The sequence below is a fragment of the Elephantulus edwardii genome, unplaced genomic scaffold, assembly GCF_000299155.1.
Source record: "Elephantulus edwardii isolate Elephantulus edwardi_28Jun2011 unplaced genomic scaffold, EleEdw1.0 scaffold00049, whole genome shotgun sequence".
NCBI lineage: Eukaryota > Metazoa > Chordata > Mammalia > Macroscelidea > Macroscelididae > Elephantulus > Elephantulus edwardii.
The window spans coordinates 5,877,642-5,946,156 of record NW_006399799.1 but is presented as its reverse complement, the minus strand read 5'-3'; the positions used below and the strand labels follow the sequence as shown (position 1 = coordinate 5,946,156).

The 68,515-nt window shown below is 45.4% G+C and overlaps 1 protein-coding gene and 1 pseudogene across 2 annotated transcripts; one reads left to right on the top strand and one right to left on the bottom strand.

Annotated features, from left to right (window-relative positions):
- The first annotated feature begins 18,774 nt into the window (after positions 1-18,774).
- LOC102851935 lies at positions 18,775-20,421 on the top strand (annotated as a pseudogene).
- An 8,944-nt stretch (positions 20,422-29,365) lies between these two features.
- On the bottom strand, positions 29,366-54,143 carry MAP7D1 (MAP7 domain containing 1). Of its 2 annotated transcripts, XM_006886449.1 has the most exons (18): positions 53,724-54,143; positions 38,524-38,874; positions 38,258-38,326; positions 37,559-37,722; positions 36,318-36,432; positions 34,602-34,712; positions 33,374-33,496; positions 33,114-33,277; positions 32,886-33,028; positions 32,057-32,385; positions 31,609-31,786; positions 31,375-31,513; positions 31,166-31,270; positions 30,816-30,869; positions 30,577-30,619; positions 30,403-30,493; positions 30,094-30,287; positions 29,366-29,951 (listed from the first exon to the last, which is right to left on the bottom strand). In XM_006886449.1, the coding sequence occupies exons 1-18, from the start codon at positions 53,767-53,769 to the stop codon at positions 29,941-29,943; spliced, it is 2,430 nt and encodes an 809-aa protein (XP_006886511.1). In that variant the 5' UTR covers positions 53,770-54,143; the 3' UTR covers positions 29,366-29,940. The 2 variants fall into 2 exon arrangements, with proteins under 2 accessions (XP_006886511.1, XP_006886510.1); XM_006886448.1 differs by having other exon boundaries at positions 30,577-30,622; positions 33,114-33,496.
- Positions 54,144-68,515: the final 14,372 nt, after the last annotated feature.

The following is a 68,515-nucleotide window of genomic DNA, read 5'->3' as shown; positions in this document are numbered from 1 at the left end:
AGGGTCGCTATGAGTCACAAGTGACTTGACGGCACATAACAACAACAACAAAGCTATAGTGTTTAAAAAAATTGAAGAAAAGACTAGTTGAATAAGCAGAGGGAGGAGAAGGCCAAGGGGTAGGGTTTTCAGAAAAAAATAAATTTTAGAGAAACAATGAACACTTTTAAAAAAAAAAAATCTAGATCTATCCCATGCAATATTTGTAACATACTCATACTAAAAATATTTCTAGTTTACATGAAATTTAAATTTATCCTGTATTTTTTAAAATGTTTTCTTTTTGGTAGCAATATGCACAGTGAAACATTAGTCCATTCACAATTTCTATGTGAACAGTTCAACGACATTGTTTACGTACTTCATTATGTTGCGATCCTATCTTTATTCCTATTGTTTGATCACCATTAATTCAGGCTCTTTGTCCCTTAAAATTCATCTGTGCTTTACTAATTGTCAGTTTATACTAGGTAGGTAATTCTTCATAAGAGTGGTATGGTTGAGACAAACATTCTTTATTAGTCGGCCGATACTGTTTTGTTTTTTAATGGCATCATGGAATAGGTTCATGATGAGTTTTAAAGATTACTCCTAGGCATTACATTTTGAGGTTCTCCTTGTCTCAGTAGATCCAGTAAGTCTGGTTTCCATATGAGTCTGAAGTTCTGTTCCATACTTTTCCTCCTTTTGATCAGAATTTGTTTATTGGACCCTCGATCAAAATGTTCAGTAATGATAGCTGGCACCATACATTTCTTCTGGTCCCATGATAATGGAGGCAATTAAACCTGAAATCCATTTCCTTCTCTGTCTTCTGGGTCTCTTTCTTCCTTTGCTTTTCCAGACCAGTAGAGACCAGTTGTTCTATCCGAGGTGGGTCAGGTCTTACATCTTTATTTGCTAAATTCCAAACACCTACTATGAATGCCACTTTTCCCAGCACCCAGCTATGTTAATTTCCGGTAGCTTTAGGTGGAGAAAGGGACCTTTGATGGCATCACATATAATGCTCGGTGCTAACCCACAGGCCAAACATTTCTAGCAGCTCGAATCCACCAATGGCTTTGAGGGAGAAACTTGGACAGTCTCTTCTCAGAAATTCCATGGAGGGTCACTATGAGTTAACATTGATTTGATGGTAGTGAATTTGGTTTTGTGATTTTTGATGAAGAAACATACTTTTTCTATCACTTTGGGATGTAGGGAGTATCAGGGGATACTATAGGATGCTACTTTTATTACTTTACCTTTTATATTTTCATTTTCTTTAAGAAATCTAAAACCACTACCATTTAGTCTATTTCTCCTCAAGGTGGATCTGTAGAGCCCAGAGAACCGTCCCATAGGAGTTTCAAGGCTAGAAATATTTTATTTTTAAGGCTGTACATTTTTATGGAAATAGCTTGCCTTATCTTTCTTCCATGGAGCAGCTGATGGTTTTGAACTGTTCACATTTTGGTTAATAATAAAATAGTTAATCACAGATCCACCAGGTTCCTTTGAAGGAGTTAATATTGTTGTTGTTATTATGTGCCGTTGAGTCACCTGCAACTCAAAACTACCCTATGTACAACAACAGTTCTAAACCTTGTTCTATCCTATGCTAATCTTACTGTCTCTGACACACCTACCCCCATTACTCCAGTCATTGAATCAATCCATTTCATCAAGGGTCTTCCTCTCTTACTCTGTCCTTCCACCCTCCAAAGCGTGATGTCCCTCTCCAAGAACTGGTCCCACCTTGCAACATGTCCAAAGCATGTCAGATGAAGCCTCAGAATCTTTGCCTGCAAGGAGCAGCCTGGTTTCACCCTCTCTAAGATGAACTTGTTTGTTCTCGTGGCAGTCCATGGTATATTCAATACTTTTCTCCAGCACCACAGCTCAAAGACATCAATTCTCTTTCTATCCTCCCTAGTCACTGTCCTGCTTTCTGATGCATAGCAAGTAATTGCAAAGACTATGGCCTGGATCAGGCACGCCTTAGTCCCCAGACTGACATCGTTGCTCTTCAGTACTTTGGAGAGGTCCGTGACAGCTGATTTTCCCAATGCAGTTTGTCTTTTAATTTCTTGACTACTGGTACCAAAAGTTTTGATTGTAGAGCTAAGCAAACTAAAGCTGTTAACAATCACATTTTGGTTAGTAACCAAATATTTAAGCACAGAGCCACCAGGGATCCTTTGAAGGAGTCAACATTAGTTTAATATGAAAACATCCTATGTTATAGATACCGTGTCTTGCCTATATTACTATAATACCTTTTGTTCAACCTTTAAAATAATTTTCTGAAATTCCACAGATACAAAAGAAGGTGCAACAAAGTTTCCTATATTATTCTGCCAAAAAGACAAAAGCAATTTTGATGTATGTTACAGCACAGATGAACGTTAAAAACATAATGCTGATTGAAAACTGCCAGAGTCACAAAAGGACAAATACTTTACGATTTCCACCAATAATATAAGCACAGCTGTTGTTAGATGCCATTCAGTCTATGACTCACAGAGACCCTATAAAGAGCCGAGCTGAAATTTACCCTATACTACAATACCATCCTCCCAATCTTTGTCATGCTCAAGTCTTTTGTGTTACAGTCACTGTGTCTCATTGAGGGTCTTCCTACCTTTTGCCGACTCTATCTTTCCCAGCATGATATCTCTCTCTCTCTCTCTCCAAGAACTGGTTCCTCCTGAAAATAGACCCAAAGAAAGTGAGATAAAGTTTCATTTCCCTTCCTTTTAAGGAGTGTTCTGCACATACTTTACGGCAGATTTGTTTATTGTTTTGGCAGCCCGTGGGATATTCAATACTCTTTTCCCAATACCACAATTCAAAGACAATAATTCTTCTTCAGTCTTCCTTATCCAACTTTCAGGTGCAAGAGAAGAGACCAAGTTTATTTGCAAGGACCAGGGACAAAGGGCAAATTAGGGAACTATTGCTTAAAGAATACTAAGTTTCTGCTTGGGGTAATTTAAAAAACCCAACAAACACAAAATAACTTCTTCTTGTTGTGTATCATTGAGTCAGAACCGACCCATAGCTGACCCAAGGCAGTTAATCATATGGGAGGAGATTACCCTTCTTTCTCAAGAGGAACAGCTTGTGGCTTTGAGCCACGTGCCTTTGGGATTGCAGCACAACTTCTTACTACTAGGCCACAACAACTTGGGGAAAGAAAAAAAGAGAAAAAAAATAATGAGATTATAATGGTGGTTGCATAAAATGGTCAATGTAATTAATGTCGCTTAATTGTACAGTTAAAAATTGTTCCCCCAAAATGGAAAATTCTTTTTCACATACATTAAACTGCAATAATTTTAAGTCTCTTTCCACCTCTGTTTCTCAGCCACCCAGTTCCTATCTCCAGCTCGGTGTTTCCTTCCACAAACGTTTACTGCAACAGCTTCTTCATAGTCTTCTTGCCCTCATTTTGCCCACCTGCCTCCACAGCTCTCTAGTTGATGTTTCATCTTTGATTGTGTTACTTAAAGACTTCAGTGGTTTTCTATACTTCCTGAGAAAGAGCAAACTTCTTAGTTTAGCTGGATACCAAGCCCTGGTGCCAGATTCCTGGCAGCTTCTGGACCCTTGGCGACATACCCTGTCCCTCTCACACTGTCTCACGTGGCCTCACATACTCAGCAGAAATCCACAGCCGCACATAATCCCCGTATCCTCATCCAACTGTTTCAACTAACTGTTTCTCTGTCTCTCTCAGCTATTTATTGAGCACAAACTGAATACCTACTGTATGCCAGGCACAGGATGAAGAATACAGTACAGAATAACACTGAAGTGTTTCTGCGCTTTCTTGTGGATCTTTTTTTTGGCAGAGGACTGGAATCAACAAACAGTTTCAATCAAGTGATTGTTATTCTAGATACGAAAACTCTGGGGTCAACAGCGGCCTTTCAGAAGAGTAGTATTTAAGAGATGAATAGGCATCAGCCACTGATAAAAGAAGGCAGGAGAGTGTTCCAGGCAGAAAGAACAGCTTGTGCAGAAGTCCACAGGAAAACGAGAGCCCAGAGTTCAAGTTTAGGATGGTGGAGACACAGAGAGACAGGAAGAGAACTGGAATGAGGCTCAGTGAGAAGGCTCCAGCACACAGAGGTCAATGCGAAGGCCTGTGAGGAATCTAAGTAGGGGTGTGCCAAGGGCAGATTTGCTAGGAGAGGTTGTACCTTGAGAGAAACATCATGCTTGGAAAGGTGGAGGAATTGCAAAAGGAGAGGAAGATCTTCAACTAAGTGGGTTGACAGAGTTACTAAAACAATGTGCTTGAGTGTGTCAGAGATTGTGAGGATGACACAGGATAGGATAGGTTCAGATCTATTGTTCATAGGATCACTATGAATCATACTTGACTTAACAGCACCTAATAACAACAATTGCTATAATGTGGATACTTTGGTCGCCCAGTACACAGGGAGTTGTGCCCTTAACCTGAAGGTTGCTCTTATCTGGCAGTTCAAATCTACCACCATCTCTGAGGGAGAAAGATAAACAGTCTCCTCCCGTGCAACCTAAGGGCAATGAGGTTTTAATTTTTATTTATTACTGAGATATTATTGGAAAAGAAAACTTTTAGCTTCCTAGTGCTTCTGTAAGAGAAATACCACAGGTGGGGAGATTTGATGAATGGAAATCTGTTTTGTTAGAGTTTTGGAGGCTAAAAGTTCTAATCTCAAGGGAGCTTTGGTGGCCTAGTGGCAGGAAGCTGCACTGCAATCCCAGACGTGCATGGTTTAAATCCACCAGATGCTCTGCTGGAGAAGGAGGTTCAATCTCCTCCAGTACCAGTCAGATCTGATTTGATGGTACACACACAAAGAAAATAAAATATAATTTTAAAAAGTTCTAATCTCTTTCACTGTTGTCTGTGTTTCTTCTCCATCCTCACATGGTATGTCTTCCCCAGTATGTTCTCATCTCAGAGTTTAATCTGCTTTTTTTTTTTAATAACTCAGAAGGTATTTGGGCCAGAATACACTCTACACTGACTTGACTTCATTAATACAATACTAGATTGCATTGTGGGCTGTAGCTCTGGTGGATCTAGTGGTAAGAAGCTGCCCTACAATTTCAAAGGCATATGGTTCTAATCCACCAGCTGCTCTGAGGGAGAAGGATGAGTAATCTCCCATGCAATTTACTGCCTCTGAAACCCTTCTAGGAGATCAGCTTTGAGTCAGTCGATGCTGCATCGACTGCACGCGATAACAACACATGGCCTATACCTTTGTAGGAGTTAGGATTCTGACATCTATTGGAGAAGGACACAATTCCATCCATGACAATGACCTTGCCACTCTTTCTAGGAGAGCAGAAATGATGGCTTGGGCCAGGGTGAAGGACAGTGGGGAGAGATTCAGTGATATTTGAGAGATGAGGCACAGGCCAAGGGTGATTTCCCAGAGACCTGGTTTGAGAGACTGGTAGACTTTACTCTGTCCTCTGGGCGGGAGAGACAATGTAAGGACATCTTTTGTTAAGTTCAGTTTTGAGATTTCTGAACTTGTGGCATAGTCTGTAAAATGTTGAAATCATAATTAAAAGGCAATTGTTTTAATCCGCCAGCTGGGCAACCTCCTCCTGCTCCTCCTGGAAGGTCGCTCTGAGTCAGAAGTAACTCAACAGCAATGAATGAATGAGTGAGCCTGTGGTGCTTAAAAGACATCCAAGCCATGCTGTCCAGCAGCAACTTAAAAATATTGGTCTGCACTAACAACAAGATAAAAGTAAATAACCCAGTTGAAAATTGGGCACAGAAGATGAACAGACACTTCACCAAAGAAGACATTCAGATGGCCAACAAGCACATGAAGAAATATTCAAAATTCCTAGCTCTAAGAGAGATGCAAATAAAAAAAACTCTGAGATATCATCTTACCCCAGTAAAAATAGCAAAATTTAACAGAACAACAAACGTCAAATTCTGGTGAGGTTGTGGAGAAACTGGAACCCTTATTCACTGTTGGTGGGAGTGTAAAATGGTGCAACCACTGTGGAAGGCTGTATGGCGCTTTCTCAAAAAGTTGCAAATGAAAATACCATTTGACCCAGCAATTCCACTACTGGGAATTTACCCTAAAGAAACCAGAACTGCCACCCAAGCAAATATATGCACACCCATGTTTATTGCAGCTTTGTTCGCAATAGCAAAGAGCTGAAACAACCCAAGTCCCCATCAACAAATGAATGGATAGAGAAGCTCTGGTATATTCACACAATGGGATACTATGACGCATTGAAAAGCAAGGAACTCATGAAATATTATGCAAAATAGATGACCCTGGAGGACATTATGCTAAATGAAAAATCTCAGTCACAAAAGAACAAATATTGTATAGGGCCACTGTTGTAAAATGGGACTGACATCAGGGTTGATGGAAGACAGAAAGGAGGGAGGAATGATGTATATTGCATTGAAACAGATGAAGGAGAGAACTGTTTAAAAGGGATATATGAATGGCTATTTTTGTCATTATAGAAGTCCAGAGTGAAGGCTGCCTATTGGCATGGTCTTGTGGGGAGGGATTGCATAACAATGTAAGAGTTTTTCTTTTTCTTTTCAAGGAGAAGAGTATCTTGAAGGGTAGGGAGAAAAGTGCAACAATGAATGACTGGAAACCTTAAAAAAAAAAAGAGCAAGGACAAAAAAAATATTGATCTGAACTGGAGATTCTTCTTTGGGAGCCAGTAAGATAACTGTTGTCATTATTGTTATTAGGTGCCACTGAGTGGACTATGATACTCAGTGACCCTATGAACAATAGATCTGAAAATTGCCCTTTCCTGCCCCATTGTCATAATTCCCAGCATGCTTGAGCCCTTGTTATAGTCACTGTGTCAATCCATCCTGTTAAGGGTAACGATGGTGTATAAGAACAACAAGGGTATTCCATTTTTTTCTCTGACCTTCCACCTTCCCAGTTTGGTGTGCTTTTCCAAAGACTGGCCCTTCCTGACAACATGCCCAAAGTATGTGAAATAAAATTCACCATCCTTGCTTTGAAGGAGCACCCTGGTTGCACTTCCTCAAAACACACTTGTTTGTTATTTTGCCAGTCCATGGATATCCAATACTCTTCTCCAACACCACAAATCAAAATCATTGATCAGTCTTCTAACCTTTTTTAGTCATTGTCCAAATTTCAGATGCATAAGAAGTAATTGAAAAGATTATTTCAAATCTTGAAGCTATTTTTATTGCTGTTGTTTTTATGTGCCATCAATTCACCTGCAACTCATAGTGATCCTATGTAAAATAGCTCTGAAGCCTGCTTTGTCCTGAGCCAGTCTCACTGCCTCTGGCATGCCTACCCCCATTGCCCTAGTTACTGTATCAGTCCATCTCATCTAGGGTCTTTCTCTCTTGCAATGTCCCTCCACCCTTCTGAGCATGTGTCCTTATCCAAGGATCAGTCCCTCTTGGCCAAGTATGTGAGAAGGAGCTTCAAAATCCTAACCACCAAGGAGGAACTTGGTTTCACCCTCTCCAAGACAGATTGATTTGTTCTCTTGGTGGTCCATGTTATGTTCAAGACTCTTCAGCATTGCAATTTGAAGGCATCGATTCTTCTTCATCCTTAGTCATTGTCCAGCTCTCTGATGCATACCAAGTAATTGTGAACACCATGACCCGGATCAGATGCATCTTGGTCTCTAGACTGACATCGTTACTTCTCAGTACTCTGGAAAGGTCCCTGACAGCAGATTTACTTAATGAAATTTGTCTTTTTTATTTTCTGGCTACTGGTGTCAAGGGTGTTGATTGTGGATCTGAGCAAGCTGTAAGGGTTAACAATCTCAATCTCTTCTCCATTAATTATGGTGCTGCTAATTAATTGGCCCAGTGGTGAAAATCTTAGTCTTCTTGATGTTGAGCTTCAATCCATATTGAAGACTGCAGTCCTTGATCCTCTGCAGCAAGCACTTTAGGTCCAGCTCAGTTTCATCAAACAAGGTTGTGTCATCTGCATATAGTAGATTGTTGATGAGTCTTCCTCCCATCCTAATGCCACATTCCTCCTCATAAAACCCTGCTTCCCGAATGATCTATCTGTTCTGCATATAGATTGAAAAGATATTGAGACAGGACGCATTCCTAATGCACTCCTTTCCTGATTTTGAACCATGCAGTGTTTCCCTGTTCTGTTCTGAGGATTGCTTCCTGGTCCAAGTATAGGTTTCTCATTAGAGGCCATCAAATCACTTCTGATTCATGACAGCCCTGTGTATAGAAGAGCATAGCCCCTGTCCTAGACTACACCATCCTCCCATCACCCCTATGTTTGAGATCTCAGCTGCAGCCATTGCATCAATCCATCCTGTTGAAGCTCTTTCTCATCAGAGAGCTCTGGTAGCCTATTCTGCTGGAAGTTGTGCAGTTACCTCAAAGGCTGCATGCACCTCTCTGGCATTCAAATCCACCAGAGCTCCAAGGGAGAAAGAAGGGCAGTGTCCTCCTGTGCAATTTACAGCCTCTGAAAACCCCTTGGAAGGTCAGCTGTCAGTGCCAACTTGATAGCAGTGTGTGATACTCTAGAAAGCATGATGCCGTTCTTCAGGATTGATCCTCTATGATAACAAGTCTAAAGTATGGAAATTCTTCTAAAGAGCTGGCCCTTCTTTCAAAACAGATTTGTTCATTCTTCTGGTGGTCATTGTATTACAGGCATTTCAGATTTGAGAGTTCTTGCCAGATCTAATTAAGAATGAGAAGATGAATTGTAGTCTTCCAGCTAGTTGTTGTTGATTGCCTTCAAGTTGAGCACAACTCATAGAGACCCTATGAACAAAAGGCCTGAAGCCTTTCTATAACTATTGACATTTATCAAAGTTCATAGGGTTTCTGGAGGCATGTTGTTTAGGAAGTGGATGCCACTCCTGCTTCCAAAGTCTTCTAGATAGAGAGACTTTATTGGAGAGAAAGGAAACTCTTGAGAGAGAAATGGAATAGGTCAGAGCAAGGCACTAGGGCCACACAAGCCTCTGTCACCACTGAGAGGGGAAAAGGTGGGAGGATATCACTGTTTTCTTTTTTTTTTTAGACTTGAAGTGTTTACTGCATAAGATCAAAGACTACAGCATTCAATATGGATTATATCTCAACATGAAGAAGACAAACTTCCTCAACACTTGTCCAACAGGCAACATGATGACAGAGGAAAATGGAACTTATCCATGATTTCGTCTTACTTGAATCCACCCACAATCAACAGCCATGGTAGCAGAAGTCAAGAGAGCAGGAGACATATTCTTTGGAAAAATGTACTATCAGGGACTTCTCCAAAGTGCTAAAGAGGGACGAAGTCAGTTCAAAGACCAAATCACTGTTTTCTTAATGCAAATAAGACATTAGAGAGCTCTGGTGGCCTAGTGGCAAGAAGCTGCACTGCAATCCCGAAGGCACGCAGTTCAAATCCATCAGATGCTCCGCTGGAGAAAGAGGAGGGGCAGTTGCCTCTTGTGCCAGTCAGATCCAATTCAATGGTACACAACAAGAGAAAAAAAAAGGTCATTACAAAGACAGAAACAGAAAAGAAAGAAACAAAATGGATGTCAGAAGAGACTTTGAAAATGACACTAGAGTATTGAGAAGCCAGAACAAAGGGGAAAGATGCTAAAGTAAAAGGGCTGAACAGATGATTTCAAAGGGTAGCTGCAGAAGACAAAACAACGAGACCAGAATGTGCAGAGAGCTGGGAGTGGAAATTAAAAAGGGGAGAACTCGCTTGGCATTTCTCAAGCTTAAAGAACTGAAAAAAAGTCAAGCTTCTAGTTGCAAAATTGGGAGATGCTATGGGCAATTTTTTTTTTTAATTTTACTTCCAGCTATTCTTTTTATTTACTCTCTTTTTTGTTTTTGTTTCTTTTTATTTTATACTGGTTGATTTAGAAAGTTCAAATAAATTGTTTTTCACACCAGATCTTTCCCATTTCCTTCACCCGCTCCATGATTAACCACACACATACACACACACATTCATTGCCAATGCTCACCCCTCTGCTTCCCCCTTTCCCTCTTTGGATCCTCATACTCATTCTACAATAATGGTTTTATACAGTATTTGTCCTTACGGAACTGAATTAAATAGCATAATGCTCTCTAGTCCCTCCCAAGTTACGTAGTAAACTACAAAATAATTGCTCCTGTGTACTGTTTAGTATTCCATCATGTGAATATACCATACTTTCTCATTTCATTCAATTGTGGTTGGACAGTTGGGCTGTTTCCATGTTTCTGGTGAATAACGCTGTTATGAACATTGGTGTACAAGTCTCCATTTGTGCCTCTGTTCTAGTTTTCTCAGGATATACTCCTAGCAGTGGAATAGCTGGGTCATATGGAATTTCTATGTTCAGTTTTTTGAGGAAGCACCAGACTGCCTTCAAGAGTGGTTGTACCATTTTACAATCCCACCAACAGTGCATAAGAATTCATATCTGACCACATCCTTCGAACATTTATTATTTGCTCTCCTGTTAGACTTTGCCGCTGCTACTGGAGTGAGATGGTCTCTTATTGTAGTTTTGGTTTACATCTCTGTTATTGCCAGTGATTTTGAGCATCTCTTCATGTGTTAGTTGGCCATCGAATATCTTCCTCTGTGAAAATTCTTTCCATGTCTTTTGCCCATTTTGTAACTGTTAGAGCTGTAGGCCAACTTAGTAAAGTAGCAGGATGTAAGATCAATATCCAAAAGTCAGTGGAATTCCTCTACAATAACAAAGAGAATGCAGAGAAGGAAACTAAGAAAGCAGTACCATTTACAATAGCCAACCACAAATTGAGATACTGGGAAGTGAACCTAACCATAGACACAAAAGATCTGTAAAAAGAAAACTACGGAACATTTCTTCAAGACACAATAAAAGACCTAAAGAAATGGAAAAATGCTCCCTGTTCACGGATAGGAAGACTCAATATTGTGAAAACGGCAATCATACCAAAAGCAAGCTACATGTTCAATGCATTTGCAATACAGATACCAAATTAATGTTTCAAGGAGATCAAAAGGGAAATTGTCAAGTTTATTAGGAGACAACGTAAAACCTTGAATGCTCCAAGAAGCTTCAAAAGAAGAAGGAGGTGGAGGAAGAATGTCGCAGTTGTTCCCAGACCTGATCATTAGCTGATAATTATAATGTGTGATAATGTCTATCTTCTGATAAGGTGACAAGACACCAGATCCTGATGAAGCCCTGGGCCTGATCACACATTGACAGGACCCCTCCCCAAAATTCTGGAGCAAACTCTCACCCTCTCTAAGTCTCTCTAAAAGCCCTTATGAAAGGACTGCCTGCACACCACTCTGATCCTCTCTGCTTACGGTCGCCTGGCATCCCTCTCAGACCACACGATAAAGTCCTGTTCTTTTCTTGGGACCAGCTTCTTTCTTTCTCTCTCTCTCTCAACTCTTTTTTTCTGTATAACAGGAGGGAATACACATAGTCACTTTATTGAAATGAACTGGTCAACACTCAACTATTTGAGTACTATATGATTAAGAGCCAAGAGTCATTGGTAATAAAAGAATAAATTGAAGCTGCATTGAAGGTATTGGGGAAAAAAAGGGCTCAAAATCGATGGAATAGGAGTTCTGGTGGCCTAGTGGCAAGAAACTGTGCTGCGATCCCAAAGGTGCACAGTTCAAATCCACCAGATGCTCCACTGGAGAAGGAGGGGCAATTTCTTCCTGTGCCTGTCAGATCTAATTCAATGGCTCACAAAGAGAAAAAAAAATTGATGGAATACCAATTGACATGACAGACGCAGCCCTAAATGTGCTCACCAGACTATGCTAGAAATTTTGAAGGACAGCTATAGGTTAACTGACTAAAAAAGATCCATATTAGTTCCCCTTGCCAAGAAGGTGATTTAATACAATGTAGAAATTATTGAACAATGTTATTAATATCACTGGTAAGCAAAATACTCCAAAGATCAACCAAAAAATGGCTAGACCAGTACATTAAAAGGCATGTACCAGAAGTGGAAGCTGAGTTTAGAAGAGGTGGTGGTACTAGGCATAACATTGCTGATGTCAGATGGATCCTGACTGAAAGCAGAGAATACTAGGAGAATGTCTAATTGTGCTTTATTGACTATGCAAAGGCATTTGACTGTGGGAATCATAACAAATTATGGCTAGCATTGAGAAGAATGGAAATCCCAGAACACTTAATTGTGCTGGTGTGAAACCTGTACCCAGATGAAGAAATTGTTTGAATAGAACACTGTCTTGTTTAAAATGAAAAAAGTTGTACATTAAGGCTGCATTCTTTCTTTATTCAATCTGAATACTGAACAAATAATCTATATGCTAAACAAATTCAAGAAGCTAGACTCTATGAAGAAGAATGTGGCATCAAGATCAGAAGACTCATCAACAACCTGTGTTATGCAGACAACACAATCTTATTTGCTGAGAGTGAGGAAGGCTTGAAACACTTGCTGCAGAAGATCAAAGACTACAACCTTCAATATGGATTACATCTCAACATCATGAAAACAAAAATTCTCATCACTTGATCAAGAGGTAATATCATGATAGATGGATAATTGTCAGTCATTTCACCTTACTTGGATCCACAAGCAATACCTTTGATACTAGTAGTCAGGAAATGTATTGCCCTGGGAAAGTCTGCAATCAAGGATCTCTCCAAAGTACTGAAAAACAATGGTGTCAGTTTGAAAACTAGGGTGTACCTGAGTCAGGCCAGGTCTTTTCAGTCATTTGGTATGCATCTGAAAGCTAGACAATGAATGAGAATGACAAGAGGAGACTTGATACCTTTGAGCTGTAATGTAGGAGAAGAGTACTAAATACTCCATGGACTACAAAAAGAATAAATGATGTTTCTTGGAGAAAGTGCAACCAGAATGCCAACTGGAGACAAAGATGACCAAGCTTTGTCTCACATACCCTGGGCATATTGTTGTTGTTATGTGCTATGGAGTTGACTATGACTCATAATGACCCTATGAACAATAGCTCTGAACTTTGTCATATCTTGAGCCAATATCACTGTCTCTGACACAACTGCCACCAATACCACAGTCATTGTGCCAATTTATCTCATCCAGGGTCTTCCTCTCCTACACGACCCTCTACTTTTCCAAGCATGATGTCCTTCTCCAAAGGCTGGTCCCTCTTGGTAACATGCCCAAAGTATGTGAGGCCAAGCTTCAAAGTCGTCACCTCCAAGGAGCAACCTGGCTTTACCCTCTCCAGGATGGATCTGTTTGTTGTTTGTTCTCTTGGCAGTTTATGGATGTTTAATACTCTTCTCTAGCACCCCAACTCAAAAGCATAGATTCTTCTTCTATCATCCTTAGCTATTGTCCAGCTCTCACATGCATAGCAAGCAATTGAGATCATGGCCTGGATTAGGTACACCTTCGTCTCTAAGCTGACATCATTGCACTTTAGCACTTTGGAGAGGTCTCTGACAACAGACTTTCCTAAATTGACTCATTTTTTTATTTCATCACTATTGGTGCCAAGAATGTTGATTGTGAATCCAAGCAAGAAGAAATTGTTAACCTCAATTTCTTCTCCATCTTATCATGATGCTGCATATTCCCCAGTGGTAAGAATCTGTTTTCTTGATGTTGAGGTACAATCCATATTAAAGACTGAAGTCCTTGACCTTTTGCAGCAAATGCTTCAAGTCCTCCTCAGGTTTGCTCTGGTGGCCTTGTGTTAAGAAGCTGCATTGCAATCCCAAAGGTGGTTGGTGTTGTAGTCAAGTGCTGTCCAGTTGCCTACAATTCATAGCGACCCTATGTACAATGGTCCTAAACCCTGCTCTATTCTATGCCAATCTTATTGTCTCCGACACACCTACCCCCATTACCCCAGTCACTGAATCAATCATTTCATTGAGAGTCTTCCTCTCTTGCGCAGTCCCTCTACCCTCCCAAACATGACATCCCTCCCCAAGGACTGATCCCGCCTTGCAACATGTCCAAAGTAGACCAGACAAAGCTTCAAAATCCTTCCCTTCAAGGAGCAGCCTGGTCTCACATTCTCTAGGATGAACCTAGCAGTCCATGGTACACTGAATACTTTTCTCCAGCACCATAGCTCAAAGGCATCCATTTCCTCCTATCATCCCTAGACATTGTTTAGCTTTCTGATGTATGGCAAGTAATTGCAAAGACTATGACCTGGATCAGACACACCTTATTCTCCAAACTAACATCATTGCTCTTCAGTCCCTGACTGCTGATTTTCCCAGTGCAATTCCTCTTTTAAGTTCCTGGCTGCTGGTACCAAGAGTGTTGATTGTGGAGCCAAGCAAACTAAAGCTGTTAACAATCTTGATCTCTTTACCATCTATCAATCATGATGTTGCCAATTGGCCCAGTGGTGAGAATCTTTGTCTTCTTGACATTGAGCTTCAATCCATATTGAAGGCTGCAATCCTTGACCCTCTGCAGCAGGTGCTTCAGGTCCTCTTCATTTTCAACAAGCAGGGTTGTGTCATCTGTCCACCAATCTTGACCCCACATTTCTCCTCATAGATCCCAGCCTCCAGGATAATCTGTTCTGCATAAAGGTTGAAAAGATATGGAGATAGGACACATTCCTGGCATACACCCTTCCCAATTTTCAACCATGCAGTATTTCCTTGCTCTGTTCTGATGACTGCCTCCTGGTCCAGCTATAGGTTTCAAATACCCTTTTAAAAAAAACACCAAAAAACCCTCAAAACATGAATGGGAATAATACTTCACCTGATGGACAACATAGGAATCAGACTGACTATATCTGTGGAAAGAAATGTTGGAGAAGCACAATATCCACAGTCAAAACAAGGCAAGGGGCTGACTGTGGAACAGACTATCCATTATTAAAAAAGAAAAGTTTTCTAAAACGACTATCAGATATCCTCTCACCCCAGTCAAAATAGCAAAATTTAACAGAACAGCAAGCAACAAATGCTGGCGAGGTTGTGGAGAAACTGGAGCCCTTATTCATTGTTGGTGGAAGTGTAAAATGGTGCAACCACTGTGGAAAGTGGTATGGCGCTTTCTCAAAAAGTTGCAAATATAGATACCATTTGACCCAGCAATTCCACTACTGGGAATATACCCTAAAGAGACCATAACTGACATCAAAGCAGATATATGCACACCCTATTAATCTCAGCTTTGTTCACAATAGCAAGGAGATGAAAACAACCTAAGTGCCCATCAACAAATGAAAGGATAGAGAAGCTGTGGTATATTCACAAAATGGAATACTATGCTGCATTGAAAAACAAGCAACTGATGCAGTATTATTCAAAATGGTTGACTTTGAAGAACATTATGCTGAGTGAAGTATCCCGGTCACAAAAGGACAAATATTGCATGGTGGCACTGTTGTAAAAGAGGACTGACTTTGGGGTTGGGGAGAGACTGAGAAAGATGGGTTCAATAATGTATACTGCACTGAAACAGAGGAGGGAGAAAACTGTTTAAAAGGGATATGTGATTAGGTATTTCTGTCATGACAGGAATCTAAAGCAATGGCTACCTGGTGGAGTGGACCTGGGGGAGGGTTTGTAAAACAATTAAAGACTTTTTCTTTTACTTTTCCAAGAGGGTAGTGTTCTGCGGGGGAGGTTTGGGAGGGGAGAAATGTGCAACAATGAATGAATGAAAATCCAAAGCCTCTATAAATTTTTACTGAAATTAATAATAAATTTAAATTTTAAAAAATTTAATTTAGAGTAAGGATGGCAAAGGATTTATAACTGCTCATGCTAATAACACAATATTGTGGCATGGAGGAGGAATAGTGGAACTATATCCACATTTATAATATTCTTCTTACCAAAACCATTTATGGAAAATAGGAACTGCATTGGAACATGTACCTCTTGAAGGAATGGTCTTGGTAAAACTAAGTTATCTATTTACATAAAATTGAAACAAAACCCATACTTCACATCATATACAAAAAAAACTTTAATTCAAAATGGAACAAGGATCTAGGCATAAAACCTAAAACAGTAAAGGTCACCAAAGAAAAAACTTAAGGCAAACTCAGGAGCCCAAATCTATATCATTAACATAGGTTATGTGAGAAATATAACTAAAAATATACAATCCACAGGAGAAGCTAGATGACTGAAACCTCCAGAAAATTTAATCCTTAAGTGAATTTAAAACTACTCCAAAAGAGTAAAAAAAAAACAACCCAAACAACAACAAACCCAAAACCTACAGATTGAGAAAAAAAAATTGACAATGACACATCTCAAAAGACTCAACTCTAAAATGTATAGAAAACTCCACCACCTCACCAACAAGCTATCTCACCTTGGCAAACATAGCACTGTTCCATTAAATAGCAAACAGCAAATGCCAAAGAAGGTGTGGTGAAAGTGGAACTCCCATACACTACTTGTGAGAATGTAAAATGACACAACTGCAATGAACGATAGATAAGGTGTTTCCTTAGAAAGTTGAGAATAGAGGAGCTCTGGTGGCCTAATGGCAGGAAGCTGCACTGCAGTCCCATAGATGTGCTGTTCGAATCCACCAGATGCTCTGCTGGAGAAGGAGGGGCAATCTCCTCCTGAACCAGTGAGATTCCGATTTGACGGTACACACAAAATAATAAAATAAAATTTTTAAAAAGATAAAGGTTGCACTGCAAGCCTAAAGAAAGTTGAGAATAGAAATATCATTTGATCCAGCAACTCCACTAGTAAGTATATTTCCTAAAGAAGAGCTGTGACATAAACTGACACACACACACATTTGTGCTTATTGTAGTGTTGTTTACAAGAGTAAAGAGTTGGAAAACAATTTCAGGTATCCATTAAGGGATGAATGGCTACAGAAACCATGGTACAGTCAAACAATGGAATAGTATGTAGCACTGAAAATGATCAAGAATTCATGAAATACTGCATGGTACAAACAAAATCTAGAACAAAGTCAGCCACAGATAGACAATTCTGGTCTAAGACCAGTAATATAAAAAACTAAAGAAAGGTATACTCCATTGAATGAATGGAAATCCAAAGTCTCTGTAAATGTCCATTAAAATTATTAAAATAAAATCTAAAAAAAAAGAAAGAAAGGTATACTCATAGATCAGATTTATCTTATCAAGGATGAGAAGGGAAGCAGAAGGTAGTAAAAACTAGTAAACAAATAAATTGGGTGAAGGGTAAGGCAATACACAATAGGTGTTTGCTGCTACTGTTATGTGCCGTCAAATTGCCTGTGACTTAAAGTGATCCTATGTACAACAGCTCTGAAGCCTACTCTATCCTGAGCCAGTCTCACTGACTCCTACACATCTACCAATATTGCCCGTTACTGTATCAATCCATTTCATCTGGAGTCTTCCTCTCCTGTGCTGTTTCTCTACACTTCCAAGCATGATGTGCTTCTCCAAAGACCGATCCCTCCTGGCCATGTGCCCAAAGTATGTGAGACAAAGTCTAAAAATCCTAGCCTCTAGGAGAAACTTGGTTTCACCCTGTCCAAGAGAGACTGATTTGTTTTCTTGACAGTCCATGTACAAGACTCTTCTCCAGCACCACAATTCAAAGACATCAATTCTTCTTCTGTCATCCTTAGGCATTGTCCAGCTCTCTGACATGAAGACCGTGGCCTGGAGCAGGTGCCCCTTAGTCTCTAGACTGACATTGTTGCTTCTCAGAACTCTGGAGAGGTCCCTGACAGCAGATTTTTCCTATGCAATTCATCTTTTGATTTTCTGACTGCTGGTACCAAGAGTTGATTACCGACCTGAGCCAGCTGTAATTGTTAACAACCTCAATCTCTTATCCATCCGATACGGTGCTGCCAATTGATCCAGTGGTGAGGATCTTTGTTTTCTTGATGTTAAGCTTCAATCCATATTGAAGACTACAGTCCTTGATCTTCGGCAGCAAGCTTTTCAGGCCCTCCTCAATTTCAGCAAGCAAGGTTGTGTCATCTGCATAATTCAGGTTGTTGATGATTTTTCCTCCAATCCTGATGCCACATTCCTTTTCATAAAGCCCAGCCTCTCCTGGACGTGCTCACCAGGTTATGCCAAGAAATCTGAAGGACAACTACTTGGCCTACTGACTGGAAGAGATCCATATTTATTCCCATTCCCAAGAGAAAGGTGGCCCTACAGGATGTGGAAATTATCAAACAATATCACTAATATCACATGCAAGTGAAGTCCTACTGGAAGATTATTTTTAAAAAATAACTGGAACAAGTACATCAACAGAGAACTACCAGAAATAAAAGCTGGGTTTAGAAGAGGTCGTGGCCGTGGAGACTTTATTGCCAATGTCAAATGGATCTTGGCAGAAAGCAGAGTACCACAGGAATATGTATCTGTGTTTCATAGACTATGCAAAGACATTTAACTGTGAATCACAACAAACTGTGGCTAACCTTGAGGAGAATGAAAATCCCAGAACACTAGATTGTGCTCATGTGAAACCTATAGTTGGACCAGGAAGCAGTCCTCAGAACAGAGCAAGTAAACACTGCATGTTTCAAAATCAGGAAAGGAGTGAGTCAGGAATGCATCTTATCTCCATATCTTTCAAGAGTTTTTATTAGGTCTTTCTGCTGGAGAACGCTGCTGAGGAAGTATCATTAAGCGTTTATTCCCACCGCCACCATGTAGAAGTTAGAGTCTCCTAAAAAGTCTGAACTGCTGCAGAAACTATTCATCAGAGGGTTGATCGATCTTTGAAGCAACAGATGAAAGTGTGGGGAGCCATTCTGAGCAAATGGGGGCAATGAGAAAACTAAATACCAGACGCTTTGGCTTTATCACATACTCCACTGTGGAAGAGATGGATGCAGCCATGAATTCAAGGCCCCACAGGTGGATGGAAGGGTTGTAGAACCCAAGAGGACTGTCTCAATAGAAGATTCTCAAAGACCAGGTGCCCACCTAACTGTGAAAAGATCTTTGTTGGTGGAATTAAAGAAGATACTGAAGAAACATCACTTAGGAGATTATTTTGAGCAGTATGGGGAAATTGAAGTGACTGAAATCATGACTGACCACTGCAGTGGCAAGAAGAGGGACTTTGCTTTTGTAACTTTTGATGACCAGGATCCTTTTCCCCCCTTTTTTAAATATTAATTTTAATGAAAGTTTACAAAGACTTAGAGTTTCCATTCACTCGTTGTTGCACTTTTCTCCCTGCCCACCTCCCCCCAATTCACTCTTCTCCCTGAAAAGTAAAATTTTTTCATTGTTATACAATCCCTCCCCACTGTGCAGCCTTCACTCTGGACTCCTGTCATAACAATAGTACCCTATCATATATCCCTTTTAAACAGTTCTCTCCCTCATCTATTTCAATGTAGTATACATCATTTATCCCCTCCTTCTACATTTTCCCTCAATCCCAATGTCAGTCCTGTTTTACAAGAGTGGCACTATGCAATATTTGTCCTTTTGTGCTGAGATATTTCACTCAGCACAATGTCCTCCAGGGCCAACCATTTTGAATGTTGCATGGGTTCCCTGTTTTTCATTGCAGCATAGTATTCCATTGTGTGAATATACCAGAGCTTCTCTATTCATTCATTTGTTGATAGGCACTTGGGTTGTTTCCAACTCTTTGCTATTGTGAACAAAGCCACGATAAACATGAGTGTGCTTGCGTGGTGGTGGTGGTTTCTTTAGGGTAAATTCCCAGTAGTGGAATTGCAACTTTTTGAGAAAGTGCCATACTGCCTTCCATAGTGTTTGCACCATTTTACCCTCCCACCAACAGTGAATAAGGGTTCCAGTTTCTCCACAACCTCGCCAGCATTTGTTGTTGCTGTTCTGTTAAATTTTGCTATTCTTACTGGGGTGCGATGGATCTCATAGTTGCTTTGATGATGACCTTGATTCTATAGATAAAATCATTATCCAGAAATATCATACTGTGAATGGTCACAACTGTGAAGTAAAGAAAGCCCTGTCAAAGCAAGAGATGGCCAGTGCCTCTTCTAGCCAAAGAGGTCAAAGTGGCTCTGGAAACTTTGGTGGTGGCTGTGGAGGTGGTTTTGGTGGGAATGACAACTTTGGTTGAGGAGGAAACTTCAGTGGACGAGGTGGCTTTGGTGGCAGCCATGGTGGTAGAGGGCACGGAGGCCATGGAGATGGTTATAATGGATTTGATAATGATGGAAGCAACTTTTGAGGTGGTAGACGCTACAATGATTTTGCAATTACAACAATCAATCTTCAAATTTTGGACCCATGAAGGAGGAAACTTTGGAGACAGAAGTTCTGGCCCCTATGCTGGTGGAGGTATTTTGCCAAACCATGAAACCAAGTTGACTCTGGTGGTTCAGGCAGCAGCAGCAGTTATGGCAGTGGCACACGGTTTAGTAACTGCCAAGAAACAAAGCTTAGCAGGAGAGGAGAGCCAGAGAAGTGACAGGAAAGCCACAGGTTACAACAGATTTGTGAACTCAGCCAAGCACAGTGGTGGCAGGGCCTTGCTGCTACAAAGAAGACATGATTTAGACAATACTCACAGGTATGGGAAAAAACCTCGAGGACTGCATTTGTGACTAATTGTATAACAGGCTATCTGTTCTGTGGAAAGTGTAAAACATTCTGAAAACAAGGGTTTTATTGTAGAGATATATTTTTATACCCATGATGTTGATTGTGAAATGTAATTGTCTGATCATGATACTGAATAAATGTCTTTGTTTTTTTAAAAAAAACCCTTGATTAGATACTCCATGAATTAACTACATTAATCAATTATAAACAATGTTATGAAAAACCAATATGATTTATAAACTTTTACTAAAAAAAAGAAACAAAAAAATGCAATAGTGAATGGAGCAGCCGTTTGGAATTTAGATCAACAATTTCAATTTTTCTTCTTAAGAAAGTATGGTATCTTTATTGTTCAAAATAGCTTCTCTATCTATTAACTGACTTTGCCAGGTGAGTGGGCAGTAATAGGTGAATATGCATGTTTAGCCTATCCGCAAAGGGTTTGGCTAGTCTCACTCACTATTAAATTGAATGGATCCAGCAGCAGAATTTGAGACCCTCACCACAGGCAAAGAAGAAGCAAGAGAACGCAACACATCATTTGGTGCCAGAGATTCTCAAGCCAGTCCTCCCAGGGCCTATGGAAGCAGCAGTCAGAGCAGCAGCAGCAGAGAACCAGAGACCTGATGTGAGATGAAGTGGACCTTGGGACTGCTAGCCCCATGGGGACCGGAGCCAAGAGCTTTTGCCCAAGTTTGTCAGACGACTGTATGGGGGGTTGGAGAGGGGAGGGAGCCATAGTTGGCAGGGCTGTCCTCAAGCCTCAACGCTCAAGGCTGAGATACCTACAAGCACTTTTTGGGAGCTGTCCTGAGTGATTGTACTCTGCTATAAGTTTCTCCGTGGAGGCTAGGATTTTGAAATTCCATTTCACATACTTTGGGTATGTGGTTAGGCAGGACCGCTACTCAGGCTTGGAAGGGTGGAGGGACAGCACAGGAGAGGAAGACTCTGGATGATAGATTGATATAGTATCTGGAGCAATGTGCGTAGGTGTGTCAGAATCAGTGAGAATGTCTCAGGACAGGACAGGCATAAGAGCTGTTGTACATAGGGTCACTATGAGTTGCAGGCAACTCAATGGCATATAACAATAACTAGCTTTAATAAAATCCTTTTTTATTTCCCTAGTATGATTATATGCTGTCTTTGAGCTACTACAATGGATTTTGGATTTTGTAAAGCAGGAAGATTGATGTTGGAATGAGTTGAAAGAGTTGTGGGAGCACAGGGGACAGGTCTGACCTCATGGGAACTTGTTTTGTGCTGTGGGTGCTGTTTACGGGGACTGTTCTCCTTTGTAGAGTTGATGGATGTCGGATAGGGTTATCCCCACACAGCACTTGTTCTTTATACAAGAAGTGCTTTTATACTGGTATTGTTTAAAATTGCTGGTGCATGATGACAATAAAAAGCAGACTGACTTACAGTCTTTTTTTTAAAAATAACTCTTAAATTTCCTGCAGACAATGTACTCTATTGTCTATACTTTGGATAGACTCCTACCATCATCTTAAAATGCTGGATGGATTCCATTTTGGCTACTCTGGACCATAACCGAGAAACAAGGGCTATCCTTTTTGGTGGACATATGCTCTCCCTACCAGCTCCCCTTCAGTACAGAAGCATTTAAATTCAAATTCCTGCATGTCGTGGATTGAATTAACTTTTAACAAACCGTCCAGAGGATTTTCAGAGGCTGTAAATCACACAGGAGATTTCTTGTTTTTCTCCCACAAAGCCCGTGCTAGATTCAGAGAGACACATTTTTTTTCTTAAAGTGTGTCTCAGACTGTCATTTATTCCATTTTAGTCTTTCTCTGGGAATTTTTTTTGTTTAAATGTATTATTAATTTCAATGAAAATTTACAGAGACTTTGGATTTCCATTCATTCATTGTTGCACTTTTCTTCCCTTCCAAACCTCCCCCCTCACTACCCTCTTGGAAAAGTAAAAGAAAAATTCTTTCATTGTTTTACAAACCCTCCCCCAGGTCCGCTCCACTATACAGCCTTTGCTCTGGACTCCTGTCATGACAAAAATACCTAATCACATATCCCTTTTAAACAGTTTTCTCCCTCATCTGTTTCAGTGCAGTATACATTATTTAGACCATCTTTCTCAGTCTCCCCCCAACCCCGAGGTCAGTTCTGTTTTACAACAGTGGCACCATGCAGTATTTGTCCTTTTGTGACTGAGATACTTCACTCAGCATAATGTCCTCCAGAGTCACCCATTTTGAATAATATTGCATGAGTTCCTTGTTTTTCAATGCAGTGTAATATCCTATTGTGTGAATATACCACAGCTTCTCTATCCATTCGTTTGTTGATAGGCACTTAGGTTGTTTCCAATTCCTTGCTATTGTGAACAAAGCCACAATAAACATGGGTGTGCATATATCTACTTGGGTGGCAGTTACGGTCTTTTTGGGGTGAATTCCCAGTAGTGGAATTGCTGGGTCAAATGGTATCTCTATTTGCAACTTTTTGAGAAAGCGCCATACTGCCTTCCACAGTGGTTGCACCATTTTACCCTCCCACCAACAGTGAATAAGGGTTCCAGTTTCTCCACAATCTCACAAGCATTTGTTGTTGCTGTTCTGTTAATTTTGCTATTCTGACTGGGGTGAGATGATTATCTCATAGTTGTTTTGATTTGCATCTCTCTTAGAGCTAGGCATTTTGAACATTTCTTCATGTGCTTGTTAGCCATGTGAATGTCTTCTTTGGTGAAGTGTCTGTTCATATCCTGTGCCCATTTTTATTAATTTCAATGAACATTTACAGATATTTTGGATTTTCATTCATTCATTGTTGCACTGTGCTCATTTTTCTTTTGGATTATTTACCTTTATCTTGTTGTGGTGCTCATGTATTTTACAAATTCTGAATATAAGTCCCTTATCTGATATGTCATTACCCAATACTTTTTCCCAGTCTGTGGCTTCCCTTTTGACCCTGTTGGAGAAGTTTTTGGATGTGCATAGGGATTTGATTTTTAGAAGGTCCCATTCATCTATTTTATCTTCTCCTGGTTGTAGACTGAGACACAACTTTTGAGTTAGCAGCTCAACTCCCTATGGGTTGTACCATCCCACAGAGAATGACAGAAAAAGAATGATGCCTTTGAGCTGTGTTGTTGGAGAAGAGCACTGAACATCCCATGGATCGCCAAGAGAATGAACAGATATGTCTTGGACAGGGTGCAGCCAGAGTGCTCTTAGGAGGCAATGATGAGACTTCGCCTCACATACATTGAGCATGTTGCTAGGAGGGGCTATTCCTTGGAGAAGGACAATACTGGGAAGGATGGAGGGTCAGCAAAGGAGAAGGACTTAACCAGGTGGACTGACAAAGTGGCTGCTGCAATGGGCTCTTGTGTGTCAGCAAGTGTGAGGATAACACAGGATAGAACAGGGTTCAGATCTTTTGTTCATAGTGTCTCTGAGTTGAACTTGACTAGATGGCACCTAACAACAACAAATGATAAAATGTGGAAGCTGTGTAATGATCTCCCTACAATGAAATAGTTATAGGATTATATGGTAGTCTATCAAAAAGCTCCAAAATGGCTGGACTTATGCTGAGCTAGTTCTTAGATTTATTTTTCTAGTTTCTTATCTTAATGGATAACAGTGGGATGAACTGGCCCTTTCTCTTATTGTTTTTAGACATGGTTGCAGAATTAGCTATATATTATGTTTGTCGTGGCTTTTTTAGTGTTAAGGAGCTGCACTGCAAAAATCCTCACCACTGGTTCAATAAGCAACATCGTGATGGAGAAAGGATTAAAATTGTCAATGATTTCCTCTTACTTGGATCCGCAATCAAAACCCTTGGTAGCAGCAGTCAGGAGATTAGGAGATGGATTGCACCGGGAAAGTACATTGCCATGAAACGCTCCAAAGTACTGAGGAGTAATGATGTTTGAAGACTAAGGTGAATCTAATTGAAGCTGTGGTCTTTTCAATAACTTGCTATGCATCTGAGAGCTAGATAATGAATAAGGATGACAGAACAACAAGAAGAATGCTGAGTATACCATGAACTGATAAAAGAAGTGTTTTGGAAAAAGTGCAACCAGAGTGATCCTTGGAGGTAATAGCAAAGCTTTGTCTCACATACTTTGAACATGTTGTTAGGAGAAGCTATCCGTTGGAAAGGGACATCATGCTTGGAAAGGTGGAGGGTCAGTGAAGGAGAAGACCCTCAACAAAATTGATCAATATCAGTGTCTGCAATTCTATCACTGACTTGTAACATACTGTAGTTATGTTTCTTTCACTTCTAGGCTGAACATTCTGAAGGCAAGGGCCTGGTCCTATTTACCAAGCAGGTCTCAATGTTTTGGCCACGTCAGGATACTGGTGGTAGTAGGGGAGGTGCTGTTAAACTGCCCTAGGAAGTTATGGTTCCTCAAGCAGAGGGTGAATAGGAGGCTTGCAATGAACAAAGCTCTTTTATTCTTGTGTGTTAGCACAAGGATACCTCCCATATCTGGCCTCCGTTTGCAAGTAAGGACACGGAAGTTCACAGAGGTCAAGGCAATAGACCACAGCTGTAGAACAAGTCAGTGGCCAAGCATGGATCTTAGCACACATTGCTGAATCTTCGGAGTCAGGCCTCCCGAGCTTTTTAACCACACGAGGGCGCCAGAAGCCTGTTTGTGGGGAACTTAAGGCGTTGGTTGTGACTGCTCCCATGAGAGAGGCCTACTGTTCCGGGAGGACACAGACAGCTTGAGGAGGAGTCCTGGTAAAGAAGGGTTATGAGAAAGAGGTAAGAGATAGGAAAGTGGACTGGGATGGAAGGAGGAGATAGGAAGGGCATTTGTTGTGTCCTTGTCTGAAGAGGCAGGGCTAGAGAACAAGAGGGCTCTCCAGAAAGGAGGTCCATGACTCCTACATTCTTTTCAGTCTCACTCCAGGCCTGGAAAAGACCGGACATTCCTAAGTCTCCAGCAGGGAAACCAGGAAATTGGACCAGGAGGCCAGCCTGTCCCCATCCTAGGCCAGGGATTTCCGGGAAGAGCCCTGCTGTGCCTCACAGGTTCACCCAGTTCCTGACTTCTGAGTGCTGCTCCCCTCCTTAAACTCCCTTTTACTCCACCCTCCCAGGGCTGCACAAGAAATTGCAGTCCAAACTCCTGACCTGGCCACCGAAACCTGGCTCTCTTCTTAAGTTCCCTCAGTACATGGCAGCAGAATCCAAATGGTTCCTTGAACTCAAAACTTGGAACACTCTAATATCGTCATTTCTATGTCCAAGCCATCCTCTCACCTCCTCTCCCACGTCTCACTCTGTACCACTTGACGTGCCCACCATCTGCCACCTGGATTGTCACTTTTGTTTGGGCTCCACTGCTATTCTCTCCCTGATTATCCCTTCTTCATGTAGAAGCCCTAATGGGTCTTCAAAAATTATTAATCTGATCGTCCATCCCTATCTGCTGGAACCTTTCAATAGCTGGAAGCTTTCAACAGTTTCTCAGTGCTGTTGTATTAAGGACCAGGCTTTCAGCAGGCTCAGAAGTTTGTTCATGGTCTGGTCCTCCTACCTCTCTGGTATCATAGATACTCTTTTTCCCGTGTTGCAGCTACCCTGGCCACACTACGCCAGCCCTTTCATGTGCTGCTTCCTCTGCCCGGAATCTCAGCCCTCTGCATTGTTAACGCTTATTCCTTCAGCTCTCAGCTCCAGAACTGCTTTCTAAGGTCCACCTTCTCTGACCTCCCTGGCCCCGTCACACATATTACTTACTCTCCTAGCATCACACACTTCATTTGTTCAAACTGTACATTTGTATGGAGTTATTTACTGAATTTCTGTTTCCTCCATGAGACTAAGTTCCATCTCAAATTTTGCTCATTGAACATCCTCAGCCCCTTACTCTGTACCTGACACATAATAGGTGCTCAATAAATGTCTCTTGAATGATTAAGTGTTTATGTTGCACATTTCTATTTCTATTATCCAAGCCTAAGACTCTATCTTGTCTCATCTGGACCTTGGTGGCCACCTGACTTGTCTTCTACTTTACAATCAAGCCCCTACTAATCAGTTTCCCATTCCACAGATAAAGTGATACAACGAAAACACCAGTCAGATCATGTCACTCTTCCCTCTCCCTGTTTAATAGACTTCAGAGGCTTCCACTGGCCCTTGGACTAAAACCCAAGCGTCTGACTCCAGCCTTAGAAAACTTTGCATGGGCTGGCCAAATTCATGCCAAGCTCCGCCTCCCTGGTGAACCTTTCTTAATTCAACAAATATTGATTGCAAGCCTCTAATGTACCAGCCACTAGGGACACAATGGTGAGCAAAAACAGACTCACTGTCATGGGACTCAGAGTTCTGTAGTTCCTGGAACACACCTCTTCCCCACGCAGTCTGGGCTTTTGCACATGTTTTTCTCATCTGGTGCTTCTCACTCCCTGATATGGGTTGAATCACCTCCTCCTCAGTCCCACCCCATGTATATGTCGGAATCTCAGCTCTTGTGGCTTAGTGGTAAGGAGTTGTGCTGCAGGAGAAAGGTGGGTACGAGATTTGTTACCTCTTAAAAACCCACTGGAGGGTCAGCTCTGACTTGATGGTACATAACAACAATGCTTGTGCATATAGGTCTTGTCTGGAAATAGTGTTCATTACACTAATTAGTATTGTTGTACCATCAAGTTGGAACCGACCCATAGCTGACCCTCCAATGGGTTTTTAGAAGCAGTTAATCATACAGGAGATTGTCCATACTTCTCCCTCAGAGCAGCTGGTGGATTTGAACCACATGCCTTTGGGATTGTGGTGCAGTTTCTTACCACCTCCTCACTAATGTAAGATGGTGTCTATGTCTAATAACTTCTGAGTTAGAAAAAGGGCTTATTAGACAAAGAGGCACATAGCATACAAGATAGGAGGAAGTGAGGAAGAGCACTTCCACTTCATGTAAATGTGAGTCAGGGCTCAGAGGAGTCCTTCCCCATGAGAGGATCTGGAGGCTCTCAGTCCCTTCCCATCTCACTCCACCCCCAACACACTGTTCAGGCCCTGCTCAAGTTTCCCCTGGACAATACAAATAGAGGAGTGCTTGGCCATTAACAGAAAGGCTGGTGCCCTGAGTCCACGCAACATGGCTGAGAAGAAAGGTCTTTTCACAATTGAAAAGTTTACGAGCACAGTTCTGTTTGGACACATGGGCTCACCATGAGCTGAAATAAACTCTGGCAGCTTTTTCCTAAGCCACCTTTCCAACTCTTACGTAGCTATTTCCCCTTTGTTTAAGCCACTCCAGTAATACTGGTCCCAGCTCTTCTCTGCCGCTTCCTATATGCTGGCTCTTCTACCCAAAGCCCTTCTCTGCTTTCCTCTCACACTGGCTCCTCCAAGCTGCAGTGCTGTCAGCAGTCCTCAGGGACACTTTCCTTGAGTTGGTCTCTCCTTTTGTTATCCAGCTCATTTCTCTAGTTGTATCTCACAACTTGAAAATCCATGAATATTTCTTGTCTGGACTTTATAAGAGTTCAAATAATTTTGGCCACAGACAACATCAAATCCAGCTCACAGCGATTTTAACAATAAGGCAAGTTGTTCTCACCAGTTGTTGCAGCTCTAGAGGTAGAAATTATTTTAAGATTGTTAGATTCAGCAGCGCAAAGATGTTCTCAAGGTCCCGGGTTCTCCACACATGGGCTCTGCCATTCTTGACCAGGGTTCTGTCCTTGGGTTGGGTAGCAGGATGGCAGGGAATTCCAGGTACCACATCCAGAGCAGGGTCTTCTCATCATTATGAAATGTAACTATTTCTATGTAACAAACTATCCCAAAATTTAGTGGTTTAAAACATTAACTTTCTCACAGTCACTGGGGGGTTATAAATCCAGAAGTAACTTGGCTGTTGGTTCTGGCTCAGAATCTCTCAGGAGGTTGCAGCAGAGCTGTGGCCAGGGCTGTCTGTAGTCATCTGAACTTTTAACTGCAACTGGAGGGTCTGTTTCCAAACTTATTCCAGTAGCTGCTACCAGGAGGCTAGATCTGGGAGCTTTTCCACAGGCTGCTTGTGATACAACAGCTGCCTTTCATCCAGAGTGAGAAAGCAACAGAGGCAGCATCTGCAGTTGTCTTTTAACCTAATCCTGGAAGCAATACACCCAGACGCTGCTGTATTCTACTAGCCACTCAGCCAATCTTGATGCAATAACTACACAAGAGTGCGTATGCCAGAAGGCAGAGGTCATAGAATATCCAGGAGGCTAGCTACCAAATTCCCTCCCTTTAAAAGCTGTTCCCAAGAGCCTGCAGGGGCTTCTCAACGTAAGTGTTGGCTGGCATTGTGTCATGTGCCCATGCCTGAACCAGCCACTAAGAAGGGGTCTGGAGCCATTGCTTTGGGCTCATGACAAGCACAATTCACTCCTGAGATTAGGCCCACCTCCACTGAAGCACTGGATGATCTCTAGCAGGAAGACGGCCACCTGAACAAAATTACAGCAATTTGGGAGATGGCATGGCTGTTTCACAGGTAACCCCCAGGGTCAGAGACAATCACTCACTAGACTGTAAACTCCATGAGGACAGAGGTTACATCTTTCCCTTGAACAGCCTGCTGCCTGATATAGAATATGTAATAATATTTATTGAATGAAGAAATGAAACAATTCATTACTAAATTGGAAGGCCATTCATAGGGCAAGGGATCTAAGACTGACACTACCAGATGAGACAGATACCTCCAAGCTCCAGGCTCCATAGATTCTTAGAACTCAAGAGGCCAACTGTCCCACCTCCATGGCCAGCCCCAAGGACAGACAGGACTGGCAGAATTACTCTCACTTTATTTCTGGAGAAGTTTGATCAGATGCAATAACACTGATTCCAGGCGAGAGCAGGAGGCATGGGTACCCCTAAAGCAACCAGTATCCTGTAGCCCAAGGTATCCCCCATCTCCAGACCTGGGTTCCTTCTTGGTTACAGATAAATAGGAAGATCTCCCCAGGGAGCCATAGGGAGGGTCTGCCTCCTGCACTGCCCCTCAATGCAGAGGAGTCTGAGCACAAGCTATTTACAGTATTCACATCCACTGTACCCCACCAAACCAAGGCAAAATACTACAAGAGGCCTTCCCCAAGGGAGGAGACCAGAGAGGCTGTGAGTGTATGTGTGTTTATGGGGGGAGGGGGTGTCCGTGCGTGTGAGCACACATGTGCACTGGGGGGCGGGGTCAGGCTCTGGCCAAAGAGACTTCAGTCTATAAGGTGCAGATTAAAAATAGAGGACCCACCCCCAGGGGTCCAGGCCATTTCCGGCTTTGTTCCGCTTCCTTCTCCTCTGAACATCCTGGGGGATGACGAAGAGGAGCCCTCAGAGCTGCTCCAGGTCCAGTGCGACCCCTAAAGGACTTCTAGAGAGAAAAGAGGGAGAAGGAACCGTCAAGCTGTTGGGGGGGGGCCTGGGCAGGCCGCTGGCAGAGGTGGGGCAGGTCAGGGGAATCCAGAGTAGGCCCCTGGAGAAGGATGATGGTTCTAGCAATCAGGGGTCCTTACCTGTGATCTGTGGGGGCTGAACCACGGCTTTCTTGAGGAAAGCTTCTGCCTCTGCAAAGGGCAGCAGTGCCTCTGGTGTTCGGCCCAGACTCTTGTCCCCTGAGGGCCCTTTGGGGGAGAAGCCATTCTCCTGGTGTGATGGGAGAGGCTGAAGGCCATTCACCAGGGACCCTGATGACTCCTTGTTTGGCAAGCTGCGGATGGTGGGGGGCCAACACTCAGATACCTCACGTCCCACTAAAGTCCAGTACCCCCAGCTCCAACCTGCTGCCCCTGCTCAGTGTCCTGGAATTGAGAGGGAGCTGCTACCTCCATTGCATCTCCGGGGGCCCCAGCTCCTCTTTCTGCACAGCCTCCTTCTGCAGCACCGAGGGTCGAGCCTCCACAGCTTTCATAGGCTCTGTCACAGGGAAGGAATGTCAAGTAGGAACTAGTGACAGAGTGAGGTTAGGGGATAGCGATGAGGCGGAAGAGGGGTTTTACCTGGGCTGGAATTGTTGGCATTTGTCTCCTTTTCCTCCTGCTTCTGCTTTGAAAAGGAAAGGCAGTTAGTTAGGCCCAAGGGTAATCCAGACGCACTACCTGAGGCCCTGACTCCTCTCTCAGACCAGACCCTGAGCGGCCTCCCCTTTAGCCTCTTCTTTTTGACCTGGACGCCTTGCTCCAGCCTGCTTTCCTCTCCCAACCCCCATTCCCAACACTGTTTCTCAAAGGATCCAGACCTTGGTTTCTGCAGCTTCAGACTTCCGGGTCCTCTTCATGATCTCTTCCAGGCGCTGTTAGAGATCCACACCAGTTAGAGACAAGCACCGCCCTACCCTTAGATTTCCCACCAGGCCGGCCTTAACCCCCAAGTCTCGGGGCTCTCAAAGTTCAGGGCAACCTCTCCCCAGCCTAGAACTAGAACTCGCCGCAGTTCCACTTTCTCTTACCTCCTACAAGCTCAAGACAGGACCCTCTACTCCAGCAACCCCAACTCCGCCCAGCAGCGGGCTCTGCCCACTCCTGGGCCCGCCCCTTGCTGGTCCCGCCCCCCCCCCCGCCCTCCTCGTACCCTCCACACCGCACATACCTTTCTGCGTTCTTGCCGCTCCTGCTCCTCCCGCTGGAAGTGCTTTTCCCGTTCCAGTCGCTGCCGCTCCGCTTCTTCCCGGGACCGAGCTTCAGCCTCCTCTTTCTGCCAAAGACTGTTGTGAACTTTGGGCTGCAGGACTCCAGCCAGCCCCCGGCCCCGCGCCAGGAGGCGCCCGCACCCACTGGGGTCCCGCCCGCGAGGATTACCTGCTTCTGCAGCCGTTCCTGCTCCTCTTGCTCGGCTTGAGCCTTCTCGCGGGCCTCCTGCTCCTCCCGCCGCCTGGCCTCCGCCTCCCGCTCAGCGCGGGCCTCAGCCTCCCGCGCCAGCTGCTCCTCTCTCATTCGCCTTGGGGACAAAAGAAACCAGGGGCTCGACTGCGAGCTTCTCGCTGTCCCATAAAGGTCCCCTCAACCAGCTTCTGTGGGCGCTGGTGCACTCACTTGTCCCGTTCTGCCTGCAGCCTCCGCTCCTGCTCCTCTCGTTCCCGCTGCTCCCGGGCCTGGCGCCGCTTCTCAGCCAGGAGCCGAGTGGCCTCTTCTCGGTCTGTGGTTCCAGCCATGGGTTTGCTAGGGGTCACCGGGGGAGCAGGGGCTGGGGGTGAGATCAGGACAGCAGTACCTGGGGTGGGATCCAGGACAAGGAGTCAGCACACACAGCATAGGCACCTTTACCGCCCCAGCATGTCCCTGTGCTTCCAAGGTGAACCACCCATCCATCTGACTGCGGACATCAACCGGTGAGGTCCTCCCTCAGCACTGACTTGTTTGGGCCCTGGACCCGAAGAGCACAGGAGCCGCCTCTTCCTGTCTCAGGTCACTCTGGCCCAATCGCTGACCTACACAACCCACTAAACTGTCTCCTCTCACCCTAAGCCCACTTAGTGCTCACCTGCAGGGGTCTCTGCTGTAGTCTGCTCCTTCTGGACTGGAGCTGGGACTGGTGAGGGCACAGGTGATGGTGCTGGTGAAGCTGGGGCTACTGGCTCCTTCTCGTCACCTCCCTTGCCCTTGTTCTTGTCCTCAGGCCCAGTTGCACTGGGGCTCTCCTTTGACTCGTCCTTCCTCCTAATACGCCCCTTGGGGGATGCTGTGGTGCCTCGTGGGGATGGGGGCTTTGGGGGCAGAGCATGTCCTGGACCTGGGCTGGAGCTGGGACAGGGAGAGGCAGGCCTGTGCCAGGTGGTGGAGGGAGAGGATGGCCGGGCCTTGGATTTGGGACTGAAAGGAAAAAAGTGGAAAAGTGAGTCCTTGAAGGCACAAGAGAGCACCCCCCAGTTCAGTGCCCTGACCAAGTCATCTCTGGAAGCCAGCCTCCCCAGGCAAAGTCAACATCCCTCACCATATATGCCCTCACAGAAATATTCCTTTTAAAGCATATATCCCAGTTTGCAATTACATATTGGTTTGTGAGATTCTTTTAATGGCTGTCTCTCCAGTAGCCAGTAAGCTTAAAAACAGCAAGAACTGGGCCTACTTTTGCTCATCAAAGTGTCCTAGCATCCAGTTTCTGTCTAGTGCATGCATTCATTCAGCAAGTATTTACCAAGTGCCATTCACTGTTCTAAGTGCTAGGATACCTCAATGATGAAAACATTAAAATAACAAAAAAAATGTTGCTCTCAAGGACCTATCCTGACAAAGGTTTGTGCCAAGGAATGCAAGAGTGTCAACAAATAGTTCAACCCCGCCCCCTTGGTCCCCGCCCCCGGCAGGCCCACCTGAGTTCGGAGGCGGTGCCCGAAAGGCGTGAGCGAGGCGAGGCCGGCAGTGATTGGCGCTTCTTGAGGCTGCGCTCCCGGGCCAGGGCGCTCTTCTCCTTCTCGTTTTCTCGCTCCTTGTCCTTCTTCTCCTTTTTCTGCATCTGACGGTGCGGAGATACGGGAAACTATCAGAAGGATGCTGGGCTACCTGTCCCCACCGCCTGCAGGTTCGAGGTGGCCACTCACCGGCGAGGCCTCGGACCGCCGGCGCGCCGGGGCAGGACTGCCCACAGCGCTGGGCTTGCGGCGCTCCCCGCGCTCCCCTGCGGGGGCGCAGCGGTGCCCGCTCCGGGGGACGCTGCACGGAGTCAAGGGGCTGGCGGAGGCCGAGCGCGGGCACACAGGCACGGCTGCGGAGGGATGAGTGCGGTCGGGGTGCGGCCCCGGTGCAAGGCCGGCCCTTGCCCCGCCCCTTGCGGGGGGTCTCCCAGGGCCGCTGCCCCTACCCTGGTCGCGGCCATTGCGGGGCAGTGTAACCGCGCTGCGACTCCGTGCCAAGAAGGAGAGGGTGGGCGTCATTAGACGGTCCACAATGCTGCTCTCCCATGCGCTCAGCTGCAGGCTCCGATCTGGGGGAAAAGGTGAAGGGTATCAGGTCATATCTGTGGGCCACAGGAGGCAGGTCGAAACACAGGGAGCTGGTTGCATATGGCCTGCCAGGCCCAAGGGCTTTCACCCAGGAGTGTGCACCCCCATTCACATAGGGGCCACATTTGTCCACACTGGGGTCTGAACCTTTATTGCAGACTCGAATAACAAGACACTTCCCAATGCATCACTTGCATGCCTTGAGGGTCCTCTCCCACTACTCTTCCCAGGTGAAAGGACTCTGAGTCGTAAGTAAACGAAGGAGCCCCCAGGAATTGGTGGAAGACTCCACTATAGGGCTCTGTCCCTCTAGTTTTCAGAAAGACAGGTTTGGGTAGGAATGTCCCTATGGATTTAGGACGGTGAGGGTCCCTGTGGGTCTCTGATTCAGGAAAGGCCCAGCTTCTAGAAGTCCTCTGCCATAGAGAGGCAGCGAGGTTGCCTGACTGCCCCTAGACACCCTGTTCTGCCCCCTCAGCTGCTAGGTTATTTTTAAGCCTCAGTCAGGTGGAGTTGGTGCAGCAGCTGATTTGGTTGCTAGGCAACAGGACAACCAAATAAAAGCTGGAGGAGCTTATAAATAACTCCTACCATGGCTCCTTCACAAGAGCACTCGGGTATGGTGGGATTGCAGGGGCCGCACCATCCTGGTTGGTCACAACTATGGAACCAGCCAAGGCAGCGGCTGGTTCTGAAAGGTGGAGAGGACCCTCTGGAGTAGAGCCATAAGGGACCACACGGCCATAGACCACACGGGGAAACAAAGCCACCTGCTGGCTGTGGTTGGAAATGAAACTGCCTGCCTGTTCCCGCCCCCACCCCTGGCTTGTTCTGCAGCCCTGCCAGGCTCTGTTTGCTGGGTCACTGCCCTTTGTTCCTATCCTCCTCTGCAGGGCACTGCCGTGACCTCATCCAGACCCAAATGCCGGCTCCCCCGAGGGGCACAGAGCCCTGGGTGGGTAGAGTAGGGGTGGACACCTGCACTATATGGGGGCTTCTGGGACCTGGGTTTCCTGCTGCGTTTTGAAGGAGGCTTGGTGGGGGCTACAAGGTGCTCTAGCGGGGAAGAACTAGGCCTTCTCTTACTTCTACTGGGGGAGTTCCAGAGCGTGGCAGAGGACTTTGAGAGCCGCTTGTTGATTATAGAGTCCACGTGTTTGGGCAGGTTTACTGCCGACACGGAGCACCTGCTCCCACCTGGAGGGGAAAAGACACGGCATTAGGGCCGGGCCGGACAGGAGCCAGGGGGGGCACTGAGGCCTTCCATGCAGGATGCTCCGCGGGCAGGGTGGGAGAGGGAAGATTGGGTAGGCTAGGATGGAGAGGAGGGGGTAGACTTGGCCCTGGAAGGGACAAGATGGGGTGAGGATAGGGATGGGTGACTAGAGATAACCTGGGTTGGGGGAGCCGATGGGGGCGGGGGTGTGGGAGAAACAGAAGGAGGAAGATCAAACTAGAGAAACTACAGTCTTCCTGGCTAAAGGAAGCCATTCCCTAGGTCTGGGTACTATAACCCCCTTACCCTGGCCACACAGCACTGGCACTTTCTAACACTGTCCAGCCAAGGTGCTATGGATACAACACCCACGTCCTTGGACACATGCAGGATGGTCAGAGAACCCACACAGTCAGAGTCTCTTGCACAATACAGATACTCATACAGACGCACAAAAAGAAATACGTGCAGACACAAGCATATGCAGTGATAGATACGTATGCATGCACACATATGTGCAGACATGCACAGACACAGAAACACAAATACATCAAAGAACCTAATTATTATAGTTGTAAGATTTACCATTTGTTGGAAGCTTACCATGAGCCAAGCACTGTTTTGGTCCAAACACACGCTATCTCATTTGATTTTCTCAAACCTGGATCTACAACCTCAGTTGTTTATTGTATGGTAGATTTCGGCTCCTAGTGACCCCTTGTGACAGAGCAGAACTGTACTCTAGTGTTTCCTTGGATGGAATCTTTTTGGAAGCAGAGCTCCAGGTTTTTCTCTTGAACAGTTGCTGGGTGGGTTCAAGTCACTAACTTTGGTTGACGTTTCATCATTTGTACTACCAGGGCTCCTCAGAGGCAGGTAAAATTGTTATTCCCAGTTTACAGATGAAGAAACTGAAGTGTTGAGGCGCTGAAGGATTTCTCTAAGGTCCCACAGTCTGTCAGATACAGGATCCTAATTCAACTCTTTGACTCAGGAGACTTCAGTGAAGTACACAAGGCCACAAACACACCAAGGCAAACACATACAGAGACATAATGCAAGATTCTCAAGCACATACACCAAGACACACATCTAGGAAGGAACACTGAACCTTGCCATTACAGAAAGAGATCTAAACACAGAGGTATGTACATACATGCCAGTAAAGGATCAGACCAAAATCCATGATAACCCTATGTAAAGAAAACTCAGAGACAAAAGTCTACCCTCCAACACAGACACACAAGGGGTGACAGTTCTCAATTATCAAGTGCCTCCAGGGCATGAAGTCATTTTTCATATGTCATTAAACTAATAGTAATTGACAAGAGCAAGAAAAGTTAATCCTAAAATGACAGAGGTTTGAAGGGCAAACCAAAATGAAGAGAATCCATGTCTGCTGTGCTTGTGGAGATCCTTAGGAAGAACAATTAGATACAGAGACCATTCCAGAAGACACAGTCACATGAAGCCAGACACACCTGATGCAGGAAACCCCCAGCTCCTTAAGACTGAAGCTGCTCCCACCTCCGACTCCCCAGATCTGAGCCTCACTCACCTCCCCACCAGCCCCTCCACCCACTCACTGGTTTTATGTCCTGGTGAGCTATGGTGCAGAGCCCCCGCCCAGGACCAGCGCTGCTGCCGGATTTCAGCCCACGTCTTCTTCACAGACCGCTGGATGGCTGCTTCATAGCGCTCCTGAGGAGGGAGGTTGAGGTATAGACTCAGAATCATTCATCATACCTAGAAGAAAAGCCTCTCTCCCTCCTGTGACAGTGCACAAACCATCCTCCCACCAAAGCGTTTCCTGACTCAAGACAGGTACTCAAGGCTACCAAATCCTTGCTGTAATTAAGGACCATTTGCAGTAGATCCCTTCTGGCTTGTTTTGGGGAGCTTATCATTGTTCTTAAGTCACTTCCTGAGTGTATGAGTTGTTGCTCTAAAGATGGGGTGGGACTGCCCTTCACCTCGACACCCAGGCAGAACCATGTCCTCTTGACACCGAGGGTCCTGACCTTAAGCTAAGTTTTCCCCTCAGCCTGAAACCTCAGGGCTGGGCTGTCCACTGTTACCTCCATATCCTCACTGGTACTTAAATTGAGGCTCTGTCTCTGGGGCTCTATCTATGTCATGGATCTAGGCACATTCCCACAGACCCAAATATGTACAAATTCAGACACACAGGGCATGTATGCACACACACATAACTGAGAGGGCACACAGTGACAGGCATCCACATGGGCACATACACAGGCAACAGGTATGTAGTTGTGAAGATCCCCAGATATCATACGCATCTCTTTCTCTTATTGCTATTGAGGTTGGAACCAGTTCATAGATGACCATTCAGCGGGTTTATGAGGCTATAAATCACATGGAAGGAGACTGCTTGTTTTTCTCCTGTGTAGTAGCTGGTGGATTTGAACCAGAGAGGTGCAGCCTTTGGCTTAGAAAGCACAACATCCCATGGACTACGCCACCAGAGCTCCCTTATTTTGTACCTGTTGTTATTATGTACGGTTGAGTTGGAATCAACTCATAGCTGACCCTCCAGTGGGTTTTCAGAAGCAGTAAATCACACAGGAGGATACTGCCCATTTTCCTCCAGCAGAGCAGCTGGTGAGTTCAAACTGCAAGCCTCTGGGTTAGCAGGGAAGCTTCTTACCACTAAGCCAGCAGAGTTCATATTTCACAATCAGAGAAGTGAAGACAGATACATCATGGACACCCAGAAAATACAGGGCCAGGAAGACAGATATGTCACATTTGACCAGTATGCAGATGTGTGGGTGCACCCAGTCAGTAAGCAACACAAACGCACCTTGTTCTTCTCCAGCTTCTGCCGCTGCCGCTCCTCCAGGGCGGCTCGGCGCTGCTCGGCTTTAAGCCGCTGCTCCTCCAGCCGCCTCCTGCGCTCCTGAAGCTGCTTCTCGCGCAGTGCCTTCGCCTTCTCTTCCTTTTCCAGCCATACTGCCTTCTTGGCCGCTTTTGGGAAAGGAGCCCCAGTGAGGTCTGAGGGGTCTACAGTAGTTCTGACCAAACAGGTCTCCCTCTAGTACCCTTGCCCTGGCTGAGTCCATCTCCTCTCCTTTCCTCTAAGACTACCCCCACAATTTACAGGCCTTCTGGAACCTGGACTCAGACCTCAGGGAAAGGGCTTCCCTGAGGGGAGGCCTATTTCTCCCCAGTGACCTCATGGTATCTTAAGCGCTAAAGGAGAAGTGAGGTGTTAGGTCCACATGTTAAGTGGACAAATTTCCCTGTATGGAGGTAATGAGATTTGAGGTGAGATGTGACTTCTGGGTGTGAATCTTAGGCTCTTTTATGCCTGTGTGAAGCCAATGGCTTCATCTCTCTATGCCTTGCTTTCTTCATCCTTAAAAAGGCAATACCACCTCACAAGGCTTTTGAGAGGAGTAAATGAAGTACTGCAGGAAACTGCACTGCGTATGGGTGTCATTAGTAGGATTCTGCTGGTGGTGGGAGGAGGAAGACGGACATGTTGCTGCTTCCCACTCACCCAGGTACTTGGCCCTCTCTTCCCGCCGCTCCTTTGCCAGTTTGTGTCTCTCTCCCGTCTTCTTAGCATCTTGACAGGGGAAACAAGGACAGATTCAGGTCAAAGGGCCTACCAGAGGGGAGTCATCCTTGGTGACCTCAGTCCAAATCTCACCCCCATCTCATCTCCCCACCTCCTCCATGGTGAAAGGGAACCCCTCAAGTGGTGTTATGCATGGGGAGATATGAACCTAGGTGTTAGACCTAGAACTTGGCCAGCACACACACCTTGCTTGGTGGGGGTACTGTCAGAGGTTGGCACTGCTGTCGGAGATGGTTGGCTGCTCCTTCGTGGAGGCCTGGTGTCCCGTGGGCCTGCAGCTGGTGGAGTGGGTGCCCTGCTCTTCACTTCAGAGGCAAGAGACTCCTCTTGCAGGGGGACTGGCCCATGTCCAACCTGCCCCGGGGGACTCTCTGGATCCAAAGGGAGCTGCTTAGGGCTAGCAGGATTCTTCATGGCAGGAGGGGTGTCTGGGGGAGTATCTGGGATGAGGGATGACATCGGTGGTGGTGGCGGTGGCGGGAAGGGGTCACCTTCTGGAGAAGGTCTTGGCTCTTGTGGGATCCTGGCTGCCACACCTAGAAGACCAACACAAGAGGAGAGAGAGGGTCAGATAGCACAACCATGCATTCAGTTTAAACATAGCCTATCTCCCTTGTCCAAAGGACTTATTCATTCATGCCGGGAAGCACATTTATTGAATTTCTTCTTTGTATGAGGCAATATTCCAGACACTGAGGGTAAAATGATGAGAAAATAGGTATGGGTTGAGTGTTTCTGGTAAAGAGAAGAACATGGAGCATATGCAAAGGCCTGAGGAGAAAAGAAGGTGTATTAGAAGGACTGAGAAAAGTTGATGGCACACCCCCACCCCACTTTTTTCTCTATTTTGTTTCATGACATTGGTTTCAGTCCCCACACTATAACAGTACTGGTCCCTCTTTCTCTCTGGGTTCCTCATTTTCATTTCCCCCTCTTTATACTGTCCCTTCCTGCCTCCTGAGCTTTGTTTAGGGAAACTGCTGCCCTTTTTGTCTTGTGTGGTTGATTGTTCTGAGGAGTACAATCCTCTCTGGTGTTATTGTTCACTTTATAAGCCTGTCTATTGTTTGGCTGAAAATTTATTCTGGGTGGGGGTGTTTCAGTTTGAGGATGTAAGGTTGTCTAAGGCCTACACAACACAACCCTGCTTGCAGAAACTGAGGACCTGAAGGGTTTGCTGCAGAAGGTCAAGGACTATAGTCTTCAATATGGATTGAAGTGCAACATCAAGAAAACAAAGATTCTTACCACTGGGCCAATTGGCAGCACCATGATAGATAGAAAGAGATTGAGATTGTTAGCAATTACAGCTTGCTCAAATCCACAATCAACACTCTTGGCACCAGAAGTCAGGAAATCAAAAGACTAATTACATGAGGGAAATCTGCTGTCAGGGACCTCTCCAGAGTACTGAGAAGCAACAATATCAATCTAGAAACTAAGGTGTGCCTGATCCAGATGGTATTCGCAATTACAAACTCTGCATCAGAGAGCTGGACAATGACTAAGGATGACAGATGAATTTGAAGCCTCTGAGTAGTGGCACTGGAGAAGAGTCTTGAATATACAATGGACCACCAAGAAAACAAATAGATCTGTCTTGGAGAGGGTGAAACCAAGTTTCTCCTTGGAGGCCGGGATTTTGAAGCTCCATCTCACATACTTTAGACACGTGGCCAGGAAAGACTGGTCCTTGGAGAAGGACATCATGCTCAGAAGGGTGGAGGGACAGCGCAGGAGAGGAAGACCCCAGATGAGGTGGATTGATACAGTATCTAGGGCAACTGGGGTAAGGTGTGTCAGAGTCAGTGCGACTGGCTCCAGACAGGGCAGGCTTCAGAGGTATTGTATATAAGGTCGCTATGAGTCTCAGGTGACTCATAACAACAACAAGGGCTACAGTCTCGGGGATTCTACTAGTCTCTATTAGACTATTAAGTCTGGTCCTTACTATAATTTTTTTCTTCTTCTAAATTTCCTTTCTCCCCATACTATCCAGGAGCTTCCATTGTGATCCCAATCAGAGCACTGAGTAGTTGTAGCTGGGCACCATCTAGCTCTTCTAGTCTCAGAGTGGTGACGGCTATGGCTCACGGACTCATTAGTCCTGTGGACTTAGTGCTTCCTTTGGTTTTCCTTACCTTTTCCTCAGAACAGTGATTGGCCAACAGTTGCATCATACATAGAGCTTGCAAGATTTTTAAGACTCATTACAATTCACCAAGTGGGATAGAGAACATGATTTTTGTGGACTGTGTTGCATTGTGGCACTTAACAATGGTAGTGATTTATTTTCCTGTCTGCCTCTCTCACTTGGGCCACAGTACCCAAACCCTGTCACATGAGGAAAGACATAAAGGAAGGCACAAGTGGGCTGCCTGTGCTGCTAAAATCACCAAGGGATTGGGCAATTTTGTAACAAATCCCTCTTTAAAAATGTCTTCAGATATCAGTATCCCAGAGACCTGGAAAATGACCCCAAAGTACCAAGTAAGATTGGTGTGCACATTTGCTGAGTGCACACGTGCACTGTGGGAGAAGTGAAAGGCAAGCTCTGGAGTCAGTTGGAGAAATGAGGGCTTCAATTCTGATCTCACTACGCCAAGACAGGAAGCGAGGGCTTCATAGCCAAGCAGGTCGCTGTGAATAAGAGAGTCAGCCATCTAAAGCGGGAATGATGGGCCCAAGTTAGCAGAGACCAATGTAAGTAAAGCACCTGGCATAGTATTTGTTGTGAATTCATATGCTGCAAACACGCCCCTCCCTTCCCTGTGAGCCTTAGGAAGCTGCCAGGTTTCCCAAAGGGAAGCCTCTGCATTGAGCCCTGGTGACACAGACATAGACCAGGGCTTAGGGAGCAGGGCTGGGTCCGTGGGAAAGTGTACCTAAGGAAGAATTTTTTTTGCTCTTGGGGAGTGTTTTCTGTAGCTCTGTGGTGAAGGCATTAGGCTTTGAAGCAAAAAAATGGCAGCTGGAACTCTGCAGAAGAAAGATGTGGCAGTCTGTTTCTGTGACGAGTTACAACCTTGGGAACCCTATGGGGCAGCTCTACTCTGTGCTACTGGGTCACCGTGAGCTGGACTGTACTTGATGGCAGTGGGTAGGTGGGTTGGATATTTCCCCTACACTGGGTTCTCTTCTCTGAGAGCTCTGGTTGCTTCAAGAGGTGGCAGCTGTCCATCACTGTGGGTGACAGTTATGGGTAAGTGTTGGGGGAAGTGACACACCTCAGGAGCTCTGCTTGCGACTCTGGTTGCCTCCTTCAGAGAGGCAGAGGGAATCTACCAGTTTAGGCTCTGAAGTCACACTATCTGGTCATGAATCCTGACTTCCCCTCAGGCTAGTTACAGACCCTTCCTGGACTGTAGCCTCTTCTCCAATACAGCGAGGGTAAAATAGTACTAACGTCACAGGACTGTGATGGGTATCAGTCATAACAACAACCTTTAACATTTAGATATTTATAAAGAAACTTCCTATGTTCAAAGCATTTCAGACATAGTTAGCTTTTTCAAATCCTCACCAATAATACAATGAAAGACTCAAGTGATTGCTGCCAAGTTAGAGCCGACTCCCCTTCTCCCCTCTGTTGGGTTTCTGAGGCTGTGGGAGATTGCCCTTGAAGATGCTGGGACTCAAACTGCCAGAGACGTGTGGCCTTTGATTTAACAGTACAACTGCTGATGAATTACACAGCCAGAGCTCTCAATAATGCATTTTAAGGAGGTGCTATAAACATGTCTTTTGTAAAGATAAGTAAAGGGGAGAAGAGATTAAGTAATTTGGGATCATCAGCTAGTAAGGAAAGGAGAAAATCTGAACCCAGGCGTCTGTCACCAGAGCTCAGGCTCTTCCTCTTTATACTCTTCTGTTTAAGGGAGCTCTGGAATGAAGTAGCACATTATGCAATAGAATCATCTAAGGCCTGCATTATTTTCCTCCCATTCTTTCCCTTCCTGTTCTGTGGGCTCCACGCAAAAGCCTCAGCTAAGGTCCTGCCTCTTCAGTGGCCCCTCCAACTCTGTCAGTCCCTAGACTCTGTGACAGTCCAACCAGCTCTCCCTACACCAGATCAAGACAGCTGCCTGACTAGTGCCAATTTATTTCCCAGCCAGCTGCAAACTCCTCTGCCAACTTTAATGGGCAATAAAACTAGTGGCTACCCTTTAGTGAGTGCTTACTGTAAGCCAGAAGCTGAGGTAAGCCCTTTGAATCCCCATCCAGAAAACTCTATCTCAAAACTCTGAAAGACAAAGCGTATCCCCATTACACAGATGAGGCAATTGAGGCTCATCCTGCTAAGTGATTTGCCCAGGGCCTGGCTCATGACGGAGTCAGGATTTGAACTCAGTACTCTCTAAGGACAAAGCCTGGGTATTAGCATTAAATTTGAATGCAGAGGGCGAGGCCTGTTTATCACTGTTCTCCTAGCATTGTGTATGCTGCAAGTGTTACAAGGAAAACTGGGAGGCAGCTGCTGGTCTGTATCTAGGCAAATCACACCCACCAGGCAAGACAGTGACTCCCCAAAGAGGTCCCAATTAGGCCTTTGAAAGAGATCTGGAAGAGGAAGAGAGAATGAGGTCTAGAAGGACTTATACCTCTGGATCAGATGCAGTGGAGTACAAAGGCTTTAGGCTTCAAAGTCAAGCAGGCCTGAATGGGGATCCCAGCCAGTTCTGCTGGGGAAGCCTTGAACCTGTCTGAGGCTCAATTTCCTCCCTGAGTTGTTGTGACAGACAGCAAGTAGGCAGGCCATCTCAGGCATTGGCAGGGATTCAACAAGCACCAACTGCCCTAAAGACTCTGTCTATATCTCCCATCTCTGCCACAAGAACCCACTTCAGTCAGATCCTCACCCCTGCTCCTCCACGGCACTGTATTCTCCAGGTTACTCATGACCTCTACTTTGCTAAATCCAGTTGCCATTTTTCCTTCCCATGGTACTTGACCCATCAGTAGCATTTGACACCAGGGGTACCAGATGCTCCTTGAAACACTTTCCTGGGTGCTTCTTGTGAAACACTTTCTTCACTTGGCTTTGGAAACAACATGTTTACCAGATTTTCTTTCTACCTGGCTGGCTCCTACTTCTCGCTCTTCTTTGCTGGCCCCACCTTAATTTCCTAACCCCTTAAGCTGGCATGCTCTAGGGCTCAGTGCAAGCCCTCATCCCTTTTCTGTCTGCATTCCCTCCCTTGGTGATCTCATCCAGACTCATGGCTTTAAATACCATCCCTTTGCTGATGACAACCAAATGTGCTCCAGCTCAGACCTCTCCCTTGAATTCTAGTTTCATTCATGCAACTCCCTACTTGCCAACCTTGGGTGCCTAAGAGTAACTAACACATCTAAAACATCAACTCTGATCTTCTAAACAAACCCTACTCCACCCCAGTGTCCTTTGTTTCAGTTAATGGTTTCCCATCTTTTCTGTTTCACAGATTGTTTTTCCGATTATTTTCTTGTCTCATACCCCACATCTAATCTCTTCACAAATCCTTTGGCTCCATCTTCAAAATATATCCAAAGTTCAATCATTCCTTCCTATCTCCATTTCTGCCTTTGTGGTCCAAATCATCTCTTATCAAAGCCTCCCCATTCCTACTTTTTATTCCCTTTTGGTTTCATATCAATACAGTAGCCAGAGTGAGTCTGTTTAAAAGTCAGTCAGTTGATGCAACTCCTGTGCCAAATCTTCCAAAGACATGCCCCTCACCTAAATAGAGGAGGAAAACCCAAAGTCCTCAATGGTCTTGGGTCTCACCACCGCCTCCCTCCCCCAGCTCAGTCTCCTCCAGACTCACTGGCCTCTTGGCTGCTCCTTCAGCATGCCAGGCACGCTCCTGCCTCAGGGCTTTGCACTCCTTGTTCCATCTGCCTCCCTCTGCTGAGAATTCTCAGTGCCCAGATTCCAGGATTCTCAGGAGTCCAGATTCTTCTGCATGGCTCCCTCGCTCACTTTGTGTGTCCTCTCTTTGCCCTAATGTCAGGTCTCAATGAAGCCTTCTCTGACTCCCTGATTTAAAAGTAACATTTCATAACTAAATTCACCCTCCCCTCCCCAATCTACTTTTCCCTTTCCAAGTCTGATTTCTCCACAAGCATTATCACCATGCCAGCACTGTATTTTACTACAAAAGCCTGGTCCCCACGAAGTACAGGTTATTGTCTATTTTGTTAGCTGCCACATCTCTAGGGCCAACATACCCTGGTGTGTAGGTGCTCCGCGGCTACTTGTCGAGTGAATAAATTAAAGAACTCCACCCAGAAGAAAGCCCCATCATCACCTCTTAACCCGGATGACTGCAAAATCCTCCCACTGCTACACCTGCACCCATCCCTGCTCTGCTCACCCACCACTCAGCATCCAGAGTCATCTTTTCCAAGCATACATCTGATCCTGGCACTCCCTGCCATTTACAGCCTTCCAGTGGCTTCTCATTGCTCTGGGGATAAAGATAAAATTCTTGAAACTGGCCTACAAGTCTGCTTGACATTGCCTGGTCTCCCTGTCCCTTCCCCCAGCATCTGTTGATCTAGCTCCCCTTATTCTCTGTATTACATGTACACTTTTAAAAAATTCTTTTATGCACACCCATGTTTGTTGCAGCTTTGTTCACAATAGCAAAGAGTTGGAAACAACCTAAGTGCCCATCAACAAACAAATGGATTGAGAAGCTGTGGTATATTCATAAATGGAATACTATGCTGCATTGAAAAACAAGGAACTCATGCAATATTATTCAAAATGGGTGACCCTGGAGGATATTATGCTGAGTGAAATATCTCAGTCACAAAAGGACAGGTGCTGCATGGTGCCACTATTGTAGAATGGGACTGACATCAGGATTGGAGTGAGACTGAGAAAAATTGGATAAATTATGTATACTGCATTGAAACAGAGGAGGGAGAGAACTGTTTGAAAGCGATATATGATTGGGTATTATGGTTATGACAAGAGTCCAGGGGTAGGTGCGGATTCTATACCAATGAAATAACTTTTCTTTTACTTTTCAAAGAGAAGAGCAAACTGAGGGGAGGGGTGGGCAGGGAGAAAAATGCAGCAATGAATGTATGGAAATCCACAATCTCTGTAAACACTCATTAAAATTAATTTAAAAAAATTCTTTTATTGTAAAAATGTAGGTCACATATCATTTGACAGTTTTACCTGTACAAGTTAATGACCTCAGTTATGCTGACTATGTTATGCAACCATCACCAATAAGTGCTGCCACATTTCCCATCACCATAAAGGGAAACTTTCTAAACAAGGACTGATTTACCCTCTTCTCTCCTGCCCCTGGTAACCACTAATAAGTTTTGGCACTGCAGTTGTCTTTTAATTTAAATAACCAGCTATGTTCCCTTCTGCCACAGGGTCTTTGCATATGCTCTTTCTATTTTCTAGCTAACGCTTAATCACTCTTTAGATCTCTGTTTCCTTGTGGTAGCTTTTTCTCGTCTTTCCCCTTCTTAATATACATTCATGTCTCTTGTTTGGGGCCCAGTCAGAGTATCTAAACTTTCATTATTGCTATTCTCTTCCTATATGGTGAGAAAGCCCTGTGAGGGCTAGGCCATGTTTGCTAGGCTCACCACTGTATTACCAGTGTGCCCAATTGAAGTACCTGGAGACAGTTACCAAATATTGCTGAATGAGGAGAAAGGGCTACACTCTGCTGAACCTGTGGCCACTCATCCTGAAGAAGGCATACATGGAAGGTAATATTGACTCTGATAAAGAGTAGGTCATGTGGTTTTATTGCAAAGAGAGAAACATTTGATGGAAGCAACATAATTTCTTCTTAACAGACTTGGGCAGCTTCCTGGACTGAACAAATTAAGCAGAAGTTAATAAAAATAATAATGACTGTTAAGGGAGCTCTGGTGGCCTAGTGGCAAGACGCTACACTGTAATCCCAGAGGTACACAGTTCAAATCCACCAGATGCTCTGCTGGAGAAGGAGGGGGCAATCTCCTCCTGTACCAGTCAGATCTGATTTGACGGTACACGTAAAAAATAATACAATAAAAAAAATCTGTTTAATAATAATAATAATAACTGTTTATTCCAGCTGCTTAACAAGAAAAACTTCTTTTTTTTTTATTATTTTTTGTGTGCGTATACCGTCAAATCAGATCTGACTGGTACAGGAGGAGATTGTCCCTCCTTCCCCGGCAGAGCATCTGGTGGATTTGAACCGTTCGCCTCTGGGATTGAAGTTGCAGCTCCTTGCCACTAGGCCACCAGAGCTCCCCAAGAAAAACTTCTTGAGTAGCAAACAAACTATTTGGAACTCATCTTTTTACCTGGTGGACTATTGACCCTCAATACAAATATTTTCCTCAGAATTATGCCAACTCTGATGAAATGGTATTGGAGCAGTATTATCTGGAACAAATTACATTAAGACAAATTAATTCCTCAGCTAATTATCTATATAGGGATCTCTGGTGGCCTAGTTGTGAGAAATTGTGCTGTCAACCCAAAGGTAGGCGGATCAAATCCACCAGTTGCTATTTACAGCCTCTGAAAACCCACTGGAGGGAGGGTTCAGCTTCAGCTATCAGTAAGTCCCACTCGAGGGGACATAACAAACAAACAACAACAAATTATCTATTTGGTTTAGTTAAGCCTTCTCTGATTCTCCCCTTCCCCATTTTCAATAACTAGATGTGATCCTTTGGCCACTGAATTTATTTTATCATTTATGTCAGATTGTGCTGTTCTAGCCAGTCAGTTTTATTTTGCTACACTGCTATCTACCAGAAGTATTTGTTAAGAACTGGATAAAAGACAGATAGTTTGTATTTATTTCTTGGCACAAAGAGCATTAACAGGGCAAAAGTGCAGGAGCTGGCTGCATTGAGGGGTTATGGCTTTCTGATTCCCAAAAGGAAGGGCATTTGGAGAGCATGTGCCTGGGGGCTGCAAAAAGATCAGTGCCAAGACCCTTGGGAACTGTCCCAAGTCTCAGGAGCTCTCTCAGAGCTGGTATTGCTGTCCTCTCTCCTCTCCCTCCCTCTCCCCAACAACTCCTGCCAGGCCAAACGGTCCTCTCACAACCCTGATAACTCAGTCTGGTTTTTGTGTTTTCCTGCCACCCATTAATCACTGAAGGAGGGAGCTGGATCTTAGTCCTCTTTACATCTCTACAGGGCCTGCCTGGCACGGAGTAGAAGCTCTGTGTTTAATGAATGGATGGATAGATGGATGGGTAGATAATGGAATGGACAGGCAGAGAGACTGTGGAAAGCTAACTAGTTAGCTGCTACAAAGCCTAAAACTAAAACAACCAAATCAGTTGCCATCAGGTCAGTTCTGACTCATGACAATGCTATGTGTGCAGAGGAGAACCATTGGTTTTCAAGGCTGGGGCCTTTTGGAAACAGATCCCCAGACCTTTCTTTCAAAGCACTTCTGGATGAGTTCAAACTCATCCTATCACATCATCTCACAGCATAGTATAGCACAGGGTCTTTCAGCTTCTTAGGGAGTTCTAGTGGCCTAATGGTAAGAAGCTTTGTTGTAACCCCAAAGGAATGCTGTTAGAATCCACCAGCTGCTTCATGGGAAAAGGATGGGCAATCTCCTCCCATGAGATTAACTGTCTCTGAAAACCTGCTGGAGGGTCAGCTATGGATCGGTTCCAAATCGATGGCACACAACAATAACATCTGTTTCTAAGCCCAGTAAAGGAAATAAACTAATTTATTGAGGCTCTTTCACAAACCAGGCACTTTCCTCTATCTCATTTAATTCTTAGTACAAACATAAAAGGAAAGTATTATGATGGTCCTCGTTTCATAGGTGAGAGAGCTATTACTCAGACAGGTAGAGCAAATTGCTCATGTTAGTGTCAGAGTCAGGATTTGGACCTAGATTTGTCTGTCTGACAAAGCCCTTACGTCATGCTTTTTTCCCGGTAAGAGGTCACATCACCCCTCCCTAAGGCTCCTGCCAGTTCCTTGAAGAAGGAAGTGGTTCCCCAGAATAAGGATCCCCCCAGTGGTGAAGGGTGCTCACAGGGCAGGAAGGCACTGAGCTCAGAGCACAGGAATGTGAGGAAGGCAGGCTCCTGCCCAGGCTGGCCAGCAGGAGGCAGGAAGTGAGGCACCTGGACAGTGGGTGGGAGAGAGCTGCCCACCTCCAGGGGGCAAAGCAGGGAGTGGCCAGGGATGGGACAGGGAGTGTACTGACAGCACTTTAGGGGAGGGGGGGAACCTGGATTGGATTAGACAAATGAAAACTGGGAGGCAGACAAAGAGGCAAAGGTACACAGAGAAACAAATGGTGCATGCAGCAGAAAGGGGGGCACTCATTGTGGCCTGAGCCTGCACAATGGGGAGACCCACTTACACATGTTGTCTCCTCCAAACACAGGAAACAGCCCTGGCATACAGCTGCAAAGACAAGTGCAAACACATGGAGTCACAATGGCCCAGTACATTTATGTGGCCTCAGCCAAGTCACTTCTGCTCTGCCCCTTACCAGCAACAAGCAATGCTCTTGTCAGGCACAAACTTCAAGTACCAACATCTTAAAGTGTTTTAAACTTTAAAACCCCTTTACAAACATAGTTCATTTAATCTGCCCCACAATACTATGAGGTAGATAGTATTAGCCTGTTTTACAAAAAGAAACAGATTTAGAGGGTTTAATACTCTTTCAAGCCACACAGCTGGAAGGGCTAGCAGAGGTGGGGACTGGACCCGGAAGTGGTGTGACAGGTCAGCGTCTCCAGTCTCTGGTGGAGACAGCCTCCCGGGTTTCTCTTATAGAGAAGTTTGTGTTAGAGGAATGAAAGACAAACCCTAAGGGTTGCCAGATGGTCAGGCTGGGACAAAGGGGAAGCTGAGGGGCCAGCATTGCTCTGGACCTGGAGAGGACCAAGCCAGCTCTGAGAGTGCACTAGGAGGGGAGCTGCCAGTCTGACAGTTGTCAGAGCATGAGTAATAGGCCTCAGAGGCTGCAGAACACCAGAGGTCACAAGAGCCCAGCAGAGACTCCAGATCCTTCTGGTGGTCATTGTTCCCAGCCTCCAATCAGGAGCACCCACTTCCTGTTATTTTAGGCAGCAGGAAATGACCCCATCTTGCAGCCTAGGGCCCAGCCATGTCCCTTCCTCAGCCCCAGCAGGCTTGCCTACACTGAAGCTGAGTGAGGGTGACGGTCCTGCTTCAGCCCATGGCCTAAGGATGGTTCCTGGCTAGATTTTCACTACTCTTTGAATAGAGTCTCCTTCTGGCCCAGACTGCTCTGGATTGATTCAGGGAGGCCCTGGCGTCCTGGTGGCCCATCTCTGCCTGCCAGAGTAAAGATTCTGGAAACCCAAGACTATGATGCCTGAAGATCATAGACAGTCTCTGTCATAACAATCAGAAAGGAAATATGGTGCAGAGTTCCCGCACTAGATGGACCAGGATTCAAATCCTGCTTCTGCCAATCCCTAGCTATGGGACTTTGGCCAAGTAACTTCATCTCTCTGAGCTCTATCTGTAAAATGGGGATAATAATCGTTCTTGCTTATGAGATTGTTATGAGGATCAAATGACACATAGGTGACATATTTAGCATTGTATCTGGCACAGAGAAGGTCCTTAATAAAAGGGAGTCAGAGATAATTTGGTCCACCAAAGGCTCTTGCATGGTCTGTTTCTTCTCTAAGAATGGTGAGGAGAGCTAATGGGGGCAGTTCCTGGATTCCTGACTGTGCTCTCCGCTTGCCCGCCTCAGGCCAAAGCTGCAGCTGAGAGGTGATGGAGAGACATTGAAGCCTGTGCCCCTGGGTGCCAGGCAGAGCTACCACCAGCCAACAAAGCTGCATTATGTGGCCTGGCTCATTGGCTCCCTCGCTGGCCCCAAGGCCCAGCGGGAACTCAAGGACGTGGTTCCCAGTTTCTTGTGGCCTAACTTGCAGCCTTGGTCAGATCTGAGACTTGCTCTGACAGCCTTCAAGTAAGTGCCACACTCTAGTCTGGGTCCTGCTTTCAGCCTCTTTACCATCCCCCAGCTCTGCCCCAGTTAACAGCTGGTAGTGCCCATCCTAAGGGAGGAGGCCTAAGTTGGCTAAATGCCCCTTCTTCCTCATTTGCATATGCATGAGTACACATTAGGGACTCATTAAATAAAAAAATCCCACTGGTGTTGAGTTCATTCCAACTCATAGTGACCCTGTAAGTCTGTCCTATAGGATTTTCAGGGCTGTAAATCTTAATGTTAGCAGAGTGCCACCCAGTAGCTGGGGATTGGAGGGGAGGTGTTTGAATGGCTATTTTCTTGGTTACTAGCTGAGCACTTAATCACTGCATCACCAGGGCTTCTCAGAGATTCATTAGAGACCTCATTACTGGGCCTGCCAGACCAAGGCTGGGTAGGAGCTGGAAAGCTGTCGGTGGGACATGCCACACAGCCGAGTGGCTGCAGCCTTTAGAGCAGTTTCATCAACTTCTACTCATTCTCTCCCCACTTCAAATGCCTCCTCCTCTGTGAAGCCTTTCATGCAGCACCTATTGCTCAGAGAGGTATTACCAAGACACCTGGGCTTCCTCCCCAGACTTCAAGCTTCTGTGAACACACCTGCCTCCCTTGCTAGACTGGTAGCTCCCCAAGGGTAAGGACTCTCTCTGATTCACTTCTCTGCCATCTGTACAGCCAGCATTGAGCTGGCATGTGGTGGTGCACCAGCCTGGCCTGACCAGTGACGGACAGCTGGTTGCACTTACCTCAGAGGCTTTCTCTCTTACTCCCACAGCCCTGCTCCAGGCACAGGGGCCTTTGCTCCCCAGATAAATCCTGACTTATGCCTGTCCTTAACTCTCCTCCACCTCCCACCTCTTGCCCTACATTTACCTGCTGAAGTTCTAATTATCCATCACCTCCTTCTCAGATCTCCAAAGGAAAGAAAAAGAACAACAAAAACAATAAAATAGCCAGGGTTTCCTGAGCTCTAACTTCATGCCAGGGCCTGTGCTAAGTGTTTTATGGTCTCATCTAATGTAATGATCCTAGTATTTCTGCAAGATATTTTCTAGCACAATTCTCATTTTATAGATGGAAACCTAGGATTTAGGTTTAAGCAATACGCCCAAGGTTACACAGTATTAAGTCATAAAGTAGAGACTTAAAACGGTTTGATTCCAGAGTCTACACTCTTAACCAGACTCCCACCTCTTGTCCCCACCCGCTATACCTCCTACCTCCCTGCTGGCACCAGTTCCAGGGAGCATAACCGCAATAATGATTATAACACCTGATGGAGTAGCTGTGTGCCAAGTTCCTTTAGGTACATCATCGCTAACTTTCAGATTAGGCTGGCAACACTACTCTTTTTTTCTAGGGGCAGAAAATATGGCTTGAGGAGGCACTTGCCTCCATCCAGTACATGGTAAATGGCTTGCTGGAATTGCCATCCAAGTCTCTGACCCAAAAGCTGGCATCACACTTGTCCCCAGCTCCACGCTGCCTCCTGTTACTGCTTTGTGTGCCAGTGAGCAAAGTGAACTAGGAGGGCAGAGATCGTGTTGTGTATGCTCAGTCTCAGCCCATGCCTCAAATTCTCACTGGGCACATGCTGTGAACACAGCAGGCGTCAGTGGCTTGTTGTATGGAATGTACATTCAGGAAAACCTTTCTTCATAATAAGGAGGCCCTGTCCTCAGCTTCTCTTGGTGTAGGGACCATCTCCCATCCTTATCCAGGTTTTCATTTAATTCTGTCTACAACTCTGTATAGAAGAGTGTACCAATATGCAATCACCTCCTCCCTATCCAAATCCTCCATTTCAGACAAGCATCTCAAACCCATACCCTCATACTCAATGCAGGCTTCTCACTCGACTGCCCTAATTACAAATCAGCTTTCCACACAGGCCCTTGTATACTGCACATCCATCACCCCCCTCAGGTACACACTAGGGTCAGAGACTCTCAGTGCAGAGGGCCAGAGGCAGGTGGGTCCAGGCTGGGGCTTCTTTGGATGTCCTCTTTGCAGAGGCACTCTTATTTCCAGCACAGCCTACAAACCTCCCAAATACACCAGCCTGATGACACCCTCCTCTCAGCTCCCACACCCACAGGGTCTCTTGAAGCACCTATGCTGGCATGGGGAGGAGCCCACCCACAGCTAAGCAGCCCCACCTTATCCTGGACTCTCCACACCCACAGACACTGTTTCATCCTGGGCCTACGCCCCAGGGGGTAGGGAGGTGACAGGATTAGGCTCCAGGACACCTTGGAGAGAGGAGAAGGGGTCATCTCCCACCCCTGAGTCATTGGGAACAGAACTTGGATCCTCACAAATCACACTCTTCCCTCCCCTTTCAGAAAGAAAAATTGGATCTTTCCAACACCAGGCCCAAACAGAAACTAACCCCTCAGCTACGAATGAGATTTACAGAAGTCCAGGGTACTAGTGGCTTGGTGGGGTCAGGGTGAAGAGACGAGGATGGTGGTCTAGGGCCTGGAGTGTGCACAAGTAAGGAGGTGAGGTCCGAGACGCCTCCGTCTGGGCAATGATGTGGCTGGTCCCAGGAGTGCCGGCCTTGAGCCTTCACCTCATTCTCCAGTGAGAGGCCCAGAGAGGCCGGGAAAGAAGGGCGGCAAGATTAGCAAATTTACTTTTGCCTCCCTCTTCCCCAAATCAGGCTGGGTGGGCTCCGGAATAGGCCAGGCGACAGAGCAGCGGCCCACTCCCCAGCTCCCGCCCTCACCCCTAACAATGCCGCCTCCCCCTCCCCCTCGCCTTTATCCGGCGGGTTACTTGGCAGCCGCCGGCAAAGGCCTCCCCCTCCTATCCCCTCCCCTCCAGGCCGGCCGGTGGCAGCAACAGGCCCTTTGCGCGGCAGCTGGAGGGATGGGGGGACGGGTGGGGGAGGTCTGGGCTAGGGCCTGGGCGTGGGGGGCGCCAGGGCCTAGGCTTTGGTATGCAGGACAGCCAGGCTTGAGAATCTGGATCCCCCCATACACACATCTCGACTGGGGTTACACGTGTCCACCAGGGATGGGGACAGAGACAGAAGCCTCAGTTCAGTCGGAGAGGATTGAGCGCATGGGGTGGATCAGGAAGGCAGTGAGGGTGCCAAGTCGAGATGGCAATGGTCTGGGGCATCGGGGCACCCCAAGAACTCTGAAGCCGAGTCCCCAAGAATCCCGCCACCTAGTGCGTCTGGGTGTTCGGGATGGGGGAGGGGGCAGCTGTCAGAAGATGCGTCGATGGCCCTGAGCCGCGGCCGCCACCGCAGTCTTTATTTTTAAACTTCCAAGTGGTCAGAGGGCGCGGCGGGGGAGGGGTCCCCGCCCAGCGGGCCTGCCCCATCCTTGGCGCCCCAGCAGGCCCTCGATCTCCCCCAACATCGCGTCTGCGCGGCGCCCGGGATACCTGGGGGTGCGCCGGGGCCCGGCTCCGCACGCGGACCACTCTCCATGGCTGCAGCGTCACTAAGGGGTCCCGGGTCTCAGCGGCATCGGCGGCGGCGGCCGGCGGCCAGGACTGGGGTCCCACGGCGCATCACGCTCGGCCCAGCCCGGCGGGTAACGGCTCGGAGACAAGCGCTTGGGGAACGTCGAGTCTGTCACGGCTGAGGGCCTGTGAGGCTCGGAGTCGCGAGTCGCTCAACGCCTGTCCTCTCCGGCCGCGATCCTGCGCTGTGTCCGGCGCCGGCCCAGTCCCAGCCGCGGCCCAACCCTATTGTACAGTCGGGGCTGGGCATGGCCTCGCCGCTGGCGCGTACCAAGTGCGGGAAGGGGAGGCCCGCCCCCGCAGCCACTCTGGACCTCTGCACTGCGGATCTGCGCCGGCCTCCCACCCACCTCCGCCATTGAATTGAAGGTGTCAAGTGTCCAGGTGCCTTCTCCGCAGCGGCAGTGGAGCTGGGACTAAAGCTGAAGAGGAAGGGTCCAGCTTCCTCCCCCTTCGGCCGTGCGTTGGTACGTGCTGCAGCGCGAGACGACTATGTAGGGAGCGCTCGGGTGACTCACCCGCCACTGGGACTTGGGGGGGAGCTGGCCTGGGAGTCCCCAGTCCCACCCTGGAACATGAGGACTCTACCCCTGGCCTTGCCTCTGATCCTGAAAGGGCAACTCTGCGTCTAACTTGTCTCCTAAACCCACTTAAAACAAAATCGCCTAGGGGGCGTCGGGGATGGAACAGGGGCATAAAGGAAGGTCACAGGAACCGAATGCTACCCTTTCTCTGCCCTGGTGATGACTGGCATGGAAGCAGGGCTGGGAACCTTGCTGCCCTTCCTCCAGCACCCTGTGGTTGGCGTCGTCCCTGCGCTTCTGGGGTAATTACAGCCTGTGATGCTTGCTCTATCCAAAGTCTCTAATCTGCTGGGGCCCTCCTGACTCCCAACTGGGTGGTCCTGGCTCTGAACCTCCTTCACCCCACCATCTCTAAGAAGCCCCTCCGATTTTTCCAGAAGAAATTTCTCCCCTCAGGCTGTGTGTGTGTGTGTGTGTGTGTGTGTGTGTGTGTGTTTCCCCCCCCCCATTCCTCTTTCCTAAGGTAGCCCTGTCTCCCCAGCCCCTGGAGTAGATTCCCCCAGGCCTCCAGCCAAGTTAGGCCCAGCTTAGGGCAGAGAGGGAGAGCTTGCTGGGAAGGTGGATCGATGGTGCTGCAGGGTTGGACAGAGGAAAGGAAGGAGGAGGTGCAGCTGGGGCCTGCTCACCCCTTGCTCTGCCCTTTGTTCTGACCCCTAGAAGGTCAGTTCTCTAGTTCCTCCATTGTCTGAAGATTAGGCCTATAGAGATGCTGTCTGCCCACCCCCTTTCCCACAAGTGCCTCCCTCCTTTGAGTAGTTCCAGAATAGTCATTTGAAGGAGGAGGTGGAGAACAAAAGGATCTGAGTCTTAAGCAACCTGGGAGCTGCCTGTCCTGGGAAATTTAGCAGTGAGGAGGGTGTACTGGATGGAATAAGGGCCGAAAGACAATAAATGTTTGAAGGCTTGTGACCGTAGCTGATAAATTTAAACTAGTGACTTCCCTAAAGCTCAGAGTGCACATATATAAAATTGGGAAAATAATCATGCCATGGAGTATTAGGGTATAGCTGTAAAGGAAGGATTAGCCAAGCAATGTAGATGGATTGTTTAGCACTAATAACCACTGCCCTCAAGTTGATTCCGACTCATCAAGTCAAGTCATTGCACGAGTTGGGATCGACTCATAGCTGACCATCCAGCAGGTTTCCAAAGTTGTAAATCATGTGGGAGAAAACTGCTCTTCTTTCTCCTTCAGAGCCATGCATGGACTCAAACTGCAAAAGAGGCTCTGCCTGTAAGTTAGTAGCACAATCCCTATGGAGTATACCATCAGATCTCTGCCCTACACCACTGGCCCTAAACTGGGTTCCTGAGCCTGTAAATGTTTATGGGAGGAGACTTTCTCCAAGGAGTAGCTGGTGGATTCAAACTGCCAACTTTTCTGTCAGCAGCACAATTAAAGTACTGCCAAAGCCTGGCATAAAAGGAAATAATAAAGACGTTATGAATTGATTCCAACTCAGTAGGTCTCTGAGTGGTACAATGTCTCAGCACACAACCACTAGCTAAGAGACTGATGGTTTAAACTTACCTAGAGGTGTTTCGGAAAATAGGACTGGCGATTTGTTTCAGAAAGGTCAGAGTCTTGGGAACCCCCTGGAGCAGTTCTACCTCTGCATCCATGCAGTCACCATGAGTCAAAGTCAACTCCAGGACAGCAACAACAATAAGAAGGATGATGACAACAATGGCTTTAATGATGAAGGGGCTTCAGAAGGTAAAATTTAATTCGGAGGGGTAGCACATCCTTTATTCTTGTTATCAGCCACTCCATTTGCAGGGAGAAGGGCCTTCTTTGAATTGATAATCCTTGCTTGGGATTCATAGGGTAGATGAGGAGCAGTTATCATTTGTAAGTGCAAGATCTCTGGGGCCTGAATCTTGCCGAGCTGGACAGATCTCACTGAGCTGGGCGGTGCCTATACTCAGGAAAACGCAAGAATTGAATCCACTAGAATAAGCTTCTGGAACAGTACTTCCTTCTGGAGTGGTACTTCCTTCTGGAGTGGTACTTCCTTTATCTTCTCATCTATGTTCCTGAAGGGTCCATAGGTAGAAGTTGCCACAAGAACAGACTATAGACAGGGATTCACACCCATGTTTATTGCTGTGTTATTCCCAATAGCAAAGAGATGGAAATAACCCAAGTGCCCATCAACAAACAAATGGATAGAAAAACTGTGGTATGCTCACATGATGGAAAATAATGAACTCGTAAAACATTACATCCATGGGTGATCATTATGCTGAGGGAAATGTCTCAGTATCAAAAGGACAAATACTACATTATACCACTGTTATGAAGAAGGATTGACACGGCGGATTGGGCAGAGAATAGGAGAAGAATGGATAGATAATGACCACTGTATTGGAACAGAAGAGGGAAAGAACTGTTTAAAAAGAATATAGGATTAGACACTATATGTAAAACAATGCTTCAGAATAAGAGGTACATTGCAAAGAGGACTGCGAATGGGGAGAGGGAGGGAGACAGGAGAAAACCATGCATCGATGAATGAATGAAAATCCAACTTTTCTGTAAACTTTTGTTTTTTATAAACAAAACATTAAAAAGCATATAGACAGGGATTAGTAAAACACATTGTCTAGAGTTCAAGAATACTTGGAAGAAGGGGTAACCTAGTGGGTGAAGAGTTGTGCTGTCAACTTGAGGACAGGTGGTTCAAATGCATCAGCGGCTCCATGGGAGAAAGATGGACAGTTGCCTTCTGAAAACCTGCCAGATGGTCAGCTATAATATGAATTGGTTCTGACTTAGCACATAGCAACGTTAATGGACGATGCAACCAGAGCTCCCTTGAGAAAGAGTACGAAAGAAAAGAGTGACTTCTTATGGCTGGGCAGAGAGTCAGCTTTGTATATTTAGGGACAAAGGCTGAGGGATTTGTGACTTTGGCAAGATTGAAATCATGGCAGGGGCAGAAAGTGATACTCAATTCAAGCTCACTGGTATTAAAAAATATTTAAACTCTTATATACTCACAGGTAGAATGAATTGTGTGCTGGCCACATGTGGAAACATTGCTTTGTTCTTTGTTTGTCCTATACTTCAAGTTAAAGTCTAAGAAAATCTCCAACTGTGAAAGCAACATCAATGGGATTAGAAACTGTCTGAACCTCAACTGCTACTTGCTCATGTTTAAAGAAGCTAATGCAGCTCATGTGATGCTCTATTTGTACAATAAATTATGAACCTGAGGGATGGGGGAAGAATGCTGGAAAGAAGAAAAAGGTAGCTAATTATGGAGCTCTGGTGGCTTAGTGGGTAAAGAGTTGCACTGCCAACTGGAAGCCAGAGTTTCAAATTCAACAACGGTTCCTTGGGAGAAAGATGGACAGTCTCCTCCAGTGCAATTTACAATGTACAGGCTCTGATAACCTGCCTTCTGAAAAGCTTCCAGAAGATTAGCTATGAGCCTGTCCAACTTGAGGGCTCCTCATAACAGCAACAATGAAGATGAGAAGATAGGCCTCCTACTTAGGAAGCTTTGGTGGTTTTAGAGATGTAGGTGATGGGTAGCTGTTGAAGATTCTTCAGTAGAGGAGGAGCAAGTAGGGAGTTAGAACTGCAAATCTATTGTGTTGTCATTGTCTGGGATGGACTTTGGAGAGCGCCTTGACAAGAAGAGGTGGTATTATGTATTACCTAGATCAGTGGTTTTCAAGCACTAGAAAGAGCAGGGCTATTCTTTGGCCAGGACATTTTACAATGCTTGGGACAGCCCCCTACAACAAAAATTAATCTCAAAATTCACCTACCTTAATGAAGTAGCATTGGTTGATTTTAGATTTCATGGATGTATGAGTTAACAGAAATTGTAATGAAAATGAGAATTAAATGTATCTAGCTGTAATTTCATTCTCCAATAAATGGATTTTGGATATTAATATTTTTTAAAAATCAAATCCATTGCTGTTGAGTTAGAAATGACTCATAGCTGACCCTCCAGAGTGTTTTCAGAGGCTATAAATCACATAGAGGAGATTGCTGATCTTTCTCACTCAGAGACACTTGTGGATTTGGGTCTCCAGAGAGGTATCACCTTTGAGTTGGCAGCATACCTCCCTACCCACTAGGTGACCGGAACTCCTTACATCAAGTAATTAATTGTTGCTGTTGTTGTTTTATGCCATTGAGTCGCCTGCAACTCATAGTGACCCCATATGTACAATAGTTCTGAACCCTGCCCTATCCTGAGCCAAACTCACTCTCTCCAACAGACCTAATCTCATTTCTCCAGTCACTGAGTCAATCTATCTCATCCTGCATCTTCCTCTCCTGTGCTGTCCCTCCCTCCTTCCAAAGCATGATGTCCTTCTCTAAGGACTGGTTCCTCCGGCCACATGCCCAAAGTATGTGTGATGGAGCTTCAAAATCCTTGCCTCCAAAGAGCAATTTGGTTTTATCCTTTCTAAGACAGACCTATTTGTTCTCCTAGCAGTCTACAGTATGTTCAACACACTTCTTCGGCACCACAGCTCAAAGGCATTGATTCTTCTGTCATCCTTAGTTATTGTCCAGCTCTCTGATGTGTAGCAAGTAATTATAAAGACCATGGCCTGTATAAGATGCACCTTAGTCTCCAGACTGATGTCATTGCTCTCTGGTGTTCTAGAGAGGTCCCTGACAGCAGACTTTCCCAATGCAGTTCGTCTTTTCATTTCCTGACTTCTGGTGCCAAAGTGTTAATTGTGAAACCAAGCTAGCTGAAGCGGTTAACAATCTCAAAGTTCTCTGTCTATCATGAAACTGCCAATTGGCCCAATGGTGAGAATGTTTTCTTGATGTTGAGCTTCATTCTATATTGAAGACTATATAGTCTTTGACCTTCTACAGCATATATCTCATGTCCTTCTCAGTTTCATCAAACAAGATTGCGTCATCTGCATAACGCAAGTTGTTGATGAATCTTCCTCCAAACTTTGTCACATTCCTCCTCATAAGTCCAGCCTTCTGAACGATCTGTTCTGCATATAGATTGAAAAGGTATGGAGATAAGATGCACCATTGATGCACTCGTTTCCTGGTCCTGATCCGTGTAGTGTTTCCCTGCTCTGTTCTGAGCACTGCTTCCTGGTTCAAGTATAGGTTTTGCATAAGCACAATTAAGTGTTCAGGGATTCCCATTCTTCTCAAGGTTAGCCACAATTTGTTGTGATTCACACTGTCAAATGCCTTTACATATTCAACGAAACAGACATTTCTCTGGTATCCTCTGGTTTCAGTCAAGATCTATGTAACATTAGCCATGATGTCCCTGGTGCCACAACCTCTTCTAAACTCAGTTTGCACATCTGGCAGTTCTCTGCTGATGTACTGTTCCAATTGTTTTTGGAAAATCTTCAGCAGGATCTTGTTTGCATGTGATATTGTTCGATAATTTCCACACTTTGTCAGGTCACTTTTTGGAATAGGAATAAATATAGATCTCTTACAGTCAGTTGGCCAGGTAGTTGTCCTCCAGAGATCTTGGCACAACCTGGGGAGCACATCCAGGGCTGCATCTCTTCATTGGAATATGTCAATATATTCCAATATGTTGGTATGCCAACAGTTCTTGGGGCCTTATTTTTTGCCAATTCCTTCATAGCAGCTTGAATTTCCTCCTGCATCACCATTGCCTCTTTTATTGTTGTGGGGGTGGGGGTGGGGGTGGTGTACCATCAAATTGGATCTGACTGGCACAGAAGAAGATTGCCCCTCCTTCTCCAGCAGAGCATCTCATGGATTTGAACCACGTGCCGTAGGGATTGCAGAGCAGCTTCTTGCCACTAGACTACCAGAGCTCCCTCATCATTATTGCCTCTTAATCATATGTTGTTTCATTAAATTCTTCTGTGTCAGCCAATTCTTTGTGGTATAGTGACTCTATGTATTCCTTCCATCTTCTTTTTTTTTTAATTTTGTGTGAGTGTACCGTCAAATCTGACTGGTACAGGAGGAGATTGTCCCTCCTTCCCCGGCAGAGCATCTGGTGGATTCGAATCGTGCACCTCTGGGATTGTAGTTGCAGCTCCTTGCCACTAGGCCACCAGAGCGCCCCCTTCCATCTTCTTTTAATGCTTCCTGGGTCATTCAACATTCTGCCCTCAGCATCCTTAAGTATTCTAAATTGAGGTTTGAATTTGTTCTTCAGTTCCTTCAGCTTTAAAATGCCAAATGAGGTCATCCTTTTTGATTTTCTGACTCCAGCTCCTTGCACATTTCATTAAAATACTTTGCATTGTCTTCTTAACCAGCTCTTTGAAATTTTTTGTTCAGCTTCTTAACTTCTTGATTTCTTTTCTTTGGCTTCTCAGCACTCTAATGCAATATTCAGAGTCTTTTCTGATATCTATCTTGGTTTTTCTTCCTCCTTTTTGTAATGACTTTTTATATTCTTCATGGATGATATTCCTAAATCCTACCATAGTTCATCTGGTCTTTGCTCATTAGTGTTCAAGGCCTCAAACCTGTTCTTAAGATAGTCTTTAAACGCTGATGGAATAGACTTGAGATCAAACTTTGGTTCTTGTGGATTTGATTGTGTTTTCTTTAGCTTTAGTGTGAACTTGCGTATGTGTAGTTGATGGTCTGTACCACAATCAGCACCTGGCCTAGTTTTCACAGCTTATACTGAGCTTCTCAATAGATTCCCCCCACCCCCACAACATAGTCAATCTGATTCCTGTGTAGACCATCAGGTGAAGTTCATGTGTATAATCACTGATTGTTTCTTATAAAAGGTATTTGTCATGAATAGGTCATTGATTTTACAGAATTCTATCATTCTATCTCCAGCTTCATTTCTGTCACCACACCATGCTTTCTGACTACTGATCCTTCTTCCGTGTCCCAAATTTTGCATTCCAGTCACTCATTATTAAAGCATATTGGCTGCATGTTTGATTGATTTCTGGCTGCAAAAGTTGATAGAAATCATCTATTTCCTCCTCTTTGGCCCTGGTTGTTGGTGCATAAATTTGAATGATTAGTGATATTAGCAAGTCTTCCTTGTGTGCATATAGATATTATCCTGTCACTCACAACATTGTATTTCAAAATGGATCTAGAAATGGTATTTTTTAAAATATGAACATGACCCCGTTTTTCCTCACTTTTTCATTTCCAGTATCATCTAATCATGCCAAGTCATTTCATTTCACCAATGCCTAGTGTGTTAATATTCATGCTTTCCATTTCTTCATTAACAATCTCCAATATTCTACATTCACTCTTCTTACATTCCACTTTCCAATCAGTAGTGCCTGTTTGCAACTGTTCCTCCTCCTTTGTGATGAACCCCAAAATGTCAGTGGTACTGAGACTGAGGAACATTTCCTAAACTGAAGGTGGAGGCAAATAAATCTTCTCACAAGATGCTGGAGATAAGGACCTGCTGGACATCTGGGAAACAGATGATTTGAGGGACAGTTCTCCTGGCCAGTCCCTTTGAAAGCTTCATGCACAGCTGATGGACCTACAGGGAGTTCTGGGAGGATGACTGAGGGGAAAGTGGGTGAAGGAGAGTGTCCTGTGATTGGTGCAGTCAGTGTGGACAGATGGGGTGGGCTCCTCTCCATTCTCACCGGTGCTGAACAGGATCCCTGGCAGATTCCAGGCCCCAGAGAATGAAGGGGTGGCTCCCCATATACCAGACACCCCAGAGGAAGAACAAATGAGGCCCTTGCAACATTAGGAGCTGAGGTCCCAGCAGGACCTCCTGGCCGCTTAGATGTAGGGCAAGGAACTCTGTCAGCGCCCCTGCGGCTGGCCCTGCACAGTCCCCTCCCTTTCCACGCAAACAGGCATGAGCAAGTCCAGCCGTTATTCCCACCACCGGTCTAGGGTGGGCCTGGGGGTGGTTACTGAACGGGCATCAGAAATAAGTCTCCTTCCTGATGGCAGAGAAAGAGCAAGCACACTTACAAACCCCCAGGTTTGATAGGGGAGAGTTCACAACCAAACTAAAGAAAAGCACTTGGAAATTTGACACAGAGATCTGCATGGTGAGGACTGAGGCCCTGGAGGCGGCCTGCTCACCCATAAAGTAGGAAGTGGGAGGGGCCTCATGATAGGGACAGCAGAGCCAACAGACACCCGTTTCCCACCCCCACCCCTCCTCCAAGGCACTGAAACAGGAAGGGTTCTCTAACCCAGACCAGCTCTTTAGGTGATCCTCAGCCTCCAGGGCTTGGGCTTGGGGACGAGAATGTTAAGGCTAGTTGTACCACCAGCTGCGATAATGCTCCCCCCCTCTAACTTTTGGGGCAGGGGAGGATCAGAGAGGAGTTGGATGGGGTGGCCTTCAGGGTCCTTTAGATCCCGGAAGGAAGCTCCATCTAGAACCCCGGAAAGAGATGGAAGATGTCTCTGAGGTCTAGGAAGAAGGAAGTACGTGTCAGGATGGGAGAGGGTACCTGGTATTCCTAAATGTTCTGGCCCTAAAAGGGAAGAATTAGGATTTGGGGTGATGGAAACGTAACTGGGAGTAACTGGAACAGCTAAGGAGCTTTTAAACTCTTTAAACTCCTATCCTGGTAAAGAAGAAAAGTTATGGATAAGTCGACTCCACCCCCATTCTTAATACAGCACTGATGACGCTCGGAGGACAAGTCCCAAAGGGAAAGAGGCGCCAAGAGGCGGAATCACAGGCCTAGGGAGAGGAAGAATCTCAGAGACTTTGCAGGCGGAGGCTCCTCCTCCAGCTTCTCCAGAGCTCCCAGCCTACCAGTGGCTGGGTGGGGACTGGCGGCTGGCTGGGACTGTGACTCAGGTTTCTGTGGGCAGCCAAGGGCAGCCGGCAGGGAGGAGCCCAGACCAACAGACGGGCAGGCCAACTGTGGCTTTCACCTCAGCTGTCCTCTCTCCTGGGAATGCCGGACGCTCTTCTCTGGCTGTGCTGGCTTCCAAGGCTAGCAGACCCACGCTTCCCCTGCCCCCCCATCCCACCTCATATGCCTTTCTGGAACCTTTGACCCTCTCCTGTCCATCACTCCCAGGACACTGACAAAGGAGAAGCAGCCAGGGGTCAGTCACAGCTTTTCTCAAGGCCCCATAATATCTGACACAGAGAGAAGGAAGGTATAATGACTGGTCCTGCACCCTGAGAGCGGGACCAGGGGAGGCTTGGGTACTGGTTTCCAGCCTGAGCAGGCACTGGGCCCCTCAACCGCCCTCAGTTCTCCTGCCTGGGCAGGCTGGTTGTCATAGTGAAGGTTATGGGCTAAAATGCAGCTGCTGCAGCCTTAGACAATCAGACCTGAGTGAGGAGAGGGTGCTCTGAGCTGATTAGGATGGCGGTTGCTGGCTAGAGCTGATTCTAAAGAGCTGTGGTCAAGGACTGGAGAACTTCCTCTCGGTGATGGATGAAGCTAAAACCAACACATTCCACTGATGTTTCTGGGCCTCTTTTTAAGGTTGGTTTTTAAGAGACTGGTTGGAAGAAAGGAAATATACATTTTACTTTATTCCTTTTACATGACCACATGTTGTGTGCATGCATGTCTTACCACCAATTCTCACAACAACTGATAAAGATTCAGCAATTTGCCTAAGATGGCAACACTGGGATTCCAGTCCAGGACTGGCTACCACGAGTTTCTCAAGAACCAGGTATTGTAGCTGTCACAGGAAAAGAAGTGGGGTGAAAGTAGTGTGAGCTTTATTAAAGATATGGGGGACTCTTGAACAATTCAGGAAGCAACAAAAGAAGAGGGAAAACATATCCAATACTTAATTTATTGAAAAGGAACTATTTCAGGAAGTAGCATATAATCAAGAACCAATGGTCCTTTTCCCTCTCTGGCTGGGTGAGTGATAGTAGCCATCATGAATGACAGAGACTATCCAGACCAGGAAATTCATGCTCAACCTATTACTGCAGTGGAAACAAATGGTTATTAATGTTCTTCACCCTGGGAAGGCAAATGTTCCAAAGACAGAAATTCAAGAAAAACTAGCAAAAATGTACAAGACCACACCAGATGTCATTAATGTGTTTGGATTCAAGAACCCACTTTGGTGGTGGCAAGACGACAGGCTTTGGCATGATTTACGACTCTCTGGATTATGCAAAGAAAAGCTAACCCAGACACAGACTTGCATGACATGACCTTTGTGAGATGAAAAAGACATCAAGGAAACAGCGCAAGGAGCACAAGAACAGGATGAAGAAAGTCAGGGAGACTGCAAAGGCCAACATTGGAGCTGGCAGAAGGAAGGAGTAAACATTCTCAAGTGATTTGCTCACCTTTCTTGAAAGTGGAAACAAATATGGACCTCTTCCATACTTGTCTGTTGGCCAGACAGCCGTACTCCAAACTGCCTGTCATGGACTAGTAAGTGCCTTCAAGGCTGCATCTGTTAGTTGAAACAAGTCAATTGGTATCCCATCAAATCCTGAAATCTTATGTATGTATGTATGTATTGACTAGCTATGCATCCAAGACCTGAATAATGAGTAAGGATGACTGAAAAAGAATTGATGCCTTTGAGCTGTGATGTTGGAGAAGAACACTGAACATCCTATGGATGGCCAAGAGAATGAACAGATATGTCGTGGAGATGGTGCAGCTGGAGTGCTTGCTTTTTGGAGGCAAGAATGATGAGACTTCACCACACATGCTTTAGACATGTTGCTAGGAGGTGCTATTACTTGGAGAGGGACATGATGTTAGGAAGGGTGGAGGGTCAGTGAAGGAGAGGAAAACCCTCAACCGGGTGGATTGATACATTTACTGCTGTCATGGGCTCTTGTGTATCAGAAAGTGTGAGGATGGCACAGAACAGATCATTTGTTCATGAGTCATGCTCGACTTGATGGCACCTAACAACAATAGTATGCTCTTCAATGACTATGCGGCTTTTTTTTCCGCCAGAGAATTAATAAACTACAATATTATCTTTTTTTAAAAAAAAAGGAAAGAACCAATGGTAATGAAGGAAGAAGTTCAAGCTACACTGAAGGCATGGCAAAAAAAAAAAAGACTCCAGGAATTGATGGGATCCAAGTGACATATTTTAACAAAGAGATTCATCCCTGGACTTGCTCACCAATCTGTGCCAAGAAATTTGGAAGACAGATACCTGGCCAACTGACTGAAAGAGATCCACATTTGTCCCCATTCCCACAAGAAGTAATCCAACAGAATATAGAAATTATCAAACAAAGTCTCTGAAAACTCTATGAACACAGAGAAATGATGATAGTTACAGAACAGGGTTCAGGTCTTTTGTTCATAGGGTCACTGTGAGTTGTACTGGACTCAAGAGCACTTAACAACAGATGCAAGGGAGACTAGGGGAAGCTGTCCTACTCTCGAAGGTGGGCTCTCTTGTTTTGGTTGAGGGTCATGTGGAATGTCTGGTTGTTTTTTATTTAAGCCTCTTGTTTAGAGTAAACACCACCTCCTGGAAAGCCTTTGTACTTAAAAGTCAGTTGGATCCTCAGACTAATTATAATTTAGAGGAACATTCTTCTCAGTGGTGCAGCACTAGTCTGTCAATTTGCTGTACTGTACCCTGGAGTGGCTGTGATGCTGAACTCTGTGCCTTTGGGGTGCCAAATGCCATTGGGTTACACATGGTGGACAGTGTTTGGTGGAGCTACAAGACTAAGACATGTTTGGAAGCCAGAGTGGTATCCACTTCCTAATCAACATGACTCTGAAAACTCTATGAACTTTGAAAAATGACGATAGTTATAGAAAGACTTCAGGTCTTTTGTTCATAGGGACACTATGAATTGTGCTCAACTTGATGGCAATCAGCAACAACTACAACATCATTAATATCACATGCAGGTAAAATCTTGCTGAAGATTATCCCAAAACAGCTGGAACAGTACATGACAGAAAACTGCCAGAGACTCAAGGTGAGTTTAGAAGAGGCTGTGGCACTAGGAATATTATTACTGCTGTCTGATGGATCTTGATTGAAAGCAGAGAATACCAGAAGTATATTTATTTCTGTTTCACTGACTATGCAAAGGCATTTGATTGGATCATAACAAATTATGGCTGACATTGAAAAGAATAGGAATCCCAGAACACTTAATTGTGCTCATATGGAACCTGTATCTTGACTAAGGAGCTGTTATCAAAACAGAGCAAGGGAAAACTGCATGGTTTAAAATCAAGAAAAGTGTGCATGAGGGCTATATCCTTTCTCCATTCCTATTCAATGCATATGCTGAGCAAATAATTTAAGAAGCTGGACTTTTATGAAAAAGAACGTGGCATCAGAATTAGAGGAAGACTCATCAACAACATGCACTATGCAGATAACATAATCTTGCTTGCTAAAAGCAAGGAGAACTTGAAACACTTGCTGCAGAAGATCAAAGACTACATCTTCAATATGGATTACATCTCAACATCACAACATTTTCTGAGGAACAAAAATTGTCACCACTGGGCTAATAGGCAACATCACGATAGAAGGAGAAAAGATTGACATTGTCAATGATTTTATTTTGCTTGGGTCCACAGTCAACACCCTTAGTGTCTAGAACACCCAGTAATCTAGAAATCACAAGACATGTTTATTGGGGAAATCTGCTGTCAGGGAATTCTCTAACATGTTAAGAAGCAAATATGTCAGTTTACAGATTAAGGTACACCTGAATCAACCCATGATCTTTTCAATTACTTTCTATGCATTAGAAAGATGGACATTGACTAAGGATGACAGAAGAATTGATGCCTTTGCATTGTGGTGTTGAAGAAGGGTGTTATATATCCCATGGATTGCCAAAAGAACTAAGAGACAAGGATGGTGAAACTTTTTACATACTTTGGGCACATTGTTAGAAGGGTTCTGTCTTTGGAAAAAAGACAGTATGCTTGGAAAGGCTGAGCGAAAGAGAGTAAGATGAATCAACAAGATGAACCCTCAACAAGATGAATCAACACAGTGGCTGTGACAATGGATTTGGATGTATCAGCAATGAGGATGGCACTGGATAGGACAGGAGTCAGAGTCATTGTTATAGGGTTGCTATGAGTCCTAGTCAACTAACAACAACAGTCTATGCTATTACGAGACCACAGGTAGTAACTAGCTGAGTTTGGGATTTGGAGACAGATAGCAGTGTGAAGAGAAAGCCACTATGCAATGCTGGCACACAGTTGTTGTTGCTGTTGTTATGTGAACAATTGCTATGAACCCTGCCCTATATTGAGTCAATCTCACTGTCTCTGACACATTTGTCCACATTGCTATAGTCACCATATCAATTCCTCTCATCCAGGGTCTTCTTGACTCTCTACCCTTACAAACATGTTGTCTTTCTCCAAAGACTGGTTCCTCCTGGCAATATGTCTAAAGTATGTGAGACAGAGCTTCACAATTCTTGCCCCAAAGGAGCAGGCTGGTTTCAACAACTTCAGTATTGATTTATCTATTTGTTCTCTTGTCAGTTCTTGTTATGTTCAATGCTCTTCTCCAGCACCACATTTCAAGGCATCAATTCTCTTTCTGTCATCTTTAGTCACTGCCCAGCTCTCAGATGCATAGTAAGTAATTGTGAAGACCTTGGGTTAGATGAGGTGCATCTTAGTCCCTAGACTGACATCATTGCTCTTTAGCACTCTGGAGAGATCCTTGCAGCAGACTTTCCCAAAGCTACACATCTCTTGATTTCCTGGCTGCTAGTGTCCAGAAATCTCAAACAACAATCTGCGATATGCAGATGACACAACCCTGCTTGCTGAAACTGAGAAGGACCTGAAGCGCTTGCTGCAGAGAGTCAAGGACTGCAGTCTCCAATATGGATTGAGGCTCAGTGTCAAGAAGACAAAGATTCTCACCACTGGACCAATTGAGAGCATCAGGATGGATGGTGAAGAGATTGAGATTGTTCACAGCTTTAGTTTGCTTAGCTCCACAGTCAACAGTCTTGGCACCAGTAGCCAGGAAATTAAAAGACATATTGTGGTGGGAAAGTCTGCTGTTAGGAACCTCTCCAAAGTACTGAAGAGCAATGGTGTCTCTCTGGAGACTAAGGTGTGTCTGATACAGGCTATGGTCTTTGCGATCACTTGTTATGCATCAGAGAGTTGGACAATGACTAAGGAGGATAGAAGGAGAATTGATGCCTTTGAGCTTTGGTGTTCTAGAAGAGT

Excerpts from the sequence above, each read along its gene's own strand:
- MAP7D1 (XM_006886448.1), bottom strand. The coding sequence starts at position 53,769 with ATGGAGAGTGGTCCGCGTGCGGAGCCGGGCCCCGGCGCACCCCCAG. Across the intron at positions 38,875-53,723 it reads GGGCCCCGGCGCACCCCCAG|GTGTGGCAGCCAGGATCCCA; the intron begins GTATCCCGGGCG and ends TTGGTCTTCTAG. Across the intron at positions 36,433-37,558 it reads AGAAGCTGGAGAAGAACAAG|GAGCGCTATGAAGCAGCCAT; the intron begins GTGCGTTTGTGT and ends CTCCCTCCTCAG.